This window comes from Telmatherina bonti (assembly GCF_933228915.1).
Source record: "Telmatherina bonti genome assembly, chromosome: 14".
NCBI lineage: Eukaryota > Metazoa > Chordata > Actinopteri > Atheriniformes > Telmatherinidae > Telmatherina > Telmatherina bonti.
In genome coordinates this window covers 24,272,046-24,344,134 of record NC_136612.1, presented here as the reverse complement: position 1 = coordinate 24,344,134, position 72,089 = coordinate 24,272,046, and the positions used below count along the sequence as shown (strand labels likewise).

The following is a 72,089-nucleotide window of genomic DNA, read 5'->3' as shown; positions in this document are numbered from 1 at the left end:
TTGGATGGTTACTTAACCATTCATTCTCTTTTTCCTCCATTCTGTTCCGATTCACACTTTATCCAGCTTTACTATTGCGCACCAAGTCGGTCAAACTTCCATGTAAACACTCACGTTCCTGAATTTACACTTGCATACACAAGCTCCACTCCCATGAAGTTTGAGGTTTTTGCTGTCAACATAACTTTTTTTCCCCCCCTTAAAGATCGTGCTATGAGTGAGCCAGTGCTGCACTAGAACAGCTACAGATGGAGAGGGTGAAGAGGGTCTTCAACCAGATTTTACCAGATAGGTACTCTGCCAAAAAGCAGATGTCTGATCCAGGAAATCCAGGAGATGGCCTCATGCTCAGCTGCAGCTTCTAAGCTGAGGAGTCAGGCACACCTTTTTTCAAAGTCAATGGTGCATATTTGATTTTGAAGCCTCATTTCCACCCAATAATGAGTGAAAAAAAACAAAACAACAAACAATAAAATCAAAAGAAAAAACAAAGTCGACCCAATCTAAAAGAGCCCACATAAATACACAATACATCTGTGTGTCAGCACTGATTGGCTGTGTAAATTCAGAAGAGGAGAGTAAGACCTGGCTTGTAGGATGATGAAGAGAGCCAGCGTCGACTGGACTTTTCCCCCTCTATTCTCCAGCTCAGCCCAGAGGGAGTCACGGCCAGAGGGAGTGGAGCATAAACTGGATGACAGAGTTGTTTAATGGAGGACCAACACCCAGTGCAGTGTGTTTTAAAGTCATCTCTCTGCATGGAGCTCTGGGATTCTTCACCCTAGTGTTGTTTTCTGTCTCTAAACACACCCTGATTTATGATGCTATTGAGATTTGGGGAAAGTGTTAGAGCCTTTAAGCTGTTGCAATGTTTCCACTAGTGAAACAGAGCTTGTGTTTAAAGTCACATGAAAACAGGAAGGTGATACACTGTAATGGAAAATCTGGTTGGCTGGCTGTGGCAGGGCTGATATTAGCGCTATAAAATCTCTGAGGTTAACCAACGCAAACACTTGACACTGTGTTTCTACAAATGCAGACGCGTGAACATTGCCTCGTTTCACACAACCAAGTGATGTCAAAGTGGACAAACTTTAATATCCTTTAAAATAGCTGCGAAACATTTTGAGGCAATATTATAGCCGCCGAGCTTCTTACCTTTATTCACTTTTTGACATCTGCTTGTGGTAAAATAAAATATTCATCTTCTTAACTATTATCCAGAATCTGCAAACTTTAATTTTTCTGAGTACAATGAAGGATGGGAAAAGCTTAAATTGGTTTTGAAGACACACAGATGACTAGATATCTTTTATACATGCAGGTCCATTAGAAATGAATCTAGAGTGTGGCCAAGAGGAGGTGTTAAATGAAAGGAAAGTGTTGTACAAAAACAGCATGATGAACATGAGGCATCAGTCCTGGAAACATCCCCTCTGTGCTCATGTTTGCTGTGAATTAGTGGCGCTGGCATTAGTCATTATGTCAGAAGAGAGACGGGATTAAAATGAAGGACTGGAAGGTCAAAGTTTAAAGTTGGCCTATGGGAAGTGACCCTTTGTGATCTCCTGCTTCCATCTTCAGACTATTTTGGCCCACTGTGGGCATTCAGTGTCTGAACAAGAGCTGCATTGTATGGACATACGGCCTCTGTGAGGATGGCGCCAAGTCTATGTTGGCAAGGATGTGGTCTCAGTGTGTGATCAACATTTTAAGCCTATTTTATCAATCATGGGCTTGCTGATAAAAGTGTCCCCACCAGGAGCTTCTTCCAGAGATGAATTAATAACTTGTTATTCAGATGGGAAAAACAAAATGTCAGCAGTCCAATGTTTGCAAATGTGCATTATTGCATCAACAACTGCCCAAAGCTTTATGTGTAGATCTCTACCTCTGACAGTATGGGTGTATGATTCACAGACAGCTTTCCTTCCTTCAGTGTCAGCCAGCCGTGGACAGGCCTTGGAAGGGAAGCAGCATCTGGCAGAGATGAGGGGGCAGGGAGCAGCAGAGCCCCCCAGCTCTATCCATTGTGGTCATGGCTGAGTGCGGGCCATGTTGGACCTCCTGGGGACCCACATGGCTGCAGGACCTTCAGCAGAGTGAAACAGGGTTAGAACAGAAGGACAGAATGGAAAATGAGGGGATGAATCACTGTTTCTATCCTTGAGGCAAAATTTTGTCTTCCATGTCCAGATTTTACATTCTGGATGCGGAGAATGGGAGAGTTCATGTGAAACATCGCAAGTGAGGCTTGGATTTTATGCTGTGAATTATGGAGAGAGCGAGAGAGCGAGAGAGAGAGAGAAAACAAACAAACACGAAAAGACATCAAAGCATTTGCATATTGTTCTGGCTAATTTTCATTAACAGCAGCAGGAACAATGCAGTTCTGCTGAACACATGCTTTCATCTGCTCCGTTGAAAGCGGGTTAAGCAATTGTAGCTCACTCAACGGAAAAACACATTTTTACACCGAGGACTTGACAGCAGGCCAAAGAGGTTATGACACAATCTCCACATTTATGAAGGAAACTTCTCGTTGCTCAACAACTGAGGGAGAAATCAGGGGATGGGAGCTGCTTCCTTTGGACTAACTTTTCCATATGAGAAAACCATAACCACATTCTGACATACCTGCAAAAATCCCGGACAGGAAGACTGCACTGATGTTTGGAGCCTGGTCTAATTTTTCACAGCCCTCAGTTCAGGCATCTGAAGCTCTTTAGGGTGAGGACATCGGAGAAGTTTTGCATCCTCCCTTCTCCTCCCCCTTAAATGTGTGTGTGTGTGTGTGTGTGTGTGTGTGTGTGTGTGTGTGTGTGTGTGTGTGTGTGTGTGTGTGTGTGTGTGTGTGGTCTCCTGCTGCCAGCCCTGCAGATCCAGGTTTTAGGGGTCAAGAGGTCAATGCTGGTGCTGGAATGTTTATGTTCGCTGCTTCTGTTAACATCAATATCCGTACCGCTACATCTTCTCCAAGAATAATTTTGCCTATCTCTTCAAATTCAAAGCCAAAGAAATGTTTCCTGATGCTAACGGTTGTTAGCTTTTGCTGTCTTGGTCTTTGCTTGGTTAGGTGGAACTTGGCTGACTGAGCTGAAAGGAGATGTGGAGCATTTGAAGAGGCAAAGATGAACCGTTCTGACAATAAGTGTTGAGATTTAATCAATTAAAAAAAAAAAAAAGGGAACCAAAGAGAAAAGTCTTTTCTGAATGCTGAACAAATATAAATGACAGTTATTAATGATGACGGGAAGTGCAAAAGCAGCAGTCATTCTGCACCTAGCAGGAAAGAGGAAAATAGATGCTGAAATCTAAATGGAAGAATTCTAACAAGAAAGACCAGATGGTCTGCAGAAGGATTTTTTTTTTCTGTTTACTTAAAAACCTTATCTCAGAGCTGTTAAAGTTCTATACATGCTTTATGGGTGGGCTCCCTCACTTGGGCACAGTATGCCCTGCTGCCTATATGCAGACATTCGGTCTGATGTATGCGTATCAAAGCATGCAAAAGGATGTTTGGCCAGTACTGAGTCTCATCATTCCTGTTACCCACCGCAAACACACATTTGGGGACTTTTGGGGAACAGTTTGATTTTTGATCAATTGTGTGCAAACAACTAAACACAACTACTATTGCATAACACCCACACATTGACCCACCTCCCTTTCCCTCCAGGATTAACAAAAGAAATGGCTGTTTGTTTCTGATCCATAAAACAGAAAAAAAACTTAATTAAATTAAGAAGAAACACTTTTTCAAGATAAAAGAAAATTCTTCACTGACTGGGGAGTGGTCTGTATATTTTTTTGTTTTTTGGGGTGTGTGTGTGTGTGTGTGTGTGTGTGTGTGTGTGTGTGGGAGGGGAGAAGAAACAGACCCAAGCAAAGGGTGGTATATGGACAATTTTGTATTCTGTTCCTTTCGTCCCCCATCCCCCAATTTTCACTTCCCCTCTTTTTCTGCTTTAACCAGCCCCCACCTTCTCTTCCTCAGTCCCCTCCACCAGCAGGTTGTTTAATACTTTCCAGATTTCAGCATGCCTTCAGCCTCTTGGAAGAGTTGCGAGTCTGCTGATGGAATTTGGCGGAAAAGGTTGTGGGTCCAGACAAGGTGGGTCCTGACATTACAAACCTAAAGACACTGAGCGCCTCCCATCGGCAGCTCAAGTGAGGAAATACACTTTTTTTTTTTTTTAAGGAAAGTTGGAAACCAGTGGGAAAGGACATTAGACAGCCTTGCTAGCAGATGAGATACTAGGAACAGGGTGTTTGAGAGAAAGAAACAGCTGCAAGGCAGGACTCAAATTACAATGGGTTTGTCGGGGGGGGGGGTTGTAGGCCGTCGAGGTGATCTCCCTGAACAAATCAGAAGTCTCCAATTTCAAGTTGAAATGTTTGAGACAACAGTTGTGTTCCACTTTCTTTTTATTTGACAGTCATGAGCAATGACCTAAAGCCGCTTCTTTTCTATATTTTCTTTTCTATAAGAACACGTGTGTAATCGTTAAATACAAGTCTTAATCTTCAAACAATATTTGGTTTTTTTTTCCGTTGGCAAGAAGATGATAACCAAGTAAGATCAACTTTTACTTTAAATTCAAACTAACCATCACGCTAACATGTCCATCACCAGATGTAAGCTTCACACCACCACTAGATGGCAGTAAATGACCATATTTGGTGAACCGATTGCCTCTTGGCTGTGGGGTGGTGGAAGGGTACGTTGGTCAGTTGGATACCAGAGTGATGCATAATTTAATTAAAAAGGAGTGACTAAAAAAAACAAACTTCTCAAAATCAGACATAAAAGTTCTACCTAATCAAGATGGTCTTTCCTTCTCAAAAAAAAAACAACCCAACAGCGTGTTCGAAGAATAATGTCATTATACAGGCAGGAAAAAAAGAAGGATCAATACCACCACTGGTTCGTATTGACTGAAACAATCTTTATAAATGGTCCGTTTTACCACAAGTGTGAGAATAATTACTTTTTCCCAGCCCTCTGGCACACTGGACACTGAAATAATGTGGCCATGACAGAGAGAAAGTGGAAAGATTAAGGATCCCTTAAAGTGAAGATGAAAGGCTGAATCTAAAGAGGAATGGAGTGGTGTTTTGAGCACACAGCTTTAATGTGGAGAGATGTGGGGTGAGACCTTGAACTGTCTGCAGCAAGTGCTAACAAAACATAGTGCGCTGAACTTTGCCTGAGCTGCGAGGGGCTCAGTAGCGCGTGAAAAGCCGAAGGATGGTCTAGAAAATTGAAAGTGACAGGACAGTTTTGAGTCCATGATGATGGGTAGGATCATGGTCTTGGGCAAATGCTAAACTCATTCATCTTCCCATCAGGAGACAGAGAACTACTACTCCTAGGCCAAATAACTTTCCTCATTCATCTCTCAATTCTGCCACATCTTTATTATCTATAACAACTGCTTAGAAATAAGATTTATTTTAGACACTCTCTCAGACACATTTACTCAAGAGTATCATATCATTTCTGCTTGTACACTTAAATCACATGTCCCACTACGACCTGAATTGCTTCCTTCCTTCCTCTTTGGGGAGAACCAAAGAATAGTGACAGGAAGCCAAGGCTGCACTCAAGGAATTCTTTTGTTCAGGCTGCTGACTGAGTAGAACTACATTCATATCTTGCTTTATCCTCTGATGTATTCACACAAAGAGAGCTAAAACATGATACAACAGTGATTCTCTTTTAATGAAAAATATAGGTTACTTTGAATAATACAGAGAAAGCTGTAAATATACAGTAAAAGACGACAATAAGGCATAATAAACATAATGCAGAAAACACAACTTTTCATTCACATATAGTAAATCTTTGAAGTTACCTGAACACAAAAATGTAGTGTGTGATAAATATCCAGTAATGCAAACTTCTTTACCACTTTCCTGCATGATAGTACACCTTAAGAAACCGTTTATTTTTATTCTTTTAAACCTGTAAGCTTAAATCTCCTGCATTCAACCGTGACTTTCTATACAGAGAAGCAAGTGACGAACATATTGGACAGGCTCTCCCAAAAGTGAGTTGCACAAGGAATTATTTTTGGCTAGAAAATTATAATTTGGCACATGTGTCAGTCTCAGTTAAGGCAGTGAAATCAATCAGCGCAAGTAAGCCTAAGCCTTATGGCTTTAATGATGCAAGAGGCAGAGTCGGGCTGCAATGAGTGTGCAACTTTCTTTTCTTTTTTACCTAAAAGCAAAGAAACAAACCAAATAAAGGTATGAAACAATACCAGTAGTGCCTGGTTTTACTTGTGCCTGCATCTACATTTGATCTTTGACAACATTTACTGTGACGGTCTATCCTTATGTAGTGGTGGAAGCTGTTTAAACATACATAAAAGCACACCCCCTGACTAATGAGTATTATATTTTTACAGTTCAGTTGCATCACTGCAGATGCTCGGATGTACAAAAAGAGGAGAAAAAAAAAAAGAAAAAAAAAGGGGAAGGAAGTGGTTATCAAACTCTTCAGTTTCAACTTGCAATGCCAGTTAAATAGAAGATTAAATTTGCGCCAATAGAAATCATGAAAAACAGCAAACTCTTTCATGAAAAGGAGATTTAAAAGGCCTTGCGCTACTTTTAAAACCTCCGGTTTCCCGTGGTTACACAAATTTTTTTTTTTAAGCAAGCCCGATGCATCTCCATTAACTTTGCAGCCTTTTTGTCCTAATTCATAAGACTTTAAGCTTGTGTGGCAGCTGGGGAATTAATAACAAAAAAAAATCCCTACAATTTTGGTTTGGACTTTGTGGTGCTGCTATAAAGCAGGAGATGGCAGCCTTGAAGTAGAAATCATAGGGACCCTGAGTTTTGAAGTGAGAATAAGGGAGAAAAGTCTTATAGATCTGCAGTACAATAATATATTCTGATGAAAGAGGCTTGATGCAAGGCCTCGCACTCCAGAAACAAACACAGCTCCCTTTATTGTGACAAGATACCCACCAGTGATCCTGCTGTGACAGAGGCCTTCTGTTCAGCTATGGCCGCATGATGTCCCCCAGCCAGGGAAAGAAAGCAAAGGGAGAAAGAGAGGCAAACCAAATGAAAAAAGCACATGTGACACATCAAGACAGAAGGAGAGAGAGGAAGGCTAAACTGGGTTTCAGCTGTGGAAAGTGTTTTTTTTTCCCCCGTACTAAAGTTCCATTTTAACCAGCACTCCTTGCTTATTTCTGGAATGTTCCATATTCAGTGAGTGTTTGCCCATTTATGTCAGACACTCTCTGTGTTCAAAAGAGAGGGAAGTTTTAAAATGGACTGTAAGTGTAGGGCAAGGCGCTGAGGTGAATGGAGTTAGTGCATCCTACAGAAGTCACATTTTCTTTGGAGCTCCGCCGTTTGAGAGTCTTTCATCTTTCCCACAAATCAAAACTACAGTACCTGACTACAGCATTTTCTTCCCATTCAGGTGAAACTGTCAAAGAGCTCGCCAGTTCCACAAACCACTTTTGCAGCTTGCTCATTTTCTCACTTTTTTTTTTTTTTTTTTACTTCAAAGTGGACTTGAGACTCTCATACACGGATCTCATCATCTTCATCCTCCAAGAAAGAGGAGAAGTTGCTCTCCTCCTCCGGTGGTGCGCTGAACGTGGCGCTGTCTGTATCACCAGCGTAATTCTGGCTGCTCGGTTTTTCATCCAAAGCAGCAGAGCCAGAACTTGACATGGAGCAGCTGTCAAGGTGCTGCAAGTGTTTGGGCCGTATCTCTGGGGTGTACTCCGGGGTGTACGGTCCTCCATCTTCCGGCCTCAGATCAATGGAGCTGGTTGGATGAATGTAGGCTTTCTGGCGCAGCTCTGCTGCCTCTTTGTCTGTCTCCATCTGCTTGTTCCCATCTTCGTCTTCTCTCGTATTTTCCCCTGCCTCTTCCTCGCCGTGGGTACTGACAGGTGGTGAGGCCCTGCCCTCACTGCTCTTTCCCTCCTCATAACCAAGATCATCCTCCTCTTTCTCCATCACACCCAAGATGTCATTCAGCATGGAGGGTCCCAGATCAACGTGGAATGACATCACGGACTCTGCGTGCTTCATTCCGCCTCCAAAGTGACTGGAGCTTTCTGGTAGGTCAGTCAATTCACCAAATCTTTGTTCTTCCAGTTCAAGGAAGTGTGCAGCTGCAGCTGCACTGCTCCCATCCAACTCCTCATGCTGTTTAAAAGGACTGGAAGACAAACTCTTTGCAACCAAGCTGTCCCCTCTGTCTTCGTTGTTGAGAAAAGGCAGAGACATGGCATTTTTAACAAATGTTGGTGAACTTCCAGGGACCAGCAGGCTGTTCTCTCCGTCTTCGTCCACTCTGTTCACAGACTGGGAGCGTTTGCTGCTCCTAAAGGTGCGTGACAGAAGACCAGGCCGAGGAGAGCGGGGGAAGGATGTGGTTTCGGGGGAAGGCTCGCCTGAGCGCGTGCTGAGGAAGGAAGTGTCTCCAAAAGCATCACCACTGCGGCCCACATGCATTGTATGGCGAAAGTCACCGAGAGGAGCACTGATCATCTCCCTGGTCAGGTCCATACGTGAGCGGCGCTTTGTCTGGGAGGATGTGGATACTAGCTGTTTTAGGATTGGCATCTTGCCTGATTCTGGGATTTGCTTTAGATGTAGAAACAGTCAGGCCTCGAAGAGAGCAACCACCTCTTCAGCAGTAAAGATTATCCCTGATCCTCAGCTCCAATTTGTCTGGAAACCTGAAAAATTCAAATAAAACCCAATGAATAACACAGAACAAACAGAGGAAAATAACTTGAATCAGCTGCAATGCAAACATAGCTTTGTACATAGCTCTTACGTTAAGTTATAAACAGCTTTCACATTTGGCGGTTCAATCCCAGAACATAAATAAAAAGCGTTTCTAGGAATTTCAAATGTTCCACTAATTGCACGAGTTAAAGCTATCAATTACACAACGCTATAATGATAAGCAGTGCTCTGCCATTATCTTTGAGAGATGACCTCCAAAGCGCTATAAAAAAAGATAAGGGGAACACCGCAGGACTTTACTTCTAAACAGAATCATAACTGTGAGCAAAACACCAACCACAAACCAAGCATCACTCAGAAGGATATTTGAGGGCTGCATGAGTTTTTTCTGAAATGAAACTCAGCTTTGACGGCACCAAAACACCAACCCTCATTCTCTGCTTGTTGAAAAGTGACTTTCTGTTTGAGACATAAGCTAACAAAGACTCACTGCGGACATGACGTCAAGGCCAAACTGGCTTTCCAGCAAAGATTCTGATGATAAAAACAGGCAATATATCTTAAATAATTCAAAGAAATTTCAGGACAAGTTTCAAATCATTGACCAACACAGTCTAGTAGAGTTAAGTAGAGGTGTAGTCACTTTGCCAGAAGACCTGAACTGAACTGAACTGGACTGGACTGGAAGTTGCTGGAATATGTCACCGTTTGAAGTCAGATGAAGTTTTGCACAATGGACATAAGACTTAAGAGACTTCCAACCAGACATTCTGCAAGCAGCAGCTGCTTGGACTCTTGTGCTGTGTATGTCCTCCTTCTGTACAGTCATATTATGAGTCGGTTCGAAGGATGTACAACAACAAATGTATTGGTGTGTTTGTTTTAAACATAAGCTCACTATTTTGAGCCTTCATGAGATAAAGGAGCCTCTAATTTAAGATGATGACTTCCCGGAGAGAAAAGGAGACTTATTAACTTTGGTAAGAGACAAAAATCTTCACACAGTCTTTTTTCATCATCTCTGTATTGTGCAACAGTCACTGCTGTGGGATGTCTGACTCAATGTGCTGTTAAAAGTCAAGTGCTGCTTAAAAGACAAAAATAAACAAACTACTAAATAACATTTATACTCACCCAAAAGATAACTTCAAAACCCAAAAGCAGACAGTTGAAATGTGGCGATAACTACGTTCTAATAGAACATTAATCCAATTACATGTCAACTCTGTGAGCTAATTGGAAAGAGACGGCCGTGACTATGTGCTTTTGGAACTGTCCTCACTGAAGTCCTGATCTAAACCTGCCTGAAAATATTATGGACTGAGCTTGAAAGTCCGGTAGGCAGAAGGAATCCAATAAATTTAATTGAACTTCATCAAAAAGAAAGGTCAAATACCACTCTGGAGTCGTACCAGAAATAAGCTGATGACTATCGAAGCATCTTATAAAGATTAAACTTGCTGAAGAGCATTTAGACAAATATCAGGTGCTCTGCAAGTTACCTCCATATTCAAAGCAATTACAAGCAAAAAAAACAGCAATACCCTATGCATGTTTGTTATAATAATAAAGGATAATTAAAGATAATTATGACAAATGTATAACCCACCCATGCTTTTTCTAAACAAGTGTTTAAACCCCTAAGGGCTTGAGTGATAGCTTGTAGAAAAAAGTGTTTGTACATTATTCATAGCCCTGGCAGAGAAACCTCATCACAAGCTGCCAGACACACTCCTGCTCTCTCCCCCCACCCTTACTCCTCCTCCTCCTCAGGTGGTACACCAGAGGACAGGGCGTCACATTTGCTATCCTATCCGACATAAAAACACACATGAAAAGAACACAGCCACGGTGGTCTACAAGATGAAATGCAAGCAGTTTCTGCAGACATCAAAAACAGGCGCACGCCTGACTTGAGGGTGGAAACTGTGTTAACATGTAAGCAGGCCAGAGGAAATGCTTACCTTGCCTTCTCAAGTGAGCACCTCTCTGGCTTGCACATGGCCGCGGCCTTTCTTTTTACTCTATGCCAACATACAAAGACATTGAAAGTCAGCAAATGAACCCCTACAAAAGATATTCACAAGAGTGTTTTTTTTTTTTGTAGTGGTGCAATGGGGAAATTTTTTATTGTTTAATCTGGAAGTCATTTTCAGTGCATTGACCTCGTTCTTCTGCATTTACCCCCTGGGTCTTTAACCGTTACAGCCTCTACTCCTCTTCCTCTTAAAGCACACACCTGCTTTGGTCTCCATAGAAACCATCTCCTGCAAGCAAGCAACAACATTTCCTGTCAGAGGCTGCAGAAGGTTTCAGGCCTCATTGAAGCTTGCAATGCAGTCGTCTGATGACAACATAATCTGATCATCTGATCTAGGTAGCATGCAGTTTCTATTTGTACTAAACAACCACTTTGTAGCTGGGTCCTGGACTTTTGACAGGAAGTTATAGATTTGTTCCTTCACATTTACCACACAACCCTTCAAGGATGTGTGTAGAGTCCTTTTCTATAAATGCTATTAATGTGTGACTGCTCAGTGGATGAGTCTGGGTATAAGCAGATGATTGGAGATTTCCAGAGGAGAGGTCAAAAGCTCTCTGACCCTCATCATCATAGCAGTGATTGTGGAAATGTCTCCAGTATCTAGAGTTGCAAATCTCTAATGACCTCACAAGGACTGAAAACAACAGCTAGTATCATAAAAGGAGGCCCAGGGGGTGTGTTTGTCTCAGCATCCCAGTCGTGACAACACGCTACAAGTATATGATAGAAAGCCTGCTCACTTCCTGTGTTAGCGCATGGTGCAGGAATTGCTGCTCACGGGCAAGCACTGCAGACGGCGCAAAACTGGTCAAAACTATCAAAACTAAAAATCTCACTTCAGTCGAGGGCATTTAAATTAACAACGAAGAAGCAGAGCATCCTGCATTATGAAAGACCCCACCCACCTTGCACATTTACTGTCCTCCCCCTCAGGCACAAAGCTGTGCTGTATCAAAGCCAAAGTGTCAGGAGTGAAAGCCAGCTTCTTCCTGGAGGCTGTTAGGGAGGCAGGAACTACCAACTTTAATGAATGACAACCCAAGCCCTTCTTACATTGTGCCGCTACTACTGTTTAACTGCACCGATTTTCAAGGTGTTTTTCAAAGAAATTGATTTCATTTAGAATGATTTGAGATGAAAAAAAAAAGTTGTTCTGAATTTAAATTTATTGATGAATAATACTGCTTTGAGTAACAAATCATATTTTCTCCATGTGTCAGTACCTTAAAAAAAACCGAGTATAAATGAAACTGCTTCATGTTTTCATTTATTCATGGCATCTATGTTGTTTTTGATCAGCTAGAATGGAACTTAACAGGAATATCTGTGTGCTGTGGGGAGACACATGTGGAACATTTTTTGACTGAGCTGGAAACATGACAGGAAAACTTTCCCTGATCTCACCAACACAAACAAACACAGTTTATTTAGCAGAAATGTGTTTGTTGTTGAAGGAATTGTTATGGGGAAATAATAAGGGGAAATATTCACACCCAACTAGCAAGATTAAAACTTTTCTTTTTTTTTTTCTTCAAATTTCTCCTGGGTGGCATATAGAGGGGAAAGACTATTGGATCACACAAGCAATGATGAAGAAAGCCCATCTCCCATCCATCTACCCCCCCCCCCCCCCTCAGGCCAGGATCAAGCTGAAAATTAGTGGTGCTCATTTCAAGGACACACATGCAAGAAACTGAAGCTCTGCAGCTAAACACTGGCAGCCTTGATCAACATTCCTTTTGAGGCGCCAGCAAACTAAAGGAGTGTGAGCATGCACACGAGAGTGTATGTGAATAAAAAAAAAACAGTTAAAGGGCCTGAGAAGAGAGCAGTAAGCGTGGGAACTACTGGGTCACAGCACTGGGAGTGGGGAGGTGGGAGCGTTGACTTTATAAACAGATCCATGATCCAACTGTAGCAGAGCCCACTGGAGACACAGTTTGGGGGACAGAAATGGCCAGGATGAGCAAATGAGGCACATCTGCATCCTTTCATTCTGACAGTAATGCTTCTCAGACACTTGCACATTCTGCACTAACCTCCAGACCTCGAGGCTTTTGGATGATACATACAGATTACAAGGTTGACTGAACTCCCTTGATATGGATGTGGTATTTCTCAACTGCAGAGTAAAAAGTAGCAGTGCATGCATGCACACTGTGATAAATACAAATGCACTGGGAAAGCTTTATAATTATGCTGCTTCACTTCTCTTTGGACATCAGCTTGTGAAAATAAAAAGATATTCCAATCCATTTCCTAAGATGTATTTATGACATAAGAGCATGTTGACTCTTTATATTTTACACATCTTGATTAACAATACTAACTAACACCAGCCTTGAATTTACAGAGGAATTTGAATTTATGACTTGTTTACAGAAATTATTATAAGGTTAAAAAAATAAATAAATAAATAAAAGACCAAGTATCCTCATTTCAACTTAACAAAAAGTCAAGAAATATTATGGGAAGTTAATTAAAATTGATTGCTTTTGCCTTCGCTGAATGGGTGAAAGGGAGATCACTAGATCAAACAGTAACCTCAGTGATGCTGCAGTGATTTGTTAACAGCAGCATGAGAGGAAATGAACAAACAGGGGCTTCGAGTCTAAGCTATGAGTCAAAAATCACTCCTATAATTAACAAGCATCCATTAAGTTTTTATAGCTCAGCTTGCCAAAAAAAAAACCTCAAAAGGAGACTCCGAATTTATATGCAAGACAAAAACTTCAGATCAAGATCACAGAGAAATATTGACTGCCGGGGTAATTTCTGCTTAAGGAGTTCATAACTTTTCACTTTTTGTCAATACTTTCAAACTAGGCCATTCAATTCTAATACACAAGAGATAAGCCCAAGACTAACACACTAATGCTCGAATGTGACTTATGGTCCATTTCCAAAACGAGGTATTGACGTGTCTTCTTTGTGTTTAATTTGCCCTGTTTGTATTCTACTGTCTGGGAGAAGGGGGTTGCTGCAGTGTCTCCAGAGCAGAGCTCCAGGCTCTCTGGCTGCAACATTTGAAGTCATTGACCTGGATGGACAATCACATGACCTGAAGGTAAAAGACAAAACATCATGGGGAGGGAGATCACATGCAACCAAAATCTGCGAGAAAAATGAGAGAAATCTGCTCATTTTTCCCTGAAACGTAATAAACTCATGTGTAAGTACAACAGTGGGAGGATGGATACTCTTGTTCAGTCACAAAGTAGACTCTCATACACATGCTTAAGTAATTAAGTAGACAAATGGCCTCGAGTAGATGGTATCCACCAGGCAACTCAGTTAGTGGGCCTGAATGTCTCATTTAAGAGGGAGCAGCCACAGGACAAACAGTGGAAATCACATTATCTCTCAATCACACGAAAAAGGGAACAGACATCAAGTGGATGACGCCTTCTGAGGACCAAAACAGTGATGAGAAAACATGCAGTCCTAATGAGAATTTCCAAATGAAGCCCTCCTTCTTACCATGAAAGCTAAATTCAGCTGCAGTTTTAACGGGCCTGTTAGGGGTACAGGAAGTGTGTCGTTTGCATGTGGATTCAGAATCAGCTGTTAATCTACATTTGGCTCCCTTTCTGCAGTGGAGCTACAACGACTTTAAAGATGACATTTATGTGAAACTGCATTAAATAAAGTAAATTCAGTATGAGTCTGAAAAGTCTGCAAAGAAAGTAAAGTGAGAATACAACAGGAGAATTTGTGTCAAGTTAGTATTCAAGCTAATAACAGGTGCCAGTCAATACTCTTCACATTCTTTTCACTTGCCAGAAGTGTACTCAGATGAATACACACATTTATAGCCTTATTTGCCAGCCTTGACAAGCTTGGAGGTGGGGGTGTGGGTTGGGGGTTGCTTTTTCTATTGTATACTTGCCCAGTTTGATATGCTCAGTACATATGCTGTACCCTGATGCCACTTCATTTCTGATGTGAGCATTTCCAGTTATAAAAATGCATCTCACACCAAGAACCTCATGCTGTCTGTTATGTGGAAGATTTGGCAAATACGGGCAAATATTGTGCAAAACTCTCGAGAAGTTCGATTTAAATATGGCTTTCAGGCATATGAATGCTTCCAGGTGTGAAAGAGGGAGGGTTGGGCATTTTCACAGACTTCTTCATTGCTGTACAGCCATGTTTATGTCAAACCATTTTAACACAAAACTAGTGAGCTAAAACAGCTATTGTCTAATCTATTGTCAATGGAAATGTTATTTATCCATAAAGAAAAGAAAAAAGAAAAAAAAGTACAGATAAAATATGCTGCTTTTTAGTTATGTTATTTAGAATAGATATTTTGAGCTCTTGGACAACAGTGAGACAATTTCTGGGAACATTACCCAAATAGATTAATTGATTAAATGACTATTTCATAGATCAATAATGCAGCCAATGCTCATTTGCAGCTCTGGTTGAACATGTCATCAAACCAGTAAATCCTACTCAGAAAGACAACCAATTTCCAGCAGAAAAGATAAAGTCAAATAATTCAATAATCACACACACACACAGACACACACACACAGACAGACAAAACACCATTACAGTTGTTTTTCAAATATTTCCACCTTTTTCTACAGGGTCTGTAGGAGACTGTGGCCTATTACAGGTTCCACCTAGTACAACTTGAAGTAGTCACAAGTCCATGGTAAGGATAATGGAGGGAAACAGACGACCATGCAGGTTTGTAGTCACCTAGGTCAACGTTGAATTACTGATGTACCCAGTAGACATGTTTCTGGGCTATAAACTAAACTAGAAGACTGAAAATGTGTGAGATCCACACAGAAAGGCTGCTCCTCAATAATAGGATTCTTCCAGAAACAATGCCTCTGCACACGAAGGGGGGGGGGGGGGGGGGCATCTTCGCATAGATGTCTTGGATTTTTTTTTTTTTTTGTCTATTTTTGCCTTTTTGTAAGTGTGTGTGTTCGTGTTTGTGTGTGTGTTTGCACCAACTTATACCTGGCAAGCTGACAAGACAGTGTGTTATGCTGATGTCACAACTCACCCAGAACCAGGCACTGCTCTTTAAAGATCAAACAACGAGAGGTTTTTAGAGCTTTTCTACTAACAATACTGCCAGTGGGTTTTTGAATTGGTACTTGTATTGCTAAGATCTCAATCTGAATCTTACCTTAGGTCCCTGAAGGGAATATCTGCAGTAAGCAACTCTGACTGGAGAAGCAGAATCGCTTACACAGAACTTGGCTGCACTAAAAGAAAACAAGAAAAGCTCTGTACAAGTAAATTACAATGCAACTTAAAAGCCTTATATTTACAATAAAAGTGGCGAAATTTAAAACTAAGCATTATCATGATAATCAGAAGGCTCTTTAAGTGCTGTACTTGTTAAATTCCATAAGCAGATCTGACCAGCTGTTTTGAAGAAAAACAGCAGGCGGCACTCTATGGAGCCACAGCAGCCAATGAAAGATTTCCTGGCAGAAAACAGGCCTAAAGCAAGTCAGCTAGACATGTACCAGCTGACCTCCAATACCCGAGAGGAGGTGACTTGTCTCTGTTACATTTACAGCCGACACAGCCCGCAGACATGACACTCCATCTTTTTCCTCTCCACAATTGTCCGCTGTGATGAAACTGACAGCTTACATAGACTGACACAAACAGCGGATGGCATGGAGAAAGAAAAAAAAAAAAGACTTCTGCATTGCCATTCAACATGTTCAAGAATGAAAACCATTCTGCATGTTTAGTCAGCGATAACCATCAACTTCATTCCCCTACTGTGCCTTTGTATACACAAACAATGTTACACATTCCAACTGTGCTATTATCTCTGTTTAGGGTAAAAAGCTACAGTCATGCTTCTGCATGGATCCACATCTGCGTCATCTGCCAAATGGAAATGCCATCTACGTACAACTGGAGGGTGGGGGCAGAAGTTATTGGCACCGCTCTGGCATTTGGAGTGCTTCAGCATAATGAGAGGGAATGAACAGAAAGCAGGTTCGCACCGTTTATATCATCAATAGAACATGACAGAAACAGGCATTTCATATTATTTCTAATGCTTTAAATAACGAGAAACAGCTAAAAACCCCTCTAAACCTGGAAGATCAATGACCACCATTAGATAATTTATAACAACCTATCAGCACAAAGCTTCTAATGGTCGACGGCATACGAGCACATACAATATGAAGAATGTGAGTAATGACTGCTGGGATACTGATAACTATAACCAGCAAACTGCGAAGAGACAACAGCTTCCTAACAGCAGCCGGCACAAACTTGGATGCCAGAGACTTACTGGAGTAATATATTAGGGGGCATGTTCACAGGAAGGGCAGGGAGAAAATGAGGCTGCAAACCCTTCCATCTCTCCGGAAATCTTCCCAGCCTGCCCTTCCTGACCACTCTGTGTAAACAAGGCTTTGCTCCATCATTCTGTATTACAGCGGGGCTGTCCAAACAAACACAGCCCATATCACCATCAACACTCAATTTTAATAACTCACAGCAATGTGAACCAGTGCTGACAATGTGCTCAACAAATGCTCTTGTTACACTCTTCATGCAGTGTGCACCAGCGCACACGAGACCCTCAGGTTTGGGTTTAATTATTTTTGAAGACGTACACATCCGGAGCTTCCCCGCAGCAGGCAGCTGAGTCACGACAGGTGCTGAAAGCCTTCACCTCAGGCCCAGCTGTCTGCATCATGGATATCTCCAGGATACAGCTCCACCGTAGAGAGAGGGGTTAAATTTTAAGAAACACTCACAAGGAAATGTGAGCTGCTTGATGGAAAGAATGCAAGAAAATTATGGGATTCAGAGTATCTAGGTTTTAAAGTGGGAGAGTGTCATAATTACAATGTGAGAGAGGCATAGGAAGCTAAAGAAGTGGCTTCAAAGAACAGGGCCATGGAGGTTTTGGAGTTCTTTAAGGGATATATTTCAAAATGCATTTGGTTAATTTGCACAGATAGACAGGAAATTAACTTCCCATGCACAGCAGCTGGATTCTTGGAAAATTTGCAAGATGATGATCATGAGAGCATCCATCACGCCAAGCTCAAAGCTGTGTTTGTGGCAGAGACTCTTCTGAACAGTGGCACATAAATATATGATTGCATTTTAACTAGAACCAAAGGGTCAAACAATAAAGCTGAATTTTTTTGTTTTCTGACTTTTAATATCACTTATGGATTAATTTGTTTGCAGTGCTAAGAAATGCTGTTCTATTTGTTTGTCCTAAAAAAACATTAAACGGTGGGTGGGGGTCTAATTAATTTTCAATCTTGTGAAAGCTCAGTATTTGTTCAATGTCATACAAAAATACATTTACAAGGATAGGAAGGGGCATTTTTCAATTAATAATAAATGTAGCCAAACAGGCCAGAATTGAAGAAAGACACTTCCAATGAAACGAGAGCAAAACAACACATTCAGCTGCAATATTCTGACTCATTTACTGCTTTTAATAAAAGAAGCTGTGTTTGCAACTAAGTATTTGGAATTTACGGTTTTTAATATACTGACGAGACTAACCAATCTCGTATTTTGCTAAATAAAATGCCACAAACATCGCAGCCATTTCCGATTGTGACCCTGTCTTTCAGGGTGGATTCTGGAAAATGAGGCTTTAATAGGCACGCATACAGTCGCATCCCACTCTGTGACCTTGTTTCTGACGACTCAATACATTTGTCATGCTGCTGCTTTTAGTTCCAAAAAGATCGGCACAAACTTTACACAGCAGCTTGATCTGTTCTACGTTACACTTTGAATACCGGAACCATTTTCGTGTCATTGTATTACTGCTTTGCTTTTGGCATCATTTCATCCTCAGTGGCTTTAGCTGCCATTATACAATCATGTTGTTATTGGCAAAGCTGATGTGTTCAAGCAGTTTGAAGTGGAAGAAGGCCAGGTTACTGTCTGACTAAAGACAACTGCTGTTGCTTAAAGAGGTGATACATGACCAAAGAAAATTACTGTAAGAGACAGTAAGTCAGATTAAACAAACATCCAAAATCCAAAACACTACTTCTTCCTTCTTATAAAATATATCCATTTTTGATATTTCTCTAAGCTGAATTTGTATTCTTGAGCATAATAAAAAACAATAAAGAAGAGGACAGTTAAAGGAGTGTCTCTCATAGTACAAACTATATGTCGCTTTATTTTCACATAATAAGTTGTGGTTGTGGTTTCTTATGCTATGAAACATTGTATGCTAAATAGACAGCATATCAAGAACTAATCTGGATTTTTTTTCTTCTGTTTGTTTGATATTGAGCGAATTTAAGTCAGCTGTACAATACTCTTAAAACCACTAGTCTTTTTTTAACAGTACTGAACAATAACAACAACAAAACTTCAAATCGTTTAGAACAATGTGGGGATATCATTAAAGTGCAGCGCAAAATTTATTGTGATTGATTTTAGGGTTCTTACTTTGTATTTATTGTTATTTTAGTATAGCCCATATTGTAGTACTGTATCATTGTTTTTGTTTTTTATTGATTCATTCGATTTGTGCAGCACTTTAGAAACGTTCTGTTTACAAAATGTGCTATAGAAATAAAGTGGATTGGATTGGAAAAGACACAAATAATCTAAAATGGACTTAGTGGCAACAACATAAAGATTGAAATGTCTTTGGTAATATAAAAAGTAAAACTGAAAAGACCCATTGTCTGTCTTCAGTCAGGTCAACTCTGCAATATTTGCATCGACTAACAAGAAAACAGAACAGCATCAGCGAATAAACATCCTCCAGCGAACAATCCCTAAGATACAGGGTCACAGAGCAGCATTTTGAAAACAAGCAGAAAACAATGGATCCCACCAAAAGACACAGTAACAAACAACATGCAAAAACAAGGCATGCAAAATGCCCTTAAAATTTGATATCAGAATTATCATGCCTTAATCCATAAATTAAGATGGGAGATTATATTCCTTGTAATTGACAGAATTAAAGTTCTACAAACTAGTATTTTCCTCTATGTGTGTCATTTTTAGCTCCTAATAGAAACTAAAGCACAAATATGTTATTTACATAAAACATCCATGAAAAAGTCATGTCAAAAGCAAAGTAAAGTCTATAATTAACCAGAGAGTCACTATCACCATTTTCAGAGGCATTCTTGAAAAAAAAATGTTTATACTGGTATTTCCTGGAATGTGAAGGGGCTGGACAGGACACACACAGTGTCTCAAATGAGCACACAAACTGCAGACATGTTCAAACATGGGCACATGACCATACACTCATAGGCCACAAATAACACATTTTCACTCCACAGCTACCACAGCAGCATTTTCAGATGCTGATTGTCTCCAAATGAGAAAGTCAAGAGCTAAAATTTACTCCCTTTTGTCAACACAATTATGACAGAGTTGCACTTCCTGAGATACGAGCCAACAAATGTGTCTAAACTAAGCTGTGCCCAATAACCGAGTGGCTGGCACAACATCCCGACACCACAAGAAGAAAGAACTTTCACCTTTGTGCACTAAACTTGTCTGCTGTAGGGCAATTAAATGCTTTGTAATTTAAGAAGCACTGAGCTGTTAGAGGGTGTAGAACCTGAGCAGGCCGGCTAAAGATGTGCCACTTCTGCTAAATGGTATGCCAGAGACACGTCTGGGGAAAAGTAAACAGGCTTAGCACGAGCAACATTAATCTCCAGTGATGATGCTTCGTGTTTGGTGTGTCATCAACCTAAATCCATCACACTGTCCATCCAAGCAAGCAGCACAATATGTCTCACAAAACCCCTAAATGTTTTGGTTTAACAAGTTGAAAGTCACATTTAAATCCACAAAAACAAAGCAAACCCACCCAGTTTCTCCCACATACAGACCACAGATGACCTCATTTTCACTAACAACTGTGTTTTTAATCAGCCTGGTTCAGGTACAAACCTGAACCCTGTTTCTTTACATTGTAGCTCAGTGAGTGTATCGTGTGCCACCCTTGTCAAGCAAACTCAGCAGGAATGCCAGGTCAACACACTCTGGGATGAGAGGGTGATGAACTGGACAAATAACACGTGTGCACAGTATGGCTGTGCTGTAATATGACTTGTTTCCATCTAATCATGTAAAAAACCATGTTCCCCTACTACCTAAAGTTTACACCTGTGTTTTTAAATGCCACTACTAAGACACAAAGAATATTAAACAGACAAAAATCTCTAATCAAACATATGTGGCCTTAATGTGAGTATAATTTAATCTATGTTTAAAAGATGAACACAAAAATATCTTTTTTTATTTCTAAACTTCCTCTAAAAGAAAAAAAAAACCAGGAAAAACTCAATAATTTCACCACTTTAAGCAGCACTTTACTCGGTTCTGTGTGAACCACTGACTAGTGAGTGGTTCGATCATATTACAATAAAGCGCTGATTCTGGGTGGGTCAGTTGCAGGAGAACAATACAGCTGACCCAAAGAAACAGCAGTCACGCGCATCGTGCATTCAGCCAAACCAGTGCACAGAGATGGATACAATTCCAGCTGCTTAAGGGAATAAAATAATAGTTTTAAATGCACTGGGCCTTAAGTGCGAGGAACAAAAGCATAGACACTTACCGAGCATCCCATTCATAAAAGCCGGCTGCAGCTCCACTTCTAGGCCCCCAGCAGGTCGATAGCAGGGGAGGGAGGGGGGGGCGCTCATCAAAAAGGGAAGATGTGAGGCAATCACGTCTACTTTTTCTACTCTAAGCAACGCTGCTACATCAGAGAGAGAAGGTTATTTTAATTGTTAGGCAAATGCTACAGTGAGTGTCACCACATCCTCATAAACGGTGCTTCTGCTCTGAGGGGCAAGAACTCACTACAATGCCTCCTGCCTGCCGTAGTGGGAGTGGACACGCCCTCTTTTCATGGCTCCTTAAAGACACAGGGTACCAGCGTGGGGCCGCGCTGACTGGCTGGAAACTATTTCTTTCACAAGGACACACGGAGTCTAAACTCAGGATATATTTTTTTTCTGCAGAAATAACAACTGATACTAAGAACTTTTGACATCAGCTGGAGATGTTTCAGAGGCTAATCTCCATGAATGATCCATGCTGTGTTTCATGTATATTCACACATATGTGAGCATAATAAACATTTTAAAACTGTTTACTGTCAAAGTTTGTTTGCATCAATGCTTTATACACACACACACACACACACACACACACACACACACACACACACACACACACACACACACATATATATATATATATATATATATATATATATATATATATATATATATATATATATATATATATTTATTTATTTTATTTTTTTTTTTACTGAGTGAAGGGAAGGTAAATATATACGGGCACTCTTTAAAACCCAAAATTTATAACAAAAGGCAAATTATGTTATGGCACTTACCTACTAAAATCTGCTATAGCTAAAACTCAGCCTGAGCAATTTCACAGTTTTTCTGTTGGTGAAGACATATCTTTATCTCTACACACTTTTTTAATGTCAAAGTGTAAAATTAAGGTATTATAGGATTATTGTTGATACTGGAGTTTTATTTTCAGTTGAATTGAAGTAAAATAATAAAATAATAAATAATAAAGACTTCCTAAATTGCAAATGGTAGCGAGGTTAATTACTCTTTGCTTCTTTGCATTCCTCACCGTCTGACAAGACAAAAGGCTTTAATAAGTGGCTGAAGCCTTTGTTTGATCTTGTCTATTTCAAGCTGATAAGCTGTCTTCAACTATTAGTACCTTTTAAAATGGAAATTAGCAGGAAGCAGCCTCGCACTAAACTCAGGGGAAAGGAATGTGCGAATGGCTGACAGTTATCAGAAGGCAAAGGTCACTACCTGAACAGAAAACACTTCACTTTTGCATATCATTGCTATTTTTTTTTAGTTATAAAATGTATGAATTGTATGCAGTTTGGGAAAACAGCTGTCATTTCCATCAACTGCATGGAGAGCAATTTCCTCCCATTGGCTTTGTTCCCAGAATGCTTCGTCCCACCAGCTGATGGGAGAATATGGCTCTTTATGATGAGAATTTGACTGCTGTGGCCTTTTGTTCAGGCTCAAGCTGCATTCAGAGTTTAAGTTATTTTTTGACATTGTGAGGACTCCAAAGTATTAACTTAACTACCCTGTTAGCTGAGATACAGTTAAAGTGAGCAATAAATGTGTTCAGGGTTTATTAAAATCTGGTTGAGGCAGGAAATTAGAAAATAGATCCTTAATCTTCTTTTTGATCTATTGCAAACACAGGTACTTCATATGCAGTCTTCACTGAGATTAAGCAAAAAAGTTAAAAATACCTAATTGTGGTTTTAGTTTAGCCATCATGGCAACAAAAAAAGGGAAAAAAAATCGATGTCAAGGGAACGCACAGCAGCAGTAGCACAGCTTATTCGTGAAATTTCCACTGAACTCATGAAGAATCAACAAATTGTTTCTTCAGTGGGAGAACAACAATGACAGATGGTTGTTACATCTTTGCGTGCTGCTTTAAAAAACTTTGACAGTTCAATTTAGTCAAACAGCAGAAGAGGATGTTATGATCAGTGTTTTCTCAGTATCATAGCTTTTATCTGTCTTTTGATATTTGATGCTCTCAAGTTGTTCTCAATTCTGGTAAGTGACGTTTAAAAAAAAACAAAAAACAAAAGAAATCTGCCTTTTTCCTCCAAACACAGGACCACGTTTTTACAGGTAAGCAAACAGCACCACTTGTACTTTTTTTTCTGGTCATTTGCTACTTAAAGTGCTTAAAAGTAAACTCTAAATCATTCCATACATGCATCACTTCTTGTTCTCTATTGACCACATTTATGTACATAAACGCCGATCAACGCATTGTCATGATGTGTGTTCTGGTTTCCTGTTTTATTTTGTAGTTTCTTTGTCTTGTTTGACCTGGTTTCACCTGTGTTAGTTCATTCACTTCACCTGTGTCTTGTTTTGTCCCTGTGCATTTCTACCCTTAGTTTTCTGTTCTCCTGTTCATTGTGTTTAGTTTGTCCCCTGTGTCCCATGTCTTCTGTGTTCCTGCGTCTCAGAAATGAACCTGCTTGATTCTGCATTCCCACCTCTGGTCTGCATTTGGGTCCACACCTCCAGCATTCCCACAACACGCATGAGGAACTATTTTGCAGTTTAAGATCTTAGCCAAGGAGGTCTGAGAGTACAAAGCTTTTGGTTGGTGGATGACTTGCACTGAGCTGAGTTTTCAGCTTTTTTTTTTGTTTTGGCTTAAACCTTTTGGTACTCCTGTATTGTGCAGCAATAACTGTTGATAAAAATTATTTCATCCACAAATTGCAAACCCGTTTGCCATTTAAAAAGGGGAAATACAAAGTCAAAGATGTAACAGGGAGCCGTGACTGACTGAGCAGTGTTAGAGCACCACTTTGCACAGCAAAACGATGAAATGTCTTCTAAGCCTATTTAAATATTTCACATTGCTGGAAAAGAAGAGAGCTCTATTTTAACGATGGCACAGAAAAGGAAAACGAGACAAGACACTCCAGTATCCTCGAATGAAATAATGGACACATTTTTTTTTTTTTTTGTTATTTAAAACATATTAAAAAGTTGTAAATTTCAATTTCCATTTGCGTGACCCATTGTTGTTATGCCCTAATTTTAGAGTCACCAGTCGAGACGAATTGGTTGTGCTGCAGACGTGCTCCAACAAACGCTGTCAGAATTAGGACGCGTTAAGTCGAACCCATGAGGAGACACTGAGCTGAAATGTAAAAATGTGACAGATTTGTTGATGCGAAGCTGCTTCTGTTGCTCTCTTGGTAGATAAATGTGAGTGAGGAAGAGGCTTCTCTCTCTTTCAGGTGAATAATGGATATGGAAATGCTGAATTTAAAGATCTGAGTTGAAAAATAGAAATACTGGAAGCAGATACAACATTTTGTTCTAAAAACTGCCGGTTATGTTTACAATATATCCACAGAATAAAGTAAAGCTTTAAATCATCAATCAATGAATTGTAATTTAATAACTAAGAAATAACTGCATATTGATCAATCATCCATACTGATCAACTCACTGTAACTTTAACAACTTGTCAGTTTGATTTGTAGTGAACTTTTCCCTTTGTTCTTTATCTTTCAGTGTCAACAAAGATGATCCACCTGCATCTCTCCTTCCACTGACTAGACTTTAACCTTCCCCATAAACCTATCAGCATGATCCCTCTGTTTTGTGTAAAATCAATGTCTTTCGGCCTGAAATAAGAAGATTACCCTGGCACCTGTCTCAACCTCCTCCCAATTTTCAGCATGCTTGCACCAGATCAGGCTTTTCCTTGAACTCATGCACTTATGCATCCGAATCATGTCTCTGCTGTAGCTGAGAGAAATCAGGTCATTCCAGCACAGCGGGATCAAGTGTCAGAAATCACTTTTGAATTCCCTGATCAGGCGAAAAGGTCTGCTGAGGACTTACTCTATGAAATGGTTTTCTGCACTGTCTGATAGGGCTTGTATTTTCTTTAAAACCATTGTTGATACAACGTTTATAAGGCCCTACTAATCCTCTCATATGTCAGTATTTTAAATCCCCTGACTAATTTGCCAATGTATGAATAATTCTTCGTAATATTCCATATCCTGAAATGTTCTGGTGATTCATAAAGAAAAAGTAATCAGAAAATAGAAGAATTTATTTTAGACAGCTACCATGAGTAGATCCATATGGGTTTCTTCACTGTGCAGTGTATACATGCTGACATTGGACATTGATAGACGGTATTAGTTTATTCACAGTCGGCATACCCCATGCAAACCTTTTGTAAAGAATACACATGTTTAGCCTGTTGCAACAAACATAACATTCTGCATGTGTATCTTCTTAACATAAGACACAGTTTCAGAGGTCAAATGAATGCTTTGCTTCCCTGTAACGTGTTGAACAGACACCACGTGACAATCTATAGTGATGGGTTTACACATATTACCTCTCTTCCGCTGCTTTCTGTCCATACATTATGATTTAAAAATAAAAATACTATAAAATATTCAATTACAAGCTGCCATAATCTTTAACCATTCGCAAGATGCCAATTTCATATTAAGATACCAAGAAATTCTGAAAGAAAAAGACCAGTTTGATCCCTCTTATGAAAATCAACATCGCCTGGAAAACCTTTACACAATTTACAATTATTCTTTAGTAACTCAACAAAGCTGAGTTATTGCTTGTTTGACCGCTTGTTATCGCATATATTTGAAGTGGTTTCGATATCAGCCTTTTAGAACCAAGACGATTTGTGCATTTGGACCTCGGTCATTTTCTGTGAACAAGACAAGAGCAAATGGATGCACACGATGAAAGTTGAATATCTTACTGACATGAGTACCAGCGCACAATCAACATCCTCAGACTACGATAAAGGTGCCACAATGCTTTAATGTGATTCATAACATTGTCACGAGTGATGTTCGGAAACTGTCGAGCTTGAAGCTGATTGATATAAATATCTGGTAAACAATATGAGACAAGTACATATAATAAACACATACTGTAGCTCCAACAATGACTAGGCAGAGTGAGAAAGTCAAAGGCAGCCGAGGGCCACAGTGAGCACTAGTGTCTCTCTCCGAGTCAGAGTCCACTCCTCACTATCAGTTCATCCTTTGTCAAACATTTATTCCCGTCAGAGATGGTTTTCCGTTGCCCAGTCTCTGCAAGCCTAGTGGTCCATACTCTATATGGATCTAAGGTGGTTGTTTTTCATAAAGCTCTCATGATAAACAATAATACATTTTTTTTTTTTTAAAACAAGGACTTTTTTTCTCAGAACTTTCAGTTCACATCTCCCTTGTTTATATATGGTTGATCATTCAAATAAATTTACCAAAGCAATGCACAAAAATCCTTAAATGATTGTCTTTCCATAAAATACAGATTACATACATTAACCAACCACACTCGCCAAACACAGTCATACATACACACTCTTCACAGAGGAGAAAGCACTATTAAAGATGCCTGCAATGCTTAATATTGAGCAAGGACTCTGTCTGTAAGACAGAACAAAAGATCAAAGTTAAATAAAAAAAAAAAAAAAAGAAAGAAAGAAAAAAAGAACAAATTACAAATAAAGCAACAACTAAATCAAAGACTCGTCCTCAGGGTCCAGTTGTTATATGAAGGAGAGCTCTGTGTCAAACGAAAGAGGAGAAGCCTGCGGTAGGTGCCTGAGCGGCACAGCCCAGGCTGCTGGGGGGCCGGTAGAGGGTGCTGTGCTGGCTGGGAGGTTCTGAGGACAGCAGAGAGGGTGTGGGAGTCCGGCTTCCCTTCGGCCTGAACATAGTGCCCTGACCCTGGCACTGGGGCTGCGGGGAAGGGGCGCTCTGGGGGACGAGAGGGGGTAGAGGTGGCACGGGTGGCGGGTGCTGGCGGGACTCTTGTTCCACCAGGGGCTCGGGCTGGGAGTAGCCGTACGCAGGCGGACGAGAGACGCCCTTCTGCTGCCGCCGCCAGGAGTTGTAGTAAGTGGGGTCGCTGATGTAGTGGTTGACAAATGAGTGGGTCTTCTGTCGGCTCTGATCCATTTCATATTCGCTGTCGCTGCCCTGTGGGCCAGTTGCAAACATGAATCACTTGGATTGGTAAAAATTGAAGACAGCAATATTACTTAACAGATCCTACACAATGCAATGACAACTACATTTTCACACTCAAATCGGGGCTTATTCTAGTCCTAGTGTAGCACGGTTCATTAACAAACCACATAAGTCAACACAGCAGGAGACCTCTACACACAACTCTAAATCTATTACTGCACGATGAATTCTCTAAGGGCTTATAATCACTTCTATTGAGAATCAGTCAGACACACTGTAGGAGCTCACCCATATCTCTGTGGGGTACAAATATAAGTGCACACAAGAGTGTCCTGGACAGAGATAATGTTTATAGGATTAGTTTGCTTTTCTTGTAATATGAGGCCATCACTTTTGTAAGTTACAGATGTTTGTGTGGCTGAATCTTCCTTTTGTTCCACTACATAGTACTTACTGTAAAATACAAACAATTAAAGAAAAAAAAAAAACCAGAAAGAAAGAACATAGAAAAAAAAGGGCAGCAAATTACTCTTTGAGACAACATTAAACATTTGTGCCTGACAACCACTCGCTCATCGACTCTATTGAGATACTCCAGCTCCGCAGATGTTGAAGCACCATTTATTTGGACAAGTGGCAGGTAAACAGAGGGAGGCTATGCAGAGAAAAAGAATAACACCAGGTTTTGTCTCCAGGGAGAGTCTTGTTTGTTCAAAACCGGCTTGAACAATGTTTTGACTGTGCAGGTACCAGATAAATTGGTCAGGGAAACCCTGCACAAGTGCAGGAAGACAGATGTTCAGAGTATGAACGTTCAACTTCTTTGCCTTTTCTGTCCACCTTGACACCTCTAACTAATGGCTTTTTATCTATTCCACACATGGCACGATGAGCTCAAACCTTCTAAATGAAAAAGCTATTTCCCGTTTTTAGAAAATTAATTCGTTTTGACGTGATTTTCGTCAGACGCGTGTTATGAGAAACAGCTGCATATTCCCTTCCTTCCACAGAAGTCACCTTTAAAAGACTTATAGTAATCAGATATGACTAGGCTTTGCTAATTAAAGGATATTTAATTTTAAGCTGATCCACTTGAGACAGTTTGTCTGGAAAATTGTCATTAATATATCCCCAGAAATGCTGTCTCATAACTAGGCAGCTGTCTACGTTTTACATCTGGCAAAGCGGTTATTATTAGTAAAAAAAAAAAGGCTATCAAGAGGATGGACAGTGTGACAGTGTGACTAAAGTACAATTAAGTAGAATAAAAAGAAGTATTTCTTTAGTTGGAAAGGTACCAACTTTGCCTTAAAGGACTTTGTCACTTTGAGACATTCAAACCAGTTGAATTTAACTTTTTAATTAAAATTCTAGGCTGATTCCAGTAAAAGGTTAAGCATATAGGCTGCAAGCCAAAGTCACTGCCTACCTGAGAGTCAGATATCTCTGAGGGTTTTTCAGTCAGGCTGCTGCTTTCTGCTGGGATCAGGTCATTGTACTTAGTGCTGACATCCTCATCAGAGTAGTGCAGACTTCCAGGACTGGGTCTTGGAGGAGATCTGAACAAAATAAAGAAAAGGAGGAATGGAAGAATATGTTATGAAAAGCCTGTGTGTGAGATAATAAGCATGTTTAAATCACGACTGGGAAAAAAAAACCTGAAAGATTTTCTAGGGTTGTCTCTTTTAGGAGACCTTGGCCAGCTGTGTTACTAAAGAGACAACTAATGAAAGCCTGCAAAACAGTTTGAAAATGAAGACGGTTTACAATGGGAACATCAAGAAGAGATCTAGTGCATTAAAAAAAAAAAAAAGATAAACCATTTTTTAGAAGTACAGAATGGGCAATCTGAACATTTATGGAAGCCACGAATACATAATAAAAAAGAGAAAATGTAATTGGTCTACTTCTTCCCTCTAATCTTCAAAGGCTCAGCTTGAGAACAGGCAGGGGGCAAGGTCAGCCCACTCAAACCATCATAAGATGCACAAACAGCATCCTGCACAAAAATATATATAAAACTCTTCATGAAAGGACTCTTTGTGGTGATTTGGGCTGAATGATTGTGCAGAATGAGTCAATAAGCGATTTAAAATTCCTGCAGAAAAGCTGGGTAACTAAGCTCCACAAATAGTTTTTATATGAGAGCCAACTCAAGCATAAAAGACCCCCAGCTTCTTCTTGCTCCTGTGATTAAGTCCATGAAGTGAAGCAGAAAGAAACATCTGCAGACACAATATGTATATATATATATATATATATATATATATATATATATATATATATATATATATATTTTTTTTTTTTTTTTTTTTTTTTTTTCATCCTATGCAGTAATGACTGCTGCTGGATTCAAGGTCTGCTGAGATTGAATTGGATGGTGGGAGAACCCGACTGGACAACACTGAGCGACATTACTTGGTTCATTATGTGACCAAGGTTAATATAACGTAAAAAGGAGATTTTATTTAGTAGGTTTTAGAAAAAAAAGTAAAAGAATGCTTTAAAGGAGGAATGGCATGAAAGCAAATGTTTAAATGATCTGAAATGGAAAACACCAAGTGTGTGGGGGCAGAGCAGACAAGCGTAAAACCCTGTGATGTCAAGTTTAATATTAAGGCATAAAAGGAGAAAACCTTGACAACTTTGAAAAAAAAAAAAAAAGAAAATGTACTGAGATATACATGCAAGAGCTAAATTAACAGGAAAGCCAAGAGCAAGCTTAGAAAACACAAGATGACAACGGCCATGAAAGCGTTGACACAAGTGCATATCTCCTTTTAGTTAAAGGGGATAACGTGAGTGGGCGGACTTGGGTAGGGGTGTGTGTGTGTTTGTGTGTGTGTGTGTGTGTGTGTGGGGGGGGGGGGGTGTGTGTGTGTTACATTTAGAGAAGGTTGAGTCAGACATTAAAAGGATGCAGCCATATGTGTGAGGAGGAGGGGCAATGGATTCTGAGCTCTGAATTATTTAGCAGCACTGTATTCTTCCCCCTGTCTTATCTGTCTAATTTATCCTTCTTTGCTTCACCCTTTCAAACATCCCGTAGGGAGCCTACCCACTCTTCCCTCTTCATTAGCAAATAGTGCAGGGCCAGATTTGACTTCTTCAAAGAGAGGGAGCGACTCAAGGTTCTTTTGATCCAAATCTTGGCCTCTGTGGTCAAGGAAGGCAGAGCAGATTAACCTGCCTTTCAATGCCTTCCCCCCGTACGTTCCACCGTAATGTGAACACTAAATGAAAAGAAAAACTTTTTATGCTGTGACAACATGCAGATGACGATTCAAGCTGTGACCCGAGTCACTACGTAAACTTTTACTGCTGCAGGGTCTGTGACATTTCTCTTATCTAATATTTACCCAAACATGACCAAAGAGCCAGGGTCTTGCTGGCAGCACTTTCTGTTGCAGTTCTCATAGTGCTGAAAACCAGGGTCAAGGCCAAAGAAACAAAAAACAAAACTCAGTTCTGATCCATAAGGACTCTTTGTTTAAAGCGGAGATGGGCAAACAAAGAGCACAGGCAGACACACTGGAATGCTAATCAGCTGGTTTTGTGCTGTCCCCTTATACAGATTGCTGCTTCCACAAACACTGAATATAAATGAGGTGAAAAGAGTGGCCTCAAATCAGCAGCCGGACTCCTCAAGGGTCAATACGATCACTCAAGACTGACACATAACACAAGGTTGCATGCCTAATTCTTGCCAGTTTTCAGACACTGAACATGAACAGCAAGAGCAGGAACAAAACAGTTAACGTGAGTGAGAAGTGGACAGCAGTGCAATGGTCCACTGGAAACCACAGCAGTATGTATGCAGGGACATCATCTCACCGGGTGTAGATGCCATTTTTGCGGCAGAAGGAGTTTTTCACAGACAGACGTCTGTTGTTTAGCTCCAGAGCTGGAAAGCGTCCCTCATCCAGGCGCACCATCTCTCCATGGCTCAGAGGCATTGCTGTGCAGTTGGAGTGGTTACCTGGACAGGTGTATGAAAATGACGCCGAATGAACAATTTATGATCTTCAAGCAAATCCAGAAACCAAGTTTTTTTTTTGTGTTGTTTGATTGTCGCTCGAATAAAACATTCAACACAACAGCAAACGTTCAACAGATCATGACAAATATCATTACTCTCCATGGGTTGTGGATCTTTATTTTTTATTTTTTTGTTTTAGCTTCATCATTATCATGAATTATTTTCATGTTTTATTTACCTTCTTTGTGTATAATTTATAAATTACTTTTCCTTTTGTACCTCAGTTTTACCTTTACTTCCTGCTCCCTACGGTATTCTGTTTATATCTACGCCTGTTTAATGGCTTCGTTCAGACACTGATTGCAACTCATTTATTTTGTATTCAAGCAAGTTCCCCTTACAAGATGTTTCCCCTCAAACTCAGTGATGATATTCAGTTGGTGACACAAGAAATCACATCCCTGCAGAATTCCCACTTAGGAACTGATAACTATTAACTGAATGGAGGGTTTGATTCTCATCTGGGTCATTTTTCTGCAACCTTCAAACATTTTTCTGCAGTGTGAAAATCTGTTGTGTGAACTCAGCTTTGATTATCACCTCCCTGGGTACGACCAGGTTTCTTCTGTTCTATGTCACACAGTGTAGCCAACATCTCCTGCTGTGACTACTTTTATTTTTCTTAAAAAAGTCTTTTTTCTGCTTCTGCTTTGCTTGCTACTCTGTTATTGGATACACTGTTCGATAAACCTTGTTATTTTCTTCAGCTGACTTCTTCCCAGCCGTGAGCCGGCACAGAGGTCTTCCACTATTCAACGTCTCACAAGAGTCCCTGTACATCTATATAACAATGCCGGAACAATCTTAGGATGTATTTCGACATGTTATGTGTGTTTTTCTGCAGCAGACTCTTTAATAATCAGGTCTGTCTTTGGCTATACCATATGTTCCCATATATCCCTAGATCATTATCAGGCAGTCATTAGTATACAATCCTAACTACAACTAGGACAGATCAGACTCTCAGCTGGGAAAACTGGGAATGGGTTGAGCAGAACAAAGAAGCCTGCTGTGTTCTCAGACAAAAACAATTTTCTTCTGCGCTGGTCTCTCCGAGTTCTGCTTACCATTCCTACTAGGTTCTTCGGGATTTTAAAATCCCACTCCTTTCTTTCTAGCTACTGTTTTTTACATCCACATCTGCTTCAGTGTGGCTGGATGACAAGACTGTGAAAAAACAAGCCTCAGTTGTTCTGTGTGTTATTATTGTTACTTACAATAAATAATTAACAGTAATGGCAAGTCTACTAACCCTGATAAACTTGCTCTTCTGTGACAAATGAGTTTCGAGGAGGAGTGGCGTCAGCTGGGATAATTGACAATCTTGCAAATTGGCCCCTTGACACGCTGGTATGAGAGCCACTTGTGCCGTAGATATATAATTACTCTCAGTGTAATAAATGACCCCGACATTAAACCCCTGCCAAGCCATTTATCCTGGTATTGATCCTCGCCGCAGTTCAACTCAGACAATAATATTTGTCTGTTTCCGCTGCTTTAACCTTTACTCTCATCTTTACCATGTTAGTCAGACATTGTGGGAAAACCTGGAGAACTTGTCTAATTGCAAGAGCCCTCACGCTCTAATTCCTCAAAACGGATATCAGATGCTTAATCATTAACCTTTCAATTCTCTGCAGATTTTTCCAAGAGGAAGACAAATTTTACTCGGCAGCCTAAGTTACAGAAATTGACTGAGATGTTATCAGCATTCAGCGGTGGAGTTTCCTACCTGAGTCGGTTTTTTTGGTGTATTTTTTACTTTGGCCCCGGATGATGAGGATGAAAACAAGGAGGAGGATGAAGATGAGGCCAACTAGAGCAATGACAACTAAGAACCACCATTCTTCATAAAAAGGAGATACTTTCTGAGCTGTAAGCATAAAACAATGAGAAATATTAATAAAAAAATGTCATATATATTTATCAATTCTACCAAATTTATGCTATTTTTTTTAAGTATAATTAACCTGATATGGAAGGGGATGGGGCGCTGGGGGAGCCGTAGCCATAATCATTGACAGCAATTACTCGAAAGTCGTAGGTGACACCTTCTCGTAGCGTGTCTAGATTAAGCGTGTAGGATGTCACTTCTTTTGGAATATCTTTAATAAGAATATCCCACAAGCCTTCGTCTGAAAGCAAACATGAAAAAATGTCAACGTTACAAAGTTTTAAGTTAAACAGAGTCTGAGTAGCTTAAACTCAAGATGCCATGTCTCACCAGAAGGTCTGGCCTCAATGACGTATCGCGTGATGGGTGCACGGCCCTGATCGCCACTCGTCCAGTGCAGTGTGAGGGCAGAGCCATATCGAGAAATAAAAGGTTCTCCAGGAGGGCCTGGTGCGCCTTAGGAAGACAAAAATTGTGACTAGTGAGACTAAAATGATGCAAAAGCTCCACCAAAGACAACACCATTTATATAAGCGAAATAAACAGTAACACATAGCAGGATTAGAGTCGTACCTTCTCCAGGCCCAGTGGTAATGTTGGCCTCCACCTCGGGGCCGTAGGTTAGCGTTTTAGCCCGAATGCGAAAGTTATAAGTAACTCCATCAGCTAGGTCTTTGATCTTCATCCACAGAGGAGCGCTGCCCTTCACATCTACAGTCACTATCTTACTGACACCTGGAGTGCGAGGAGAGGAGTCTGTACAGGAAACACTAAGACTCTAGATACTGCTTTCTACAGGTGACAAACAGCCAAGCTTCTTGCAAAACAACAGAAATGGGCACACACGAGAAGACCAGACAGATGACTACAGACACACACGGACTGTGTTTCCACATAAAACACAACATGTTTTCTAATCTAGCAGCCTTTTAGTTGTCAAGAGTATACCAATTGATATTTAATGTGTTTACTGCTCTGTTCTTCTTCCACTGAGTCTGTTAGCAATGTAGCCGAGGGACCGCAGCAGCCTCAGTTCAGCATTCCAACTCCCAATTACTTGACAATCTGGTCAAGGCAACAACACTTAGCCAGCTATTAAGCATGTTTCTCTTAGTGAAAGAGGAAGCTGTGCAAAGTCTCACAAGAGCATTCCAGCATAGTTTATCAGGCTTGCCATATATGTTACTGCAGGGCCTATACCCATCTGTAACAAATTAGAGCAGCGGCTTAAGCAGCATGAGTTAAAAAAGAATATGGTTAAGAGGCTAGAGGTTGTAAATCACTGTCTGAGAAAGCCAGCTGAGGAATGTCAAGAGACGGCAGCGTTATTAGACTGCAGGCAGAGTTTCTCACCGTCGACTGGAGTGCAGGGCTCATAAACCAGGCGGTAGCCCTCGATGATACCATTGGCTTGTTTGGGCTCTCCCCAGGACACATTGACCGAGGTGGTGGTCAGCTCACTGAAGTGGATGTAGCTGGGAGCACTCGGTGCTTTTGGCAAAGAAACGAGGGGAAAGATGTGATGACAGATTTCTTCTCAGTGTTTAGAAAAAACCCTGCATACACAGCTGCCAAACTGCCATGCTTTGACCTGAATATGTCATCCAATGCTTAATAATCATTTGCCATATTTTTTCTTTTTTTTTCTTTTGCAAAATATTACAAAAAATGTGAAAGTTCAGAAATATCTTTGTAATCCATGAATCATGTTGTTGAAAATAACAGAAGAAAGGAAATAAATCTAGTACTCCTATTACTTTCCTTTCTCTTCTAGATCTAAACGCCACCGATCAGCAGAGGGAACCAACATCTTTGTGCTAAATGCAGTTTGTAAATGTTCAATATCAGAGCAGCAAAGTAAAAATGTTTTGTAGCTAATTGTTTTGTTATGTTTACAAAAGTTCTTTTTTTTTTTTTTTTTTTAAAGGGATTTTTATGCAGTAAAAGTTTGCAAAAATCACTCTGTGACCTTGAGTGAGAGCTGTGAGAATTCTGCCCACTGACCCAACCCAGATCCAGCTAAGTGTCAGAATTTAACCGCAATTCTGCATAAAAAAAATCACAAAAGCTTGTGTTGGCTCATTTCCCAGGACCCTGTGGTGCAAAGAGCCAAAATTCCTGCCTGTGTTTCTAAGTTCTCAGCACTTTGTATGCCTTGCCAATGTCATAAGCATCAAGGGGGGGCAGCAAAGACTAGAGACATTCATATTGTAAACCATTTCTGTGCTGAAACCACAGAGGAGGGACTCTTGCTAGTTCGTAAACACAGACGTCTTTGTGTAGTTGTGGCCAAAAAAACTAATCTACATGTGTCCCTCGCACTTTGTATTGTCTGCTCCTCCACTGTCATTTGGTTTCCACCCCTGTGGCTTGTCGTGAAGGAGGTGCCAAAATGACTTTGATTACTAAGGCAATATCTCAAGGGATGAAGCAAAACTCCTCCATAAAAAACTAAATTCCTTGCTTAATAAAAGGACCAGGTCTTATATTATCTGTCTAAAAGTTATTGGAGGGGCTTCAGTTCAGTTAGCAGTTTTGTGGTGGCTCAAGATAAAAACACTTATCAGTTATTATTTTGTAGAAACCTCTTATAGTTGAGGGGATGATTCATCTTCATAGACTACTACTGAGAACCATAAACAATTGTTACATAAGGAGAGGGAGAGCAATTCTGTAGTTGACAGAAGGGAAAAGACTGAAAAGTTATGAAATATGAGGTGGCAGAGTGCTACATGGACTTGGCAGAAGTAATAGCTGCAAGGTGAAAGCTTTTGAAGGATCTTATCCACATCTGGATTTTGCACCTGCTTGTTGAGTGCGCCCTCTGGTGGGCAAGGAGCGGGGCCCGTCCCCTGCAGCATTGAAGGCTGCAACGCTGATCATGTAGGTTGTATAGCCTGTCAGGTTTTTAAGCTTCACCCCGAGCTCTGGCAGAAACAGAGTGCGCAGGCGCTCTGTCTCATTCTGGAGCTGAAACTCCCAGAAATAAATCTGCAGACAGAAAAAAAAGAGAGATGTGTATTTTTGGACTGCACTATAAAAATCAATATGTTTTCATAGAAATAAAATTGATTTTTGGGTAACATATTAAAAAAAAAATCCTTTTTAAATACCTTGTAACCCTGTATGTCTCCATTCTGAGCATCTAGAGGAGGTGGGTCCCATGTAACATCTAGCTGAGTGGCTGTTGAAGATTGCACCACCACGTTTTGGGGAGGGGCTGTTGGGACTTGAACCAGGTAGTTTATATAATAAGACTCATTCAACAGTTAAGAAATAAGGTTTAAGGATAAGCTGACTAAAATGTGCCGCTCAGAGAAAAAAGAAACCTACCTGCCTCCCCTACAAACACTTCTTGTGGTGAACTGCTAGGGCCCTCTCCCACAGCGTTATACACGCTCAGACGGATCTCATAGCGCTTGTGTTTACTCAAATCTACAAGGTGAGAGTGCAGAGAAGCATGATAATAGAAGAGTTACGATAAAAAAGCACAAAGAAATTCCTCCAGAGAGACAAAGAGTTGCAGTGATGCCCATGGCAAGACAACATCAGAAACAGAGCAGAACTGTAATGCTCAGTGATGAAAAGATGGGATTGTTGTGGAGACACGTGGGAAGATTTGTCTGTGATTAAAAGGAAGGAAAACATATTGGAGTAATGACAGCGCAGCTTGGAGAGATTAAAGTCGTATCCCCACAATGAAAATATGTGGTGGCTGCTCGGTGGCTTCAGCTGAGTGGGAGGATGGAGTGCACTCTTGCCGTTAATTACTACAGAAATGCCCTACTTTGCAAAAACAAAATATAGCACATGAGATTTGAAAAACAACCCCCCCCCCAAAAAACAGAAATAATAAAAGAAGAGAGAAAAGATTGTGATGCAGAAGAGGCATATAGGGAGGTGTGAGACTTACTGTCCAGTTCATATTGGGTCAGAGATGATTCGCTCAAGTTTCTGACGCTGAATGGAGCTGGGAGTTGGGACAAAAATGGTGGAAAAAAAAATTAAAAAAGAGTGGTGATGTTAATGGAAAAACAAATTATATTTAAATATATTCAAAACTACTAGTAGCAGCAACAGTTGACGAAACTATTAAACAGTAAATTTACCTGTGAGATCAGCCCAGTTTGCAGAAGGACTGTTAACTGTGCGGACAGAGAAGCTGCGTAGTCTGTCATAGTGTAACTCCCTGTATCTGACCCTGAACCCCAACAAGACTCCATTTATTTGATCCTCAGAGGGAGGCTAAGAAGAGACAAGTACTCCTTAGTGTACTTAATTCAGCAAAAGCAATTAACTAAAAGGTGCCAAAAAGAATCAACATTCTTCCATTCACCAAAACATTCAGCAGCATACCTGCCAACGGACCAATACCGATGTGGTGGTGTGTGGTGTCACAGACAGGATAGTTGGGGCTTTGTCCGGGGCTAGAGAAGGTTTAAAAAAAAAAAAGGTATTAGCATCCCAACATAGTAGTGGAAAGTGATATGTAATTCAAACAGTCTGACAGAGAACAGCTTGAGAGCAAACACTGCACACTGTTGACGTAAAGTATTCGCTCTGAACATCCAAAGTCAAAGCATGAATGTAGAATCATGTTCAAACAGCTACAAAACGCTATTGGAAAAGTCAAACATCAAACAATACTGGAAATTAGATGCATTGTGATGTGTTTAATCCCTGCCTATTTTCAGCTCCTGGAACTTCTTACCATCCTGTAGTGTAGTGATGGCCTCACTCTCCTCACTGTATTCACTGTCTCCAATATCATTGGTGGCTTTCACTCGGAACTGGTAAGATGTGAACGGCTTTAACCTTTACAGAAGAGGGGGAAAAAGCATGTTTGTGTTGGAATTATGCGTGTAAATAAATATAACACTGAGGGAGTGAACCTGTCCATTACCTGTCCACGATGTAGGAGTGTGTCTCATGGCTGACTGATGCAGAGTGGACAGTCCAGTTCCTGTCTGGCAGCTCTCTGAACTGAACTGTATAGTAACGAACCGGGGACAGGCCGTCGCTGCCTGGTTCCCATGACAACAGCACTCTGCGCGCCTGGACTTCTTCTTGCGGCACTATGGGACGGCTGGTGGGTTGGGGTCGAGCTGAAGAGCACGCACACACACACACACACATACCATGGCTTTTCAGCTCAATATTTAGAGATGAATCATTCCAAAAACACACTTGAGCTGCGGTGTTTTATGCTCACCTCTCTTCTCTGTTGTGACAACCAGTGCCTCAGCAGCCTCCCCCCAACCCTTTCGTGTTTGAGCGGTGAGTCGGAATACATAAACCATTTCTGGTTTCAGTCCAGTTGCTGTGTATTGTCGTGCGCTAGGGCTCAGCACATCCACAGTGGCGGCATTGCTATTTGAGGAATTTCTTCTATATGTGATCTGATAAGCTGCGAAGATCAAATCACACATGCAAATACAAAAGAAAGGATGAAAAATGTAAAAGAAAAATGGCTTCATAGTGCAAAATAAAATATTTATAAATGAAAAAAATAATTTTTTTGGTTTGTTTTTAGTTTGAAGCATACAAAAGGACTTTGGTGTTACTGATTATTTATTAAATTTAATTTGAATTGAGAATATTTTCTTAATTAGTTTTACTGTATTTCAGCTTATGTTTTATGTCCTTTATATACCACAACTTTGGCTTCCATTGCTTGTCTTATTAACATCTTACACGCATCGTATGAAGCATTTTATATTACAGGCTAGATCTGACATTGACCTTACCCAGTATAATGCCATTAGGCTGCGCAGGAGGTTGCCAGATGAGCCTCACCGAGGTGGTTCTTACTTCTGGGAAGAGAATGCCAACTGGGGGCCCAGGCACTGTTAGACATGAAAAAAAAAAAAAAAAAAAAAAAAGCATTTTAAAACTGTGAATGAAATAAAATAAAATTCTGAGTCATAAAAAAGAAAAAAAAAATTCAACAATCTTTTTCTTTATACAAAGAGAAATAAGACTAAACATCACAATTATTTGTGGGAAAAATGAACAATTAACAACAATTTAACAATCAACAACATGACTTAAGTGGTTTGAAAAATGGAAGTTTACCATCATCCAAGGTCCTTTCTAGGATGGGCGGTGAGCTGGTCCTTCCGTCTCCTATTCGCGTAAAGGCCAGGACCTGGATCTCAAAGAGGACATACTTTCCAAGACCACTCAGCTGGACACTGTGACTGGTGTTGCCCTCAACTGTCCAGAAGTTGGGGGCTGTGTCTGAGTCCTTCTCCTTATACACAACCTAAGATGAAAGGAATTTATCCAGCTTTTTATTCTATCCATAAGATAGCATAAGAAATCCTCTATAGATGACTGCTATGTACGACTTAGGAGCTGTGACCTTATAGCCCAGGATAAGTCCATTGCGATCAGTTTCTTGGACCTCTCCCCATCGGACAAGGATGCTGCTGGATGTAGTGGCGAATGCTGATACATTCATGGGACCACTGGAAGGCACTGCAGATGGAAATGGACAACTCTTAGTGAAATTTAATAATATTTGAACAGTTTATGTTTAAATTTAAATATTTCCTTCCACACCTGACTCTCTGGTTCTGCCATGGATGGCTTGACTCCAGGGTCCAGAGCCAATACCGTTGACCGCTTGGACTCTGACCTCATATTCTGTCCACTCTTCCAGATCCTCTATAGTAAACTCTCTCTCCAGCCGGTCCATAATGACATGGGAAAGAACTCCTCCTTTAGACCCTGCTTTGGCGTATTGGATGCGGTAGCCAACAAGATCTGGATTGCCGTTATATTCCCACTCTGGAAGAGGCTAAACATTTCTTTTGTTTTATTATTAGAGCAAAATTAAACTCAATATAAATTATATCATAAATGTGTGAGTGCATAATGATGTAATAACCCAAGAGAGGTTGCAGTGTACAGGGATTTAACAACAGATAAGAGGCGATGACAGACAGTGTGAGAAGCTTTAGCAGCATTTTTAGAGGTTTTAATGTTAAACTGCGGCACCACAGCATTTCTTTATTAATAACATATCCGAAATATTTGTATTAGATCAGGCATTGTCAGGCACACTTCTTGAAAAACCAATTATAAAATTGATGCTTGATAAGGCAGGAGGGCAGGTTTGAGTAACCTCTCAAATATCAAAACAGTTTTCAATCAGTCTAAAACTCGCTCAGTCTGTAAAGGTGAAAACACAATAGATTGTCCTGTTTTTCTTTGCGTGGTACCTAACAATGACTCAAGCACACAACTGAACATAAGCAATGAAATGTACCTACACAGTATAACTGAGTTTATTAATATTACAATGTTATTGTCGTTGAAATTAATATGTTCATGATGTACTTCAGAACTTGAGTGTGAAAAGCCATGAAAGGGGCTATAAAATTCCATATTAGTTTAACATCAGCTTCTAGGAAGGGCCGTGATCACTGAGCTATGTCATCAATTTTGAAGAGCAAAATGGTACTGCTGACACTACTCTGTTTTTAAATCCAGGTATATCCATCCAGTTTTAATCTTGCAGGGGCTGCGGGGATATCACAAGCCTCTGTGTCTCACTGCTCAGCTGCTGGCGCAGTGATGATAATAGACAGATGTGGTAAAGAATACGCCGGCCAAATGCTGACACAGAGCGCAGCAATAACCAAGGGCACAGTGTGTCCAGTTTTCCAAGCATCATCAGCGCTGTCGCCTGTATCCATTCATCATGTGAAAGCATGAAGAGCAGAGGAGTTTACAACATTCACAAAGAAGTTGAAAAAAAAAAAAAGGGCTGCTTGTGAATGAGTTCATTTAACAGCGGCTGTCAGAAAGAAACTCATTTAATGCAATCTAAATCTTATCTTACAACTCAAACACATGATTGCCAGTTCATTCTTGCCCCTCTCATTACTTCAAACGTACAAGACAGGGATGCTAAATGACAAAAAAGATGTTTCAAAGGGGTTTTCTGCATTAAGAAATGTGAGTTTTTATTGCAAAAGCCATTACAATGTCCACCGCTCAACTCAACTAACCCAATACAGTCTGCATCAGGACCAGTATGCATAATGGTGTGACATCCTACCATCCAGCGTAGCCACAAGCTGGTCTCACTGGCTGTTCGCAGGGTTACATTTGCAGGTGAGATGTCAGGAGGTGCCTGCAGGGTTTGGATCTTTCTGGAAGGTTGACTGGAAGGACTGGTGCCCACAATGTTTACCTGGCGCATCCTAAACCTGAAACGTAAGAAACCCACTGATGGCAGTAAATCAAGATTTTTCTGGTGATGTATGAAATTATGAAGATATGCTAAATCAGATAGGATGATATTTTAGCAATATAGAAGATGAAAGCCAGTCACGGTAGTTGAATTAGTGTTTATTCACCTGTAGAAAGTGTAAGGGTTCAGATCCAGGACCTCCAGTGATCTAGCGTCAGGTTCATTAGCCAGCTGCTGAATCATTAACCACTCTTCATTCTCTCCAATTATACCAATCTGAAATGCACATGGACATGGCATGGCATTAGCGGTTAACAAAACAAAACAAAAAAAAAACCTCTGTGCCAATTTCTGAGCAACCCCCCACACCCCACCTCCACTCCTTGTGTGTTAAAATAGGACTGAATCTTACCTGAGCTTCCACCTGCCAACGGGAAATTGATGTCTTGCCATCATAACCAGGTTTGAACTGCAGGGTGACAGAGCGGGAGCCGATGTTGGAGATGGCTAAATTGGTGGGAGGACCAGGCAACTCTGTGGAGGATTATTGACAAAAAAATTAACCCTTAAAGCATGACTGCTGTTGAAGATTGCTGAGTGGAAATCAATTGGAAAAAAAAAAAGGACAATGAAACACTTCCTTTTAAATCTCTGTTTAGGGATTTTCAAACAGATTTTTAATTTACTTGCCTATATTCTCATTTAACCACTAACCTGGTGGTACACCAGAGGATATTGTGGAGGCAGAAAGCTGGCCCTGGCCTTTGGAAGTCATGGCTGCCACCTGAATGGTGTAGGTAGTGAGGGCAGTGAGACCAGTAACCTTGTACTCCTGAGTGACGTTGGGTAAATAATGGGTCACTCTGGTGTTGGTCCTGTTGAACTCCTCCCAGGAGATCCGAAATCCTAAAAAACAAGAATTCCAAACAACACAACAATTAGTAATTTATAATAAGCACAATTCTGTGACTTTAACACTGAAACAAAGACATGCTAATACGAAATATTCATTTTTACATGTACCTGTGAGAACTCCATTTTTCTCTTGTGGTTCCTTCCAGCTAACTTTTAGTGAGGTGTCTAAGATGTCGGTGAAACTAAGGTGTCCCACGGCACCAGGGGCTATGGAAGTGACAAAACCATGCAGTTAAGTTAAACTCTGGAACATCATTATCCATAAAAACTGTTTAATATCTCACACCCTAATACATACTGTCCTCATGGGTGCGTAACCACTGAGGTGGACTGCGAGGTCCATCTCCAGGAGTAGTAAAGCAGAGTACGGAAGTGTAGTATTCTGTGAACTTCTTAAGGCCAGAGATGTAACCAATGTGAACACTGTCCTGAAAATTGGGGCGCACTGTTACAACAGTGATCTCGTTTGCACGACCGGGTTCCCATGCCAAGAGCTGGTGACACAAATATATGTTAGGAGAACGTAAAACTGTTCAGGTCTGTTAAGCTGATGGTGCTTTGAGAAAACTAAGTGTTCAGCAGAATCTGTCTGACAATGACATATCTCAGAGGTCCCCAGCTCCGGTCCTCCAGGGCCACAATCCTGCAGGTTTTCCATGTATCCTCACTCAAGATGACCCAAGATAACAACTCATTGTGCAGAACTTCATTGGCTGTTGGATCCATTTAATGGAAGCCAGGAGTGTTGGAACAGAGATACATCGAAAACCTGCAGGACAGCAGCTCTAGCGGACAGACTTTGGGCACCCCGACATAGATCCATCTCTTAATTGGACTTGCCCTTCTGCCACTGACCACTAGAGCGCACCAGTTAACAGAAACTAGATGCTCACCTTATATCCCTGGTTGATTCCATTGATAAACTGAGGGCTCGGGGCACTCCAGGTAAACCGCACTGTGGTGGAGTTGACAGACTCTGCTTGTACATTTCCTGGTGGCACAGTGGGCACTGATCCAGAGGAAGGGAGGAAAAAAACACAAGAGATACAAAGAGGCAGAGGGATTAAAGAGGAAAAAAAAGGGAGGGAAGAGGGGCAGGCAGACAGGCAAAGATAAGTAGAAGAAAAAGGAATAGTAATGAGATAGGAGAAAAAACTTGAAATCTACAAGGGGTGCTTTTACAATAACCTCATTCAGAGCGTGAGAATCAGACTGAAGGAACATGTATTTTGGCTCATTTGGGGAGGTAAGAACACGCCAATCAAACGGGGTGTGAGAGCGGTTGCCTCAGGCGGCTTCCAGGTAAACCCTGCAGCAGTTCTTTTGAAGTGAGCATGCCATTCTGATGTAACGCCGGAAAACAGTTAGGGGAGTTGCATATTGATAAAACTCATGGGCCTATATTGGTCCCCATGTCACCGAGCTGCCCTTAACGCTCTTTGGATGTATTTAAAATCACATGAAGATATGCTTTTGTATGTTCCATGGAGAGAGCGATGGAAAAAACATCCAGTTAATGAGAGCTGAGCAAAACGACGGCAATGCCTTTCACCCTGAATGCCACCCATGACAGGGACATGGATGATGAAATCATTATTTTTATTTTGAAGGTTTGGTGAAAATAAAACTGTAATGTTGCCATGCCGCCTTATACTTTAGCTAATGAAACAAAGCTGTTTTATTGTTCCTAAGAAATGTGGCACATTTGTTTATTTGTTTATGCAGCTGACTCTTGCTGAAGTGGATCATTAACTGACTAATTAATCAGGCATCACACAAGTGCGCTAAAGTTTCCAAGGCTTTAATGAGTGCCAGATAGGATCCATCATTTCTGAAGCAAGTGAAGAATTTTGTAATCATCTGGCCATGAGGACTTGACAGAAATATGTAATTGTCCCCCCCAAGGCACTGTAAGATGCACATATAGCTTTAATAGTGCTAACTGAATTTGCTTATACAGAGAGCTATACAGAAATGCAGAATGGAAATTGCACATCTAGAGCGATGATTGTAAAGAGAGGCAAAAAAAAAAAGTGCACAAAAGCAAGTTTGCATTGCAGAACACAAGAGTCTGCTTTTAAATATGCTTTGAAACTGTGCATAAATTTCAGTCTTGCTTGGAATAAAATGTCAAATTAATTATTTACGTCAAACCAGCGTAAAAGACTAATAATATACACCTGCAAAATCTAATAAAATCAAAAAACGCCTGAGCCTGCCAGCTGAATACATTTTACCGAGCAGGAAGTGGAACCACACGGGAATTTAAAGCATACCTTCATTTATTTATTCCTTTTTTTTTTTCCATGGGCGCGTTTGAGAATATTTAGTGAGTCTGATGAAGGGATCTCGCTTCGTGAACTGGATTCAACATGACAGGTATTCAAAGAGACGAGAGCGTTAAGCCTTTTAAAGCTTTATATACAGGTTAAAGGAATTTAAAATCAATCTGGGAGTCTGTGCATCCTCTATGTCCTATATTATAAGATACTTGCAGCATTTAAGACTTACCCTTATCCATCCATCCATCCATCCATCCATCCATTCACCCATCTATTTTCCTAATGGTTTAGTCCAATTCAGAAGCAGGAAGCTAGCACTGGGCGAGAGGCTGGGTACACCCTGGACAGGTCGCCAGTCCATCGCAGGATTTACCATTATGTATGAATAAAATTTTACTTGAAAAAGGCATAAAAGACTATTCCATTCAATTTTTTGGTAAAACGTGAATTAACTTGTTGCTCTTTTGATAGTCAAACTACGCATATTAACGTATGCACTTGTGAGGTTAAAAAGATTTGGTCATAATTAAGTTTTAGGTGCAAGATTCTCAGATGTTTAAATGATAATTTCCTTTGGAAATGAGCAACGCAATGACTTTGATCCTCAGTAAGTTTTTGGGTAAACAGGGCGTTAAGGAAGCCAGAGCACCTGACTCAGAAGGCGTGTCGGTGACACTGTGTGCACGATGTCTGTTCTAATTACTATACTCAGCATGTACAATAAGAAAAGAAGCCAACCGTAGCACTTTTCTTATTACGCATATAGATGAATGCCAAGAGTAACACATTTTGTACATGATTAATCAAGTATCTAAGAAAGGTCGACTAAAGTTTTCAGGTGGTCTGACAGAACAGTGTTCTGCCACAAAGGCAAAAACTATTTGTCCTTTTAAAAGCGCAGTGAATCACAAAGGGAGTACTAAATTTTGGTTTGGATTAGGATCACATTCAATAAACAAAATACAGGATTGTAAAAGTATGTCGACCATAGAACAAAAGGCACAAATGCTAATAGAAGTGAAAAGAATTACAACAGGACAGGTAACAGTGGAAATCTTTGGAAAAACAAACAAAAAGGTAGAAGTTTGGACTGATTTGTAGGTAAAGACTGATGGAATCCTGTCTGTTGCTCTCACCTCCTTGCAGAGTCCACTCTGTGACTTTGTGGCTGAAGGTACCCCTGCCCGCTCCATTGTAGGCTGCCACTTCGATTTCATAGTTAGTCCAGATGATGAGGTCCTCCAGGAGCAGGCTGGTCTGGTCTGGGTTAGTGATGTTTTTTATCTGACAATCGACTGGAAGCCCTGACAGACAGTACCTAGCAGCAATGAGAGTAATTTATAGAGGGGTGGGAGACACAGACAGACCAGAACAATACAGACAGTTATTTATATTAGGACACAGCTTTTGAGAAAGGAGAGGGAACGAGAGCAGTAAAAGAAAAAAAATCCAAGCAGTTATAAAATTACTACAACATAAGAGGTGACAACAGATGAATGGAGTGGAAGCTATTTAATTGGCACCAATTATTCTCTGGCAGTGAGCAAGAATGAGGCAAAACGTAGACAAAGAAAAGAAGCTGACATAACAGTTATCACAATTGAATAGCTTGAGCCTCATCCTTAGGGGGAAAAAAAGTGTCATAATCTTCTTACCTTATGATGTAGCCTTGGAGAGGACCGTTCTGGTGGCTCTCCGGTGGAGGCTGCCACTGGATCATGATGGACTGATTGGTGCGGCCACTCGCGATGACTGTCTGGGGGGGAGCACTGGGAGGCTCCTCGGGGAGAGTTAATCTGCAGCAGCAAGGAAGCAGATGTAAAAAGAGAGCGGTAAAAGAAGAGACAAAGAGTGAAGCCATGCATTAATTATCACTGGTCTCTGCATATTTCCATCCCGTTTCGTCATAGACATCACATCATGATAAAGCCTGCCTTTTGTATTTTTTAACACACTATAAAGAAAATTTGAAGTAAGTGTGGCTGTTTCTTCGCCCAAAAACACAGTCTCCGTGCTGCTGTCCGCAGAGGGATGGAGTGCTGTGGCAGGGAAAAGATCAAAGAGGCCCTGGTGAAAATGGAGCTGCACAATGGAGAAACTGTGCAAGTGGGGGAAAGATAGAAAAGAACAAGAGAGAGAGAGAGATCCAGGAAGACTTCTCCCTAAAGTCAATTTAAGATGACATCTTGATTTCTTTCCAACATAACGGAGCACCCCTCTGGAGGAGATAAAGCAGAGTGTTTAGGATCAAAGAGGTGTGCCGAAAAGATGGCTCGGAAAAGCCTTGCTCTTACTGACACATAGTCACCCTCCTACGGCGCACTCTTGTCTGGGCAGACTCACAGAAGAATTCAGTGGATGAGTGTGTGGTGAAAAAGCTACATGGTCGACTGTGGTTGCTTTTCACTTTGAAGAAGTTCCCACAGTGCAGGCAAGGTCAAAAAGTAGTGTGTATAGGTGAATGATGATAACCTTAGAATATGTGTGTGGGGTTGGCCTTAATGTTTATGACTGTTTGGTCTTGGTACTCAAGAGAAATCACTTGAGATTTGAGTCTTTGTTGAGCTCTGCCTGTTTAAAGCCTATTGGTATTTTACTCATGAAGAACCACAAAGACAGCTAATATGAAGGAGAGAGATGAAGCTGGGTCAGCGCACTTGTCAAGTTTTCACAAAACAAAATTTCCACTCATTCAGTTTTATCTTGAGAAGGCCTATCCTGAAGCCAGCTCATCTCTCCCTCAGTCCCACAGGAGTGAAGACCAAAAAGTGGACTTACAGGATTTTCTATTGAAGTGCCAAGATGAGAGGGAGAGAGAACGGCTTGTTCCAGAGCAATCAAAGCCCTCAAAGGGCAACACTTTTTTTTTTCATGGCAATGGTACATCTTGACTTACAAAAAAACCAAAAGCAATATTTTTTAACTTGTAGGAGATGCTGAGCAGATAACTGTAGCACCCACCGATCTGTCTCTTTGCTGAACTGGCCTCTGCCTACGTCGTTGACGGCACACAGGCGGAACTGGTACGAACGCGCTGGGATGAGGCCACCGACAGTAACCCCACTGGACTCCGGCTCAATGTTGGCCAGCAGCACCGTCCACGGAGCATCTAAGATAGAGAGGACAAGTGTAAAGATAGGGCTGTGAGCTAGCTATCGCATGTTAAATGGACTTGTGAGGATCCCTCAGAAAAAAAAAATCTCAGCACTGACAAACCCAAATTTAAATTCAGTGTTATTTCTGGGTATTATTCCACAGCATTCTTTCATTTTCAGTAATAAAATCGCAGCGACAGATGAAAACAACCTATTTATTCTGTATGCACTCCCACTAAATATCAGATTGCAATTCAATTATCCAAAAACTCAGATCCCATCTGCATCCTCAGATTCATTTTCCTTGTAATGACTTGTCATCTTCTCAGTTAGCCGGAGCTTAAATGAGAAATGGTTGAACAATTTACTCTCTCTGAGTGAAAACATTCCCACTTCTTTGATTTTATCTAGTGAAACAGAAGATAAGAGCATTGGACACCAACACAATTTAGCTCCCCTGATCATTTGTAAGGCAGCCCACAGGTGAAGCAATTGAGTTATACTGATTGCTGAAGGTATGAGAGGATGCAACAGCCAATTTGAAGGAAAGGAAAGAAAAGTAATATAATAAGAAGGGTTGCAAATGAGTGCATAACATGCGTATAAGGAAGCAGCAATGAGTTGGAAATCAGTAACAAAAGGAAACAGGAAAATCCAGGACCTTTTCTTTGTTAATGGTAAATCTAGTAAAAAACTTACTGTTTTCTGAGACCTCCAGGATGTAGCGGATCAGGGGACTGTTGCCATCAAAGGCCTGGGCCCAGGTGAGGTTGATGGCCCTCTTTTCTATGGTGCTAAGAACTGCTACTGGGTTTTCTGGCGCATGGGGCAGCTGTCTGTTTTTATTTATATATGAGCAAACAGATGATTGGGAAACAGAATTAGACAATGGAGGTACCAAATAACACCCAACCTGAGAGCCTTATGTTGTAAATATTAAAAGTGTTTGATGGATTAGAGAGGAGATAAGTGATAAACTATAACAGTGGGGAAATATCTATCCATCATGCTGTCCTTAGACTTAAATATAAGCAGAGAAAGATGAAAAATAGACAATGAAATAAGACAGTAAGGAGACACGAGGCAGATGTGCGGACCTGACTCGGAGGTGGGCACTGCGGGAGTCGTTGCCACCCACTGAGGTCACCCTGCAGGTGTATGTACCAATGTCACCCGACCACGTCTGGGAGATGTGCAGGGTCCCATCGGGATCCAGGCGCAAGCGGGGCGATGCATTCACGTCGATCACGGAGCCGCTCTTTTCCCACACGTACCTGGAGCCGTGTGCGTGAATTTTTGAGCGAACAACAAGACAACAAGACACCCGCGCACACACACACACACACACTTTACACAGTACGCTTTACTCCAGAGTGTTGTGACAGTAAAGCTGTTTGCCTTGTGTCAGTTCATACACCAAACACAAGAGCTGCTGACACTGATGAAAAGCCTTGTGAAGCAAGATAACAAAGTGATTTGAATCTGAAAAGCATCTCTGTCTGAAGAACGCACAGAACCTATCATAACTGCATTTAGACTTTATGTCACATACCCACCTATACCTAGGATCACTCATACACATGCATATAGGCATGCATATGCTGAGAGCTTCTGTGATTAATTGCAACTATTCAGGCTCTCCGGCTAATCTCCTCTGTGTTGCATTTAATTAAAGGCGCTGTCTGAGGTTATTACGCTGTTTACATATTCATCTGTTTACTCCGCAATCTGATCAATGTCGCAGGCCCACAGGTGACAGGCACTCTAATCACTGGGCTCCAAAGACATCATTTGACTCCCTCTGAGACAGACGCATGTGCACACTCTCTATCATGCTCAAGATTGTGTGAGGAGTGAGGGAAGGCCGTGAATTAATTCCTCAGTCTGACTCAGAGCTTCACAATCTTCTCCGAGAGTGGATAAACACTCGTGGAGATTTCATAAACTAATTAGGCCCAGCTCTGATATCCAGGCTTGTTTTTCCAGGCTGCTGTTGACGTCAGAAATGTATTCCAATATTTTATGACAGTAAAGAGCCAAAAATTACCTTATAGTGACACTGGGGTCATGGGTCACACCGCACGTCATGACAGCTTTGGTTCCTTTGATGACGCTCTGGTCCTGTGGTGGTTTAGTGATGCGAGTTCGTGCTGTGAAAACCCCCCAACCCAAGCCCAGAAATCCTTATTCAGAAACTGTGTGGTCAAACAGAGCTTAATGGGCTTTCATCTTTCACTCAGTGTCTTTCGGAAACTAGATAAATCACTGCTGCATTCTCTATAGGTGCTTTCAAGGTTTTCAAGGACTGTCAATGTGAAGTTATTCACATATAACTAGATGTATTAGCTCTACAAATACAGTCATAGTGACCCTCAGAAACAGGCTCCATCATGTCCAACGTGTCTAGTTTTCTTAGTTTGCAGGAATATATTTGTGCAGTGAAAGCCATTTTTTTTATTGATCATACCCCAGACCACTATGTCGGCAGAGGCCTCATCGATGCCCCTCGAGTTACTGGCCATGCAGGTGTAGGTTCCAGCATCAGACAGGTGGGAGGGGCTGATGAGCAAGCTGCCTGACTCCAGCAGGGTGAACCTAGGCTGCTGGACCGAGCCACTGGCCAAGACACGTTCACCTGCAGGGAAGGGCGGAAGTGATTGATGGCATGGGAATGAGGACAGGGGGAAAGGGGAGGAGGTGGTGGGACAGAGAAAAGAGAGATAAGCGCAGCGGAGAAATGTCGGGAAAAACAAACAGCAAGGAACACAGCGCAGCGATAGAAAAGAAGTAAAGCTTGTCTGGAGACCATCAATATTCTGAACTTATTTTCCTTTTCTTTCTTTTTTTTTATGGCTCTTGTCTGACTTCACAAGTCAAAATGCAGCATAATAACCCCCCCCCTCCCCCCAAGAACCTCATGCTGTTAGCCCACGCACCTTTCTGCCAGGTGATGGCTGGCCGTGGAGCTCCTGAGGTCTCACAATGCAGAATAACTGACATGCCGTCAATCACAGCGCTGTCAGAGGGGCCAGTGGTGATGTTTGGCGCTATACCTGAGTGGGGTAGCCACACAAAAACACACACACACACACACACACACACACAGAATCATGCATAAGTTCAAACAAAATCAGGTGAGACAGAGGTGATAATGAGAGACATAAACAGCTTTCACTCTAATAAAGCTGGCGGCAGCTGAGAGCCTAATAGTCTTGACAAAGGGGGCAGCTGTCAGGTCTCATTCTCAGCAACAGCTCTGAGGCTCTGACAAGGCACCTTCATCTCTCTGCCTCTCCTCCTCAGTCTCTGATTCAAAAACAGGCAATAATTGCCCGAGCATCCAAGGTGACAAATCTGTCACCGCAAAGAGATACACACTGCAGACAGATTGGTGAGGAAGGGAAAAAAGAGAGCGGGTCAAAAGAGGATTAGAAATAAGACAAGAGGAAAGGATTTAAGAAAAAAAAGAGAAGAAACAGAGAAGGGGGGGGGGGGGGGCAGAATTAAGTCAAAGACATATGGAGAGCGGGAAATTAAATATTGTTAAAGGGGACATACTTGTAACAGCTAGATAGGTGTTTGTTTGGATCTCTCCAGCGAGATTGCGAGCGAAGCACTGAAACATCCCTGTGTCATCTGGTAGGAGGCCATTGATCTGTAGGCTGCCTCCCACCAACACCCTGTACCGGGGGATCTTCACCGGGCTGATGGGTACAGCGTCTTTATACCACACTATGTCTGGCTGTGGCGTTCCTGCAGAGAAAGGAGAGGATTTATCTCGTCACTGTGACCATTAAAGTCTTTTTTTTTTTTTTTTTTTTTAGTATTTCTTCATGCTTTTGTGCTCTTTCACTTATATAGTGGGACAGCAAATCACAAGCATTACAGACCTCGTGCCTGACAGGGAATGTCTACCACCTTCTCCATTTCTGCAGTGATGTGACTTGGCGGCTCTTTTATGAAGAGAGGATATTCTGTTTTAAGGAAAGAAAAAGCAGTCAGCAATCCATTATGACATAAATAAAAATTACAAAAAAAAAAAAGGCGCAAAAGTGATGTAAAATAATCTTGCAAATTTTTAACATGAAAGCAGCTGAAGACAAGACCAATCTGCAGGGTTTAAATGTCAGATATGTGTTTATTACCGAGAACATGGAGGTAGGCCCCAGCTGTGACCGAGGGGACGCTGCTGGTGCGGAGCGACGCCTCGCACTCGTAGTAGCCGGTGTCACTGACTACTGGCAAACTGATGATCAGTCTACGGCCAAAATCTCGGATCCCTGTATTCACCACCACCCCGTCTTTCCTCCAGGTTATACTCATTTTGACGAGGGGTCTGAAGGAGAGAAAAAAAAAGATGAAAAAGAGTTAAAGGGAGCATGAGGCGGAGAACGTGGTTTTAATACAGAATTATATTCTGTTTCAAGGTGAAAGATTATTGAGGGTGAAATGGGATACATCTGTCATTCTGATTAAGTCTTTGAATTGAAGATAATAGTCCGAATTCAGAATATGTGAGACGGAGGAACAGAGTGAAGCCTTGAATCAAAGGAAAGAATGGAGGAGAGGTACAAAACGAGAGATGTGCAAAAACACTTTTCGACATGTTCAAACAAAAGATTCCAAAAGTCATTTAAATCTTCAAATATCAGCCGAGGTGATGAACGAAGGGGCTTTGATGATGTGTGTCTGTGTGTGTATTTGCATGTCTTATCCTCGGTACCTATGTACGAGTGGGAACACTTACCTTGCATTAGCAACACACTCCATGATAGCTTCGTTTCTCCCCACTGTTACACTGGTGTTCTTTGGGGGATAATGATGGAGGGGGCAATGGGGTCTGCGGGTCCTCCCACATCTAATGCACACACACACACACACACACACACACACACACACACACACACACACACACACACACACACACACACACACACACACACACATGCACACAAAGCGCAAAAAAGTGAAACCAATCTATAACTGCAAACCACCCTCTGATTAAGCCTGCGCATCTGCCTGATATAGTCAGCTGAGCATGACTAGATCCTTACACAGAGACTGAAAATCTGTCACTATCACCAGCAGGTAGCTAGCATGTTGTTACCCAGCTATTAACACCTCTGTCTTTACTTTAGATCCTTTTTCTGGTCCACACAGCATTTTCCCGCGCAAGGTGTTAGCCCAGGTGTTAGAAGCCATTATGTAACATAATTGAGACAAACACAAAAGACGATTAAATGCAGCACCATCACTCGCGGGTTTCACGGAGCCTCTAGCCATCCATCGATTCACTGCCCTCAATCAGTGATCTCTCACTGAATCTGATCTCATTTTCCACTACCTCCCCAGTGGACAGGTTTGGGCTTCTGAACTTGTATACGTTTGAGTGATTGTGCGTTTATGGTGTGTTACGTGAGTGTACTGTGTGGCAGTGTGCTTGTGGGTGCTCAATTGTGTGGGTCAGCTTGGGTTAATAAGGTTCCTAATCAAGTTTTTATTATTAATATAATTGTTATTTTGCACGGTCATGTTGTAAAGCTCACCTTTTCACAACTTATTTCCGAATTTTAACAGCATGCCGACAAAGCTTCCTTTGCAAGCAATCTGACCTCATGTGGATGAGTTGTGGTTTTCAGTTGAGCTTCCTGTTTGATCTCTGAATTCAAGGCAGCAGCAACGCATAAAGTAAGTTGCCTAACATGCTGTTTAACAATTTTAAGGTGTGATACTACTTTTTTTTTATAGCATTAATGTTCATGCTATGCATATAAATGAACATAAAATGTGCATAAGAGTTTCACAGTGAAGTCTTTTTAAGGTGAACTGTTCAAAACTGTTGATTTAGATCTAAATAGTGACAAGAAGTTGTGCAGTTTCATCAAAACAGCATGCAGAAATAAGATAAAGACAAAAAAAGTACACTAGTATGACATTTTAATACCTGAAATATTATATACTTCTGATATGTATATACTCCTCACTGCACAATATGCAGGTATACATACAGTTGAAATGATTTTCTTGGAATATTTAATTCTTTATCTATTTTGATATTATTATTTCTTATTTAATTCTATGCCCTGCATTTCTGACTATTTTTTTTCTTCTGTGTTTTTGCTGCCGTTGTGCCGTATGTTTCCCGTCTGTGTGACAAATAAATGACTAAATAAATAAATAAATGACTACATAATTAATCCTTTGCTGCCACATTGTCAGTGCATATTTATCATCCCAAAACATTAATATGAACCCCAAAAACATTCAGTTCAATTTAAAATGACATCACAGAGTATTTAACTCTGAATTAAAGTTCCTTTGTGTCAAGAATAGCTGATGAAACGCAGCATTTAAACATTTGAAATGAAAAAAAAAAAAAAACAGTTCAGAGATGTAGATTAGCTATAAAGTCTGTGGTACAGAAACAAGCATTTTATGACTTATAAATCTTCCACACTTTGGCATTAAAATCATTTAATCATGAGAGTACAAGCATCATACTGGGTGTGATGTTGACATTATTAATAATCAGCACTGAGAAGACCAATAAATCCATGCAGAAAAACTTCCTGTCGGTGCATTAGGGGAGTTCAATAAGATGAAATTAAACCCAGTGCAATGATTCGCTTCAGTCCAGGGGATTTATGAGGAAAATTCTAAACCACTTGGGTCAGAAGTTATTGGCTAGTGTGTAAGATTGCAGAATTTGGCTGATCTATAGGATTTTTTTAGACTAATTAATTAGTGGTATTTTGTTGAACTTAACTGGCAAGGTTTTAGAGTGAGAATAGGGAAAATCACTGAATAAGTGAACTGGTTTGAAGATTGGGAGTTTTTTTGATACTGTCATGCTGAAGCTGTTGAAAATGTGATAATGGCATTTCTTGAGTGTAGAAGCTGCTTATATACGCAGAGTAATTACTGCAGTTAATCTATTTGAAGTGGTAGAGATGTGTGGAAATAAACAATGTGAACAGGTTTGTTCAATTAAATAACAGATGATGTTTGATTGAAAATGTGATCTGTTTGTGCAAGAAAAAATGAGAATCCAAGTCTTTTTTTTTTCTGAAAGACGTGATTGGTTCCTGCCAGGAACTAATTAATGTATTGCAGCTCATAAACTCCCAGTGTTGAGAATACCTCAAGTGTGTAATCTTCTAATTAAATGCACACAGTAAACAACGTGCTGACCTGCATAACAAATTCTCCCAACTATTATCACAGCATTGTTTACATCTGTTGCTGTCCAAAAACAAATGTAAAACCAAGTCATATCTGGTCTATTTCACATGCTAAAGAATAAAGCAAAGTAAAAAAAAAAAAAAAAAAAGTGTTGGTCTTCTTGAGGCATTTAGGCAATGTCATTTTGCTAGTTCCTCTTGCACTCAGCTCTGTCTCATTTGTATGCTCTCTTAAGAACAAGAAGCTCCCACTGCTGTCTTTTTTTTTGTGTCTTTTCTCCACAGAATTGCTAAAATGAACAAATGCAGCTCTGAAAACCTTATTGACTTTCAGATGCAAAACACAGCTGCGTGATCTGCAAGGTCAGATTCGGTGGAATTCAGTGATATCTGCTCCCAGCAGATTGCTGTGTCATGCGCAATGAGTGCTGAATTACAAATGCTGCATTAAAAAGATTTGAGAAGCAGATGCATGAAGGTGCTTTCAAGAATATGCAGTTTCTCATGCAAGCTGTCTAAAGTTTTACTCCAACACTTACCGTCCCTTTTATATAAATATCATAAAGGAGTTCTAGTGATAACTAAATGGTTTGAACATAGTCAGAAACATTGCCCTTATAAACAAATAGCTGGGAAAACAGGTTCAGTGACTCCTTTAATTGGCTGGTGGAGGTAAGCAGAGAAAACTGTTCTGATGAAAGTCAGAGAAGTGAGAGAATTTGTGTGACTTTGTTCCAATGAAAGGTGACAGTAGGTGGGTGGATGTGGAAGGTTCAGCTAAACTTTAATGATCTGACTTGTAAGCATGTTGCGCCAGCTATGCAAAGTATCATTTGAAGTTGTGAACACATTTGTTTTCAAAGTGAGGACGACCTACGAATCTGATGTGTGTATTTGTGTGGGCGAATGTTTATTTAATCATTCTATGCTTGCTCAGTGTCATTTTCATAAATCAGATCTTTGTGGGGTGCAGTTAAACTGAAGGTCCACGTTATGGACTTGTGCCCTCAGCCAGTCTAATAGGTGCCTCTTGGGCTCAGGTTGTGGATGTAATTTACTGCTAAAGTCAGAGGTTAGAGGAGGACTGCAGAACAAAAAGGGCAACTTTGTGCAGCTGGTCACTGATGTTAGAAAGCAGCGGTTTTTCAGTTCTGGCCCTTGAGACACACTTCCTTTCATATTTTAAATGTTTCCCAGCTCTAACACACACCTGATTCAGATCATATAAACTCCTATTTAAGTTCTTTGTGAGCCTTTTAATAAAACATTCATTTCAGCCAGGTGAGCTGGAGCGAGGTATGAAAGGATGGAAACATCTAAAACATGCGTGGCAGTGGGTCTGGATGACTGGGACTGGGAAACATTGATCCAAAGCCTATTGAACATGGTGAGAAAACCTGCCAGTAGAGGGCACTATCCCTGTTCCTATTGCCTACAGCTGAGCCACCTGTTGTTGAGCTGGTGTGTTGAATGAATATGCATACGCTCACATGAGAATAAAACGGTCCAAATGGCATTTTCAGTGACAAAAACAATCTGCTGCTGATCTGTCTTTTGCTGCATGGATGGCTAACATTCATATGTATGCAGGTATATCTGAGCGTGCTTTCATGACTACTTACTCTCCACTGTGAGCGTGACGGGCTGACTCGTTTTGTTCTCCCCGTTCTTATCGTTGACTGCTTGGGCATAGTACCTTCCTGCATCTGGTGCCACTGTGGACAGGATTACCAGTGTGTTGTCCAGGGTGATGGCACTGACGTGCAAAAACATAAATTGCAATGGATCATATTTTACGTACACCACATTACCATTAACGTACAGACATATGCGCATGGTGAAGCCTGAAACAGTCACTTTAGTGCAGCCATAAATAAGGCAGACAAGGATTTAGACCTCCTCAATCAAAATTCTACAGTTTGTCTCCAAACACAAAAACCAAGCATGCATGCACACACACAAACACACACACGCATACCCACTCATATCATTGAACCAGTGACTAGTTGTTTCTTACAGTCAATATATCCTGGGGGTAAACTGACACACGAGCATGCACATAAATTATGCCTAAAAAGAAGCACACAAAGCCTTTTTTTATTTTTTTTTTATGAGCGCTTTCATCTACAATGTACTGCAGTGTCTGATCATAGCTCAGAGGTTTGCCTCCTATTTTGTATTGTTTGAGTAGAGCACAAAGTCCTCTGCTGTTTTAATTTATGTATAACCTTGGGAATTTTTTTGTACAGTGATGCTGTACGTGATTTTTCATGGATACACTTGGCCATTTGCTAAGACGTCATTTGCATGGAAGACAAATTTATTAGTCCTGTAACAACACTGTCAAAAAGTGAGAAACTTTCACTTTTGAATTTCATTTGCACCATTCAAGTCATGGTCGGCATCTATTAGAGCTCATCTTTGTGTAACCTCCTGCGCACAGAGAAAAATCAGTATTTGCCAAAATTACCTTGGGTGGATTTTTGATTTGCATTGGTTGTAATTGTGCAAAGCTGCACAGATTTGTAGAAAAAGCCACGACAGGCTATGACATTTTCTAAACTTGAAATTGCCTCTTAAATTTAAAGCCATCCTTTACAATCCTTTCAGTAACTTCTGTGGCACCAGCAGCCTCTGCAAGGACCGAATGCCTTTAAGCTGATAGTCCAAGATGTTTGTGAAGTGCCTATTAAATGAGAGTTGACGCTAAGCATGCAGCCAGATTAGACTCTTCTTATATCTGTCACCATCTGCTTGATTGGTGTGCGATAAACACTCCTGGACAATTAGGAGCCGCAGCTTTCACAGAGTCAACAGCCACACAAACACCAATATGCACGCGCACCTGTGAATATCAATGTGGCGTGACACAAAGCAAGCAAACAAGCGATAAATACAGAGTGTCCTGCCAGCGCCTCTCATCGTCACAGAGCAAAGTTTCACAGCTTCACTGCTGATAAGAGTCAGCCATGTAGCTGCTGGTTGAAAATGCATGAGGAGGAATGGTTTTCTTTTTTACAATATCTGTCAGTACTCGTACTGCCACTTTTTTTTTTTTTTTTTTTAGGTTTGCAAGCAGATACTGCTATTTTTTTTTTTTTTAATTTTTATTTTTTTCAGGTCTGCAGGCAGATGACGCATGCACAAATCTATGCCTGAAGCAAGAACACGCAACTCAGGGTGAAAGTGTTCATAACAGCTATGACAAAGTACAGCTGGCTGCTGAATAATAAATGAGGAGGTGGTTTCTGAGGAGTTATGTTCTGCCTACCTCTATTTGTCTGGATGGCAAAATTAATCTCAGGTGATTACCTTCATAGAGGCGCCTCAGGAAAACTGCATATCTGAACAGGCGTGAATCCAACCAACATACAACATAGCTGCACACTTTGACTCCCAAACTGAGCGCGGCTCATGTAGACGCAGTCACCCAATGAACCCCCGATGTATGTATCCATCTTCAGACAGATTCCTGCCACATGCACATTCACGCTCACAAATCCAGCCGAGGGTGAGAGCTGTCAGTCAGTCATATCATCAATTGAGGCGTTTTGTCCAATTTTGTCTAATTGGTTCCCCTGCTGCCTGATCTATCTCCACCCCTCAATCATTCTGCCTGCAAAGTCAATAGGGGAGATATAATAACCGGCTTTATCACTGAGAGGTGAAGCCGTGATGAACACAAGGACTGCACCAACGTTTGCTCATCAACTATTCTGCTAAATTTCACTCATGGTGAGAAGGGGAATTGGAGAAAATCTGTGAGCATTATTGAACTTCTCAGTCTTCTCTGAAGTGAAAGAAATTCTGCTTCAGCTGCCCAGCGATAGCCGGCAACTTCTATATGATCACACTTGCTCAGCTAGGCACGCACACACAGACACACAGACACACACAAGTTAAGACACACACATGTTTTACTACTCTCAAACAGACTGAGCTGGGTTGGATGTAGACTTACATACGACTGCTTGAGGGAATTTTACGCCCATCTCTGAACCAGGTGATCTGGGGCCTGGGGAAGCTGTGTATCTGTGGTGCATGGATGAGGGCTCCCTCACCCTGGGATACAGTTTGAGACCTCTCACTCTCCACAAACCCTCCCATATCTAGCATAAAATAAAAATTACATGAAAGAGAAACCATTAAAAAAAAAGACCACAAAGAATAGAGTTCCAGAGGAAAATCTCTTACAACTGCAGGCTAGTGAAAGCATGGAAATGAAGAGTTATTATTGTCATTAATAGCCATCTTCAGTTAAACTAATGAGCATGCGGCGCTTTCACAAAAACAGTATCCTCCCATTAATCTGCCAGATGTATAAAAAATTAAAAAAAATAAAAAACAAGAAAAGGAAAGAAAACAGCACTTACAGGCAACCTGCACCTCAGTGCTGCACTGCATTATAGCACCCACTCTGTTTCTCACAATGCAGCGGTAGTGGCCAGCATGGGATCGGTCCAGCGAGGTGATCAGGTACCTAATGGGCAACAAAATAATAGTTCAATTAGTCATCATAAGCATGACAGTCAGCAACATTTTTCATCTTGGCGCTTTTATCACCCACACTCAGGATGCTAAATTAATTAAGATGTTTCATAGGACATCTGAAACTCAGCTTGAATGGCGTTCCACTTAAAACGCAAATGTTTGAAAACCGAATAGAGAGCAGCAGACGCATGATTTGGTGCTGATCTAACGCTGGATGGTAGATAGTAAACTGCAGAGAGGAGAGAGTGTTTTTCACACAGACAAAGCTGACTTCCTGACTGGCAGGACTCACAAATCCCCCTTGTTTTCCTCTATCTTCAGTCTGTTCAATCAGATCATACCAGCACCTGTCACATGTTTCAGACAACTCCAGCTCTGCCTATCGGACATGCACTCATGTGTAATGGTGTGTGTGTGTGTGTGAAAGGCCTGTTAGATAACCCAAAAGCTTAGTCCCCTTGAATTTGGTTTACTCCAGCCACTTAGAAGTGTGGCGTCTACCACAGCCGTGTTATCCCTACACAGCAATTTGGACGTGGTGGGGTGTGTGTGTGGGGGGTGTCTGATTAAATGGATTCCAGTTCTCCTCTTTGATGAGGGCTGGTGGAGAATAATAAGCAGAGGGCTGGCCTGCAAGGCAGACCCAGAGAAAAAAATCATGTGAGAACGGCCAAGTGTTGAAGAAAGACAGCAAAAGAAGGAGAAGAGGAGGGGAGGTGGAAAGATGCGAAGGAGGGTGAAAAACGTCAAGGAAGGGTTGCTGTGTGTGTGTGTGTTTGTGTGATAGCAGTGATAACAATCAGACAATCCCACCTGAGAGACTATCAGTCCATGTCTAGTGCTCTGGTCAGACAGTGAATAAAGTCCTTAAAAAAAAAAAAAAGAACTAAAACTTGATAGAAGATGACTTGACTGTAGAGCGCAGCTGGGACACACAGGGTGAAGCTTTATTTAGCCAAAACTGATGCTCTTAAAAGAATTCTCCATCACTGTGGTCCGATTCTGAAATATGTAATATAACAAGTCCGGAAAAACTCTGCTGTCTGTGAAACAGCATCTTCCTGATCACAGGGCAAAGTAAAATCTCTGTACTGAGGAGGAATGATAAAAAAAAAAATTGCACTGTTATTCTGTTACAATAACGATAGCTTCAACAAACTGCAAGAGAGGAGTGAAAAGGCACGCTATCTGCTCACACCATCTTTGAATGTTGAATAGCGCGAGATACAAATCGGAATACATCTGAAATTCCCAGAACAAAACATGTTAGCTTTCAAGGGAGATGTGCTGCCAAATCAGTGTTGAATAAATTCATGGAAATGAGTCTGGAAAATGAATAAGAATGAGCAATTGTGCTATTAGTTACAATTAAATGCTGTTAAAATGTCCTCCTGTGGTAAAAATAATTACAGTTGATGAATAAAAGAAAAGAAAATATAATCAGCTCTGGTTGTGGAGGGTTGTATTCCTCACCTGTATTCTAAGGAGAAACGTGTAAGCTCACTGCCGTTGTAGATCCATTTGAATTCCAGCGGCCAGCTGCCCTCGGCCATGCAGGTCAGAACCAGGCGGTTTCCCTCCAAATGAACCTGGGTCTGAGGAGGCTCCATCTTGAAATAAGGCGGTACATCATCTACTGGGAGGAGAAAAGGGGAAAAAACTAAGTGACACCAAAAAAAGACAATAGAAATAAAACCATGAAAAGAGAGAAAAAAAATGAAGCACTGAGTGGGGGGTTGTTAGTAAAAATGGATTCTGTGATTCAGGATGACGTGAGCCTTCTTGTAAGAAGACTCACTTCCCAATTTCAGTGTTTCCCTCAAAATAAACGCTGAAAACAAGCCATTTCCATTTTTCTTCTGCATTGATTGGGAACTTGAAGGTCAACAGAAAATATTGCCAAAAAGCACATGGAATGAGTTGCCACTGCGAAAGCAGCTTACTCTTTTATTCTAAATTGAAATGTGCTGGCAGAGAGGTGGATGAGCAATTTTGCACTGAAGAAGAAGTGTAAATGAACACTTCCATACCTCAAAACCACTAAAAGAGGACAGGGGGGAAGATAGAGATGGAGAGGAGCAGAGCAGGAACAGACAAAGCAGATGGAGAAAAATACAGCGATAAAAAGAAAAATGGAGCGCAAGCAAATTAGATGAGGAAAAAGTGAAAAACTAGGAAGCCATAGGAGGGGTTGCTTTAGAAAACACAAAGTTTCCCCATCTTAAACCCCCTTCTCTGACAGGATGAGTTATGCTCTGTGCTTCCCTTCATTTATCTTTATAGTTCCCTAATGCAGCCAGATTATACAGGCCCCATCCGCAACACTGCACACAGCCAGTGCAGCCACGAAAAGCCTTTAAGGTGATACTCAAAGTCCAGGGCTGAGTTTGGAGACAAAGTGCTTTCATTTGAGCTGATGAAAAAGGCATGATCAGACCTATTGATCTGTCTGCCTCACCAGCCACGGGCGACACAGAGCCAATTGTGCCAGTGTTTGTGGCGGGCTAATTAAAGTCAGTATTAATAGTTGCAGCAAGTCACCAATGCCCTAAGCACGACTGGTTCTAAATCTGCAACACCAGCTGACTCACTCTCACGGTAGATCACTGGTACCCTCTTTGCACTCCGCACCCATACACAAGTTTGCAGCTGAGATTTATGAGAGCAGAGGCAGAGGATGGTGTGGTGGAAGTGGGTGAAAGTGGGTGCAGCCTAGCTGAGCAGGGAAGGGGACACAGAAAATTGAGCCCGATTGAAACTGTAAATAAAAGAATGACTGTAGACCTGTGTTTCCTATGGTCAGTCATGCGTGTGGGGGATAAACATATATAACAGAACACACATTTTTATCATTGCTTACAAAGCCTCCAGCCTACTCTCACACCATTAAAAAATGGACAAAAACAACTATGACATGACTGCTGGTCACAAAAACCCATTTTTTTGTTTAGTATCAATAATACCCTCTTCTCTGGTTAATTTTTCCTGTGTACCAACCTTGCATGAACTTCTGAAAAACAAAAACTATCAAACCAAACAGACACTTGAAACTGACCCTTCCCTGAGCTTGTGTCCTCAGGCACAAGCTGCTGGAGTGGTGGCTTATTTGTAATTCCCTCCACTAGTTAATGCATTTGTACTTGCTGCATGCAAACACATTGCCAGATACAAACACACACGCACACATACATGGACAATTCAAAAACATTCATTTATGGCAAAAAAAAAAAAAAAAAAAGCCCACAGGTTGGACCAGGTTTGGCAGCACTGTGCACTTAATGGTGCTGATCCATCAACGAGCCACCATTAGAGACCCGCACATGCAAAAACCTACCTCACACATCGATCGTCTGAGGTGAGGAATACACAAAATAGACTTACTGATGTTAGATTGTGGAACAGGGAATTGAGTGCCCTGTAATCACCACTGTGGCTACCTACTATGGTTCAGCTCATGTGATCACATTCCTTTCTGCCTCAAATGACCCATTCAAATGAAACCTGGATTATAAATCCCCGGACGCTACTTATCTCTGACACTTGTGACCAGCCTCACAATTAGAGCAAAGTGTATTATTTTACTAACAAAGCCAGCTGAGAAGAGAGAAAAGTCAATTGTTTAACAATACGGAAGAGCCCAAAATCAACGTATTTTACTTTTAAGCCCATATCCATGCCTATGTGGCGCCTATCTAAAGGGGTCAACTCTTTAGAAACTGTTAAAAGACCACAGAGTCATCATCAGTATTTACTGCTACAACAAGACAGGACCAATTTCTCTGTGAAATAGCCTCTGGGAACTAATGCGTTTCCAATAGAAAAACTCTTATCTGACCCCAATTCTTCTCTTCCACACTATGTTTGTGACATTCACAGAGAAACACCGAAGTCAAAACTTTGCTGATACAAGTTTGTATCTGTAGTAGAGTTCTGCTTTACAGAGTGGTGCATTGCAAACCAACATTCTTTGGTCACTAATGTGTCAGGTTCCTCTCAGCTGTGGTATTATCACAGATATGATGCGAAATTAGCCTCAGGTGATATCTCCTTTAAGAACACTCAGACTTCATTAAATTAAAAAAAAAAAAAAAAAAAAAAAAAAATCCATGCTTGCATGCTTGCAGGCATGCATTCCTCAATGAACACCAATGTGTATCCTGACCAGACAGCATGTCTTTATCTCATTAAAGTTGACTGCACCGTATAAAAGTAAAATTGGCTTTCTTTCATAAGGAGAGCAGCAGTGAAGGGGGAAAGAAATGCTGCATCCTCCATCCAGTAAGAACACAGGGAGTGTGTTGATTTGGCAGTTGCATGGCAGTACCCGCTGCAGACTTCACATCCAGATGGAAAGCTAGAGGGCAGTCCCTCTGGACTAGAAACTCCTGCAACACTATGACCAGAGATGAAAGCCAAATGAGTCGGCAAATCTAGTGAAGACCAAAACCTACATAGGAGGACCAGGAGGGATTTTAATGTGACTGCTGTGCAGAGCGGCTGCCCCCAACAGCCAATCTGTGCTACCGCAGCCCATTCACCACAGATATAAAAACACCTTATTCTAACCTGACAGCTGAGGTTGAATGGTGGCACGACTCCAGTCGGGTCCCCTGCTGCATGTACAGAATTTTAATGGCTGTGAGACAAAGACCACAGGCACTGGGGCAGCTTTATGTACCAAAGCCCATTGTGCTCGCCGCTGCACCATGCTGGCATGCAATCACACACACGGTGTTCACATTCGGCTTTTGTCTCGTATTTTTTCCTCATGCTTATTTTGTGCTTCACCTTCCAACCTCAGCTCAACTTCAGCAGCAGGGAGCTCTTCCTGCCCTCTGTTTAATCCTCGGGCACCCGTGCTTGAGCCTTTGTAACCACATCCTAGTGGGTACTTGGCACTGTATCACTGAGATTCAACAATGGTGGACAGTGGAGCCCCTGCTCGCTTTAACATTTGGAAGTCTCTTCTTATCCGCTCTTACTGTTTCTCTATCCTCTCTTCACTCTGCCTTGTAATCCATTTCCCCCAACTCATTTTGTGCACATATATTCACACACAGGCAGTAACTTTCCTGCTCCACTGGCCCACTCCAATTTAGCCCACAGTGTTACACGTCATCCAGGAAAATTTAAAGTTGTCATTTAGCCTCTCCAATTGGTCTTTAACCTGTGAGACAGGTCACGGTTAGCATCTCTGATGGGGGTTATGCAACTGTCATGGCAGCGACCTTGGCCTAGTAATGGGTCGCTGAAAGCATGACGGTTGGGGGGGTCAGGATGGAGGTGCTTAAAAGCATCTTGAAAGCTGATGAAACTCTTCCCTTATGAATACACACTTACAAAAAGGAACCGCGCTCATACCCATATCTATTCCTCTTCATTCGTTTTGTTATTTACAAGTCGATATGAGAATGTCTGAACGCTTTTAAACAGGCATGTGAATACACAACCACTCAAAATATACACTTCTCCCCATGAAAACACAGTCTGCTCTGAAGGTCAGGCTGATCACAAGCTGCTGTCACCGTGACAGCAGGTACCGATTTACACTCCATCTCTTAGGTGAGTCAGAAAAGAGGGTGACATGAAAGGATGGATTAGGAAGGGGGGGTGAACAAGAGAAGACAGAGAGTAGGGAGAGGGACTGACAGTAAAACAGATGGTGAGGGAAATGCCTGGTTTAATAGTTAAAACAAAGACAGACTGAGAAATGATGGCGAGGCAGAGTGATATGACAAAGTGAGACATGGAGAAAGAAAAATGAAACAAGTGAGGGGGGGTGTCCTCCAACAATAGGCAGCAAGGTGAAGTGACCCATTACAAAAGAAGCCAAACAAGCAGGCCAGGCCTGAAGATGGGGTGAGGAGATGGAGAGCCGCGATGTACTCGTACATTCATTTACACAAATGGCCCATGGATCAGCATTTGCATGCTTTATGTGAGTGCCCGTCCATCACAGTGTGATGTATCCCAGGCGTCCCCCGGTTGTATTTATAGGCTCTAACTCATACTTGTCAACCATTCAGGATGCACTGTAGGAGAACTTTTGTATCTTTGTTGTGGCACTACAGACTTTCACACAGTCATGCTTTTAGCAAAGTGGGGAAAAAAAAGGAAGAAATATGGATTTTTATTATAAAGTCATTAAAAATGTTTTTCTTTTTGATGCTGCATCTGCTTTGATGTAGCAGAAAAGTCCTCGGGTCGCTGCAGATGAAACACTGCTTGCAACTCAGCTGTGTTTAGTGTATTGCCATGGGTTAATTGATGTGTAATTGATGAGATTAATTGAGGTGTAATGTACTACGGTGACGTGTCTGGGTATTCCACTCGCTGAAGGGCTTGTGTGTGTGTGTGTGTGTGTGTGTGTGTGCATGTTTAGGGCTGCCTGCGTGTCTACATGAGGCTACAGCAACACAATTAGAAGCTGCACTGTAGCATCCAGCCAACAAATGGAGATTTAATTAGGAGTGAAGACGGAGCAGGAGGCCAGTCAATGGGCAGCACATAGAATTATCTGGGCACACAGTCCAGCGGGCAGCCAAGACAAATTCACAGTCGTGCACATACTCAAACACACACACACACACACACACACACACACACACCGGTTCTGTTTGGAATTCTTACCTGTTTGCCTCAATGCTCCTGTGAACGCTTTCCTAGCTCTCCACAACACTCTGCCTGTCTCAAACAATCTTCTTCTTTTTTAGTCCATCCTCTTTATTTTCTCTTTTCATTCTGACTCCCTTGTCCCTCTTTTTTTTTTTTTTTTTCTTTTTTGGGATTTTCCCATCACAGTTTCCTCTGTGGATGTTGTGGCAGTCGCTCTTCCTCAGCAGCCTTGATCTCTCCCAATACAGTAGTTTTCATATACTCTCTCCATGCCCTCTCATCAGCTGTCATCTCATCTCACACACTTTTACTCTCCACGTCCCTTTCCTCTGAGCTCTCTGCCAAGAAGTCTCTCCATCTTTTCGCAACACTCCTTCGTCTTGATCGTCTATCTTTTAGTCCTGCTCTCACATTCTCCTAGGCAGTAGCGGTGTATTGTATTGTGCACCAAGGGACATGTCTGTGATATCCAGAAGCCTAATTAGCAAGTCCAGCTTCTGGCATAGAGCACAGCACACAGAGGAGCACAGGCACAAGGCCCGGCCTCAATTAATGAGACCTCGCACACCCACAACCGCCATTACACGCCCTACGCAACATGTAGTCTCTAGCCAGCTCAGCCCTGTCCGATGAGCAGCAGCGAAACCACAGCAGAACAACTGTAGCTAGATGTAGAAAAGTTATGTCTTTAATCATCAAGGAGTAGTCACCCAGTTGCTTTTTTGGAAGATAAAGCAGGAATTCTTGTCAGGCTTTGTGGCACACAAATAAGATTTATGTCTGGTAGCGATAGTGAGATGTGTTTGTGTAAAGTCTTGGAACCAACACATCAAGCAAATTCTTGCTTTCTAAGGATAAAATATATGAAAAATCTCTGCGTTAAGGGCGCGCACTTTGGAAATGGAGTGGAAGAATATGAGGAATGATCTACTCTTATTTAGTGACTGGTGTCATCGTGTTATCTCTCAGGTGTGAAAGACAGCTTCTATGGTCGGGAAGAAGAAGTAAACGTTTGAGTGCCAGATCACAGGTTTCCTCCTGAGCTTCCTCTGTTCTTTTTTTTCAGTAGGGAGGACGCGAAAGATGCAGATGGTAGCAACTATGGGAGAAAATATGGGGGGGAAAAAAATTATCCATTTGATCTTTTTGACAGCTAATTGACATTGTTAAAAAAAAAACAGAAAAAAACAAAACAAAGGAAAGCAGCAGAAAATAGACAAATACCAGAAAGTGAAAGAAATAACAAATAAACGAAAGATCGAGAGGAACACCAACAAGCTTTTACACAAGGCATGAGAGGGCTAGAAAGAGACCTAAGTGAATTTGAAAAGTAGGGCAAAGACTAACAGAATAAATAAATAAAATAAACAAACGCGCTGAAATGTGAATTCCTCAAGGCCCTGGGTCATTAGAGTTAATACTGTGCGTAATGCCATCTGCCATGATTGTTTACACTAGGCTGGATAATTAGATCCTAATTAGTGGATGGTTTGGTGGGGGAACGTTATTTCACACGCACCGAGATGGAGATAATCAGTTGCACCTGCAACGCTGTGTTGCCTGTCCATCCTGGGACCTCTGGGTAGCTCTGTGAAGATGTAGCTGTTAGACAGGTCTTGATTTAATTGCTTGATGCAGTGAAAAGAACCAGCACCCCCCCCCTACCCGCCCACCCTCCCTTCCTCCTCTCATCATTAACATATAGATAGAGTTTTAGTTATTTAGAGTCATCTTTTCTCTTGACATTACCAAAACCTGTTTGCTGCTTGTTCATCTTTGTCCCCCGTACTGTCATATATGTACAGGTATGCGCCTCTGCATAAAAACAAGTGTGTGTTTCCTCTTAGCCTCGTAGGGTTTGCAACAGTGTGTGTTTGAGAGATCAAAACATTATCAGGAAAAATGCACAGACTCAAACTGCCATGTCCCATCCGTGCCTCTCTTCCCAACTGATCCCTTTGAACCTCTGAATGGGAGAGATGCCACTGGCATGCTAATAGTGTTTTTGCTAAGTGCGAGGTATCACGGTGCCTGCCGTTATAATATATGCGTATGGAATAGCTGGTGATTGTGATTCCTATCAGTGTGGCAGAGTGCATAGGCGCCAAGCAGTGAGTGGCAGGGGCTGGCAGTAAATGCTAATGGCACACAGCAGCTGACAGAAAAAAGAATTATTACCTCCTTTCATTACATCTACATGGCCTGCCTGTCTGTCTCTCTTCCTTCCGCTGGGCTCAGGCGTGAATGGCAATCGGTGTTGGCAATGTTTTATTTACCTGTTTCGAAGTCGACAAATACTCTCTTGGACATGAATCGTCATGCCTCTCAGGGTTTGAGATCTGAAAACTTTCTCACATTGACAATAAGTCACACAGATTTGATTACATGTGAAGAATAACCAACCCGTGGCGTGAAACAGTTATAGGTGATATATGACTAGAGGCTTAAGAGTGTATGAGAGAGAAGTAGATGCTCTTTTTTAAATTTTTTTTTCATCTTCTCTAATTTCCACGGATGTGGAAGAGTAGCAGGATCATCACCTTTGTGAACAGGGCAGCCTGTGGGAGCAAAAAGTCCCCGTTCCTAATTGCGACCTCAGGAGTGTGAGAGCTAACAAAATGGAGCTTGTCATATTGCTGACCCTCTCCAACACATGAAAGAGAGGCCCATAAACACTATTTTCCTCCATCATCCCTGCAGGACCACCAAGTCCTGCTTTGTGATGATGTGACAGCTACACCATCACGTCTTCACAACCTCAAAGCTGCCTGCCTCCTTCCAGGACACGAGTCTGACCTCTTAGGCATCCACACAGTGTTCTTTGCCGCGTACATGTCTCTGAAGTGCACATGCAGGAGGGAGCAGAGGAGGAACACAGCTCTGAGACATTGTGTGAAGACAGGCGGCCAGCACTGCGCCAGCAGGCAGACAAAGATCTGAACGCCCTGACATAATGCTTATGGTAGCGTTTGGTTGGTTCTTACACGATTTCACACCACATTGCTCATCTCAATTATCAGATTAAGTAACGGGGGCTGAGTGAGAAGCATGCAACTCGAACAAAGCAGAAGAAATTCTCATTCAGAGACACTAATTGTTTTGCTCCCTTTGCATGATCCTTTAAGCTGGTTTAGTGCAAAAGACATGACTTTTTTAAAATTGGGTAAGTATAATAGCATCCTGTGTGAATACTATAAAATTATGCAGACTGGGGAGTGAAAACACTAAATTATGATTAGATGCTAATTCTGACAGACCACACAAGGAGATGAAAGATGTGCGTTTCTATTCTCTGATTAGGTAAGTGCTCAGCTTAGGAAAACAAAGTGGAGTATCTCTCCTTTAAATGTGATTATACATTTGTTATACACATAGAATCAAATTCTGTGTACTTAAATGCCCCTCTCCTTTTAAAAATGCCTGTCATCCGGTCATTTCATGATTAATGTAACAAGACCACATTGCTACTTGAAAAGATTGTGTCATTTTGATCTGCACATTGCAAGCTGTCTTACAAGAAAACCACAGCCCTTAATCAATAGTTCTCATAATGCTCACAACATAACTCCGGATTGGTGCCCGTTGCCAACAATGCTATCTAATATATGTGGTTGATAATGGTTTTTCTAATTATGTTCTGAAGCTCGCACTCAAAACATTGCTTCAAGTAATGCTGCGCCGATGCAGGTTAGGTTTTGTTTCTTGCATTTTGAATAAGATTAAGAATTAAAATCCACCTTGCCTCATCTTAAACTGGAGCCTTTGACTCTCTGCACCTCCATTTTATATGCAAGGGAATGTGAAGTAAGCAAAGGTGTGAGGAACTTCTGAATTTTTGAAAGTAAAAACCAAGGTGAGCTCTATTTTTGACGGTCTTATACATATGCAAGAGCTCTTTATATACAAAAAGAAATTACAACCACAGCAATTTTCATCCTCACACAATGTCATGTACTGTATATCCCGGAGGTTATCGTTCAAAATTACATAAACTTAAATTGGAACACCATCTTCCATCAGGTTAATGTATTCGGAGAGCCTTTTTTTTTTTTTTTTTTTTTTTTTTACCCAGTTCTCCCGCTGTGTTATTGAAGCGTTCCTACCACTGCTCTTAACACACCAGTCTAAAAAACTTCATGTTGGTAATTCTCTGAACTTTCCCTGCCTCTAAGGACCTACAAAGCAGAGGGACTGACTGTAGCGGGCTGCAATCGCACACTTTAATTTGTATGGATGATCAAGCAGATACAGCATAAAGCTACTGGCGCCAAAGCAAAGGCACGAGTGATTTGAAGGCTTAATGCAGCCCTCCACACTACAGAGTTATAGCCTGTGATTTGCATCATAAACGTCTGTTAAATTTCCACTTTTGGAAATGAATATCACTAAATGAAAACCTGAGGGGGAGAGCCAGATGGAAGAGGTAGGAGTGAGTGACACTTTTTTCTCTCCCCCCCCCCCCCCCCATTTGTACTTTCCACCCATGATGAGAACTAATTCCATATTACTACATCTATAAGCCATGCATAAATACACATCAAATGGCATTTTTTCCCCCCCAAACATCATAATCCCTGGGTAATCTGCATCTACACTATGAACAGCGCTAAATTAGAGTGAAGATCCTCAAATGAACATATTTACATCAGTCCCATTAGTGAGACACTGAGGAGATACTGCTCAGAGATCGTCTGCTGCTTTGAAACGCCTGCAGGCACTTTGGAATTTTATTAGAAGCACTTTAACTTACCGTGCCATGCTAAGTAATGTGCTTTAATACACATATAATGTAGTGGATTACAACTCTGGATTTTAATAAACCATCACTTTTATTTATTACTGGTCTTTTGCCATAACAAGTAAATGACATGGGTAATCTCTGCCATGGATTTGTGGCTTTTGTGCTTTAACCATGTGTGTTTATATGTTCATGTTAAAAATCACATTGTTGGCATAATTCTTAGCTCTAATGTACAGTAAATGCGTTTTTTTTATGAGAGTACAAAAGGTATTAATGTGCAAGTATATCATAATTTAGTAATTGACATGTGTGTCTCTCCAGTGAGATGATCCATGTATAAATTCTCCCACAGATTAAAGAGACATGTGTGTACTCCACAGTCCCTTAATAACAGAGAGATCAAAGCCAAACATGCTCTTTGCTGATTTAAGGGGGATCATTAGTGATGGGTCAACAGGGCATCATTAGCAAGCATGCTACGCCTGTGGTACGCTAATTCCAGTCACTGTGTGTTTGCATGATCATCAAATGCATCCATACGGGTCTCTGATCTCTCCACAGTGTGTGGGAGGTACACAGGTCTCTCCCGTGGCCCATTTCCCCACAGACAAATGCTGCTCCGTTGGCGAGAGCCAGCCTCATCTATTGTACCTCCTGCCTCCATCAACTCACATTCCATCTATTACGACCCAACAGGATGATCTTCATGGCTGAAGCTTATTGTAAAACCCTAGCCTTGCTGATTCAATAGGCTCTAGAGGGTTCTGACAATGACCAATTCACTCATGAGTATTATTCATCACAAAACCTTTCCAGCGCTCCAATAAAATCCACCACCCACCTTTCCCACTCTGTTTGGTATGCTGTAACAATCCATCACTTCCAAATGTTCTGGTGCTCCAACCAAATCTAGCAGGCACACACAACACACACACACACACACACACACACATTTTTCTTTGTTTTCTCTTACAACTCCAATGAACAAACTCTTTTTCACCTTCGAAACTGCTATTTTAGTGCAGGGCTATTCCTACTCTCAGCAGTTTCACAATAATTCCTTCCCTTCGCAAACGCTCTTTGCTTGCTTCCCTCTACCATCCACCCATCTCAACAGCAAACTGCTCTTTTCCACTGCCAACTCTGTCTTTCACCTTCCCTCTCTCACCCTGAGATGCCACCCATCTACTGCCTCCATGCCTAACTGCTTTGACAGGCCCGCAACTCAAGCAGGGGGGATTTGATCCCCTTCGTGGAGTGGAGCGCCGGCAGTGGGGTCCACT

The 72,089-nt window shown here is 41.3% G+C and overlaps 2 protein-coding genes across 2 annotated transcripts; both read right to left on the bottom strand.

Annotated features, from left to right (window-relative positions):
- Window positions 1-5,863: 5,863 nt before the first annotated feature.
- Window positions 5,864-8,686, bottom strand: cdc42ep4a (CDC42 effector protein (Rho GTPase binding) 4a). The gene has a single exon (XM_079252384.1). It carries the CDS (start codon window positions 8,608-8,610, stop codon window positions 7,555-7,557), a length of 1,056 nt encoding a protein of 351 aa, XP_079108510.1. The 5' UTR covers window positions 8,611-8,686; the 3' UTR covers window positions 5,864-7,554.
- Window positions 8,687-26,948: 18,262 nt separating this feature from the next.
- On the bottom strand, window positions 26,949-61,078 carry sdk2a (sidekick cell adhesion molecule 2a; the record flags this gene model as incomplete). The annotated part of the gene is given in 45 exon segments (XM_079252949.1): window positions 26,949-27,359; window positions 28,780-28,909; window positions 31,185-31,329; window positions 33,122-33,262; window positions 33,360-33,524; window positions 33,614-33,739; window positions 33,857-34,018; window positions 34,637-34,774; window positions 36,088-36,274; window positions 36,397-36,512; window positions 36,617-36,718; window positions 37,197-37,253; window positions 37,393-37,528; window positions 37,640-37,710; window positions 37,995-38,098; window positions 38,187-38,388; window positions 38,496-38,690; window positions 39,031-39,129; window positions 39,359-39,548; window positions 39,648-39,763; window positions 39,848-40,085; window positions 41,352-41,502; window positions 41,653-41,762; window positions 41,899-42,020; window positions 42,201-42,392; window positions 42,510-42,608; window positions 42,700-42,895; window positions 43,295-43,410; window positions 45,820-46,001; window positions 46,339-46,479; window positions 47,645-47,792; window positions 48,478-48,614; window positions 48,876-49,052; window positions 49,826-49,928; window positions 50,246-50,413; window positions 50,715-50,831; window positions 51,337-51,531; window positions 51,669-51,752; window positions 51,924-52,114; window positions 52,526-52,595; window positions 52,598-52,636; window positions 56,582-56,715; window positions 58,921-59,068; window positions 59,333-59,439; window positions 60,924-61,078. Coding segments are annotated over 45 exon segments (6,495 nt in total). The 5' UTR covers window positions 61,061-61,078.
- Between the last annotated feature and the right edge of the window lie 11,011 nt (window positions 61,079-72,089).

What these genes read in the sequence shown, in the direction of transcription:
- cdc42ep4a (XM_079252384.1), bottom strand. Translation starts at nt 8,610, where the DNA reads ATGCCAATCCTAAAACAGCTAGTATCCACATCCTCCCAGACAAAGCGC.